At 39.9% G+C, this 72,089-nt stretch overlaps 1 protein-coding gene across 2 annotated transcripts; it reads left to right on the top strand.

The window, feature by feature from the left end:
- The first annotated feature begins 31,188 nt into the window (after positions 1–31,188).
- SSTR5 (somatostatin receptor 5) lies at positions 31,189–59,886 on the top strand. 2 transcript variants are annotated; one of them, XM_072600809.1, is made up of 3 exons: positions 31,189–31,778; positions 36,281–36,405; positions 55,415–59,886. In XM_072600809.1, the coding sequence occupies exon 3, from the start codon at positions 55,417–55,419 to the stop codon at positions 56,587–56,589; it is 1,173 nt and encodes a 390-aa protein (XP_072456910.1). In that variant the 5' UTR covers positions 31,189–31,778; positions 36,281–36,405; positions 55,415–55,416; the 3' UTR covers positions 56,590–59,886. The 2 variants fall into 2 exon arrangements, with proteins under 2 accessions (XP_072456910.1, XP_072456901.1); XM_072600800.1 differs by lacking the exon at positions 36,281–36,405.
- Positions 59,887–72,089: the final 12,203 nt, after the last annotated feature.

The following is a 72,089-nucleotide window of genomic DNA, read 5'->3' as shown; positions in this document are numbered from 1 at the left end:
TTTAGATGAAGAAGAACAAAGCTTACCATCAGAAGAAGTAAAGACTTCTGTGTCCAAACTTCCATAATAAATATTTAATAGTCTCAAGCCATGGAAGAGCTAAAAAAGAATTTTGAAAATCAATTAAGAGAGTTGGAGGGAAAAATTGGGAAGGGAAATGAGAGCGATACAAGGAAATCAAGAAAAGTGAGTCAACAGCTTACTAAAGGAGACCCAAAAAATGCTGAAGAAAATAACACCTTAAAAATAGGCTAACTCAATTGGCAAAAGGGGTCCAAAAAGCCAATGAGGAAAAGAATGCTTTAAAAAGCAGAATTAGCCAAATGAAAAAGGAGGTTCAAAAACTTACTGGAGAAAATAGTACTTTAAAAATTAGAATGGAGGAGATAGAAGTTAATGACTTTATGAGAAACCAAGAAATTACAAAATAAAACCAAAAGAATGAAAAAATTGAAGGTAATGTGAAATATCTCATTGCAAAAACAACTGACCTGGAAAATAGATCCAGGAGAGGCAATTTAAAAATTATGGATCTACCTGAAAGCCATGATCAAAAAAAGAGCCTAGTCATCATCTTTCATGAAATTATCAAGGAAAACTGCCCTGAGTTTCTAGAATTAGAGGGCAAAGTAAATATTGAAATAATCCACAGATCACCTCCTGAAAGAGATCTGAAAACAAACTCCTAGGAGTACTGTAGCCAAATTCTAGAGTTCCCAGGTCAAGGAGAAAATATTGCAAGCAACTGGAAAGAAACAATTTGAGTATTGTGGAAATACAATCAGGATAACACAGGATTTAGCAGCTTTTACGTTAAGGGATCAAAGGGCTTGGAATATGATATTCCAGAAGTCAAAGGAACTGGGATTAAAACCAAGAATCACCTACCCAGAAAAACTGATTATAATATTTCAGGGGAAAAAATGGTCATTCAATGATATAGAGGACTTTCAAGCATTCTTGATGAAAAGACCAGAACTGAGTAGAAAATTTGACTTTCAAATACAAGAATCAAGAGAAGCATGAAAAGGTAAACAGTAAAGAGAAATTATAAAGGACTTTCTAAAGTTGAACTGTTTACATTCTTACATGGAAAGATAATATTTGTAACTCTTGAGACTTTTCTCAGTATTTGGGAAGTTGGAGGGATCATACATACACACACATATATTTCATATTACATATATATGTATATATACACACACACAATACTTCAGGGAAAAAATGGTCATTCAATGATATAGATAAATAAAAAACATCAAACATCAAAAAAAAAAAGAAAAATATGAAATGGTCTCAGGCCATGGAAGAACTCAAATAAAAGATTTTAAAAATCAAGTAAGAGAAGTAGAGGAAAAATTGGGAAGAGAAATAGGAGGGATGCAAGAAAATCATGAAAAATGAGTCAACAGCTTGCTAAAGGAGACCCCCCAAATATTGAAACTTCTAAGACATTCCTTCCCTTTGACCTAGATATCTGATTGTTAGGCATGTAGCTGAAAGAAATTAAAGACAGAAATAGAAGTCCCACATATATCCTGACTTTGGCTGCAGAACTTTGTGTGGTAGCAAAGAACTGGAAACAAAGTAAATGCCCATTGTCGGTAAATACTTAATATTTAAAGTACTTGTGGTGTGTGAACACAATGGAATGCTTCTGTATCATAAGTCAGATAGCTGAATTCAGAAAAGAAGACTTCAGAAAATTTAGAATTTGGAAAAAAAAATTCTGAAAATTCAGAAAAAAAATTCAGAAGAATTAAAAAAAAATAATGGGAAGATAATGAACTGATTCAGAATGAAATAGCAGAACAAGGAAACAATACGCACAATTTATGACTAGCACAATGTAAATGAAAAGAACAATAAATTTAAACTGATGTTTGTGTAGTTATAATGACCATTCAAAAGACAGTGAATGAAATGTAGTAGGAAGGAAACTGACCTGGGAGGTCAGAGTTCTAGACCTGGGTTCTAGTTCCAGCTTCATCACTTACTAGTTGTGAAAATTTGGGCAGATTTCTACCCCAGTTTGGGCTTTTTCATCAGACACGAGGTTACTCCCCCATTTCTCTAACTGGTACCAAAAGGAATGTTACATGTAATTGTCTTTTTTTTTTTTTTTTTTTTTTTTTTTTTGGCCAGTGCACTAGGGTTTGTAAGAGACTTTAGAGACTATTCCAATTTCTTCATTTCATAGCTGGGGAGGTTAAGATTCAAAGAATGGAAATAAACATTGTCCAAAGTCACATACCAAGTAAACAATGGAGCTGGGTCTGTTACCTAAACCTCATTATTCCACGTCCATTGATCATTCAGGCCCCAAAACTGTTATGAGAGGAAGAGGTTTAAAGTCGAGAATAAATATCCATCCTTACCTATCCAGAAAGACATGATTGGCTAATTCACTTTGCCTGTATAGACACAACCTCCATGAAGTCTTTCAGCTAGCCCATTCTGTGAAATTTGTGTTGAGAATGTTCATATTCATGCTTGCTAGATTTGTTAGGAAAGTATTTTGTAAGTCTTAAAGTGCCGTATAAATTTCATTGAATAGATGACAGATTGAGCAATTTTATGTCCTATAGAAGATCTGATTAGCTGAGTGGGGGATTATTTCCTTTTTCTGACCTCTACCCTTCAGGAACAGGTTTTCCATTCATGCCTTTCCTTTCATGTTTTTCTTTCAATAGAAAAAAATAATGAGAAAAGGGAAAGCAATCACCTCAAAATCTCAGCTTACTCACGATCTTTCCTCATAAATAGTGCTAAACTCATTTTTGTTTAGGGCAGCTAGGTGGTACAGTGGATAGAGTGCCTGACTTGGAATCAGAGAGGCTCATTTTCCTAAATTCAAATCCAGCCTCAGATACTTACTAGCTGTGTGACCCTGGACAGGTCACTTAACTCTTTACCTCAGTTTCCTTGTCTGTAAAATGTCCTGGAGAAGGAAATGGCAAACCACTCCAGAATCTTTACTGAAGAATACTCCAAATGGGGTCATAAAGAGTTGGATATGACTCAACAGCAACATTTTGTCTAAGAATTATCTAGTTCCATGTTTTTCTTACTGTGCTTTTGAGAAGCTATAAAAATATCAATTAATAATTCTCTCATCTTTGCAACTCCAAGCCCCCATACTGGGAAGGTCCTAGGAGCTATAAAATCTATGCACTACATCTTCTTTCTCCTGGGTACTTTACCATCTGTTTTCTTTTCCTCTGTGCCATTATTACAAAAGGACACACACACACACACACACACACACACACCCACCCACCCACCAGAAATTCAATTGTTAACCATTTTATTTCAGAGACACCTAAAGTAAAACAAAAAACAGATCAGGAAAATAAGCTCATCTCTCTCCCAAAGGAGAGAACAGGAGTGGAAGGGAAGCAAAGGCAAGGAAAGTCCATTTTCTCTAGTTCTGTTCTCAGTATCATGAACAGCAGCAGCCATTCTGCATCTATTCCACCTGGTTTCTGCATAGCTCAGTGACAATCTTTATCTTAGCCTCTCAGTTTTCTCTCCCCTGCTACTTACCTATTAAAGGTGGTGTCCACAGCAGCCTGCTCATGCCTCATCTTTCTCTCATCTTCTTCTCCCTCATGTAGAATGATGGATGGGATTCCATCCAGGTCTGGTCCTTGATGAGCTCTACTCTCCATTTCTCTTCCCTCTCTCCCCTTTTCTTAGGAATGGAATAGGGGAGGTTAGTTCTTCAAAGACTCAGCAGAACAAAAGTGGGGAATTTTGGTTGGCCTGTAGAGGACAGCTTTCCATGTCCTGATATACAGCTTGGTTACCATATGGGAGTGATTTTCCAGTGGTAAGAGAAATGCCAGAACTAATACACTGGAAAAATTGCTGGTTTTGGTGTTAGAATACCAGGGTCCAAATCTGCCTGCTCTACTACCTACTGCCTAAGTGACCTTGGGCAAGTCATTTAACTTCCCTTGGGCTATGGTTCCCTCATCTGTCAAATGAAGCATTTGGACTAGATGACCTCTAAGGAACTTTCCTACTCTAGAGTTATGATCCTATGATGTAATTTATGATCTTTTGAAACTCGGGCTTCATTTTCTTTTCCTGTCAAATGAAAGGGTTAGGCTACATAACCTTGAAGTTCCCCTTTAGATTCAAACTTCTGTTCTTGCCCAGTGACTGTGGCCATTCTTTTTTTTTTTTTTTTGGTTATTTATTTATTTATTTTTTTAATTTAACTTTTAACATTTATTTTCACAAAATTTTGGGTTACAAATTTTCTCCCCTTTTATCCCCTCCCCCGCCCAAACCCAAGCTTTCTAATTGCCCCTGTGATCAATCTGCTCTCTCCTCTATCCTCCCTCTGTGCCCTTGTCTCCGTCTTCTCTTTTGTCCTGTAGGGCCAGATAGCTTTCTTGACCCCTTAACCTGTATTTCTTGTTACCCAGTGGTAAGAACATTACAGTTGATCCTAACACTTTGAGTTCCAACTTCTTTAGCTCCCTCCCTCTCCACCCCTTCCCTTTGGAGGACAAGCAATTCAATATAGGCCAAATCTGTGTAGTTTTGCAAATGATTTCCATACTAGTTGTGTTGTATAAGACTAACTATATTTCCCTCCATCCTGTCCTGTCCCCCATTACTTCTATTCTCTTAAGATCCTTTCCCTCCCCATGAGTGTCGACCTCGGATTGCATTCTCCTCCCCATGCCCTCCCCTCCATCCTCCCCCCCACCCTGCTTGTGCCCCTGTCCCCCACTCTCCTGTATTATGAGATAGGTTTTCCTATCAAAATGAGTGTGCATTTTATTCTTTCCTTTAGTGGAATGTGATGAGAGTAGACCTCATGTTTTTCTCTTGCCTCCCCTCTTTATCCCTCCACTAATAAGTCTTTTGCTTGCCTCTTTTATGAGAGATAATTTGCCCCATTCAACTTCTCCCTTTCTCCTCCCAATATTTCTCTCTCACTGCTTGATTTCATTTTTTTTTTAAGATATGATCCCATCCTCTTCAATTCACTCTGTGCACTCTGTCTATATGTGTGTGTGTGTGTGTGTGTGTGCATGTGTGTGTGTGTGTACTCCCACCCAGTACCCAGATACTGAAATGTTTCAAGAGTTACAAATATTGTCTTTCCATGTAGGAATGTAAACAGTTCAACTTTAGTAAGTCCCTTATGACTTCTCTTTGCTGTTCACCTTTTCATGCTTCTCGTCATTCTTGTGTTAGAAAGTCGAATTTTCTTTTCAGCTCTGGTCTTTTCATCAAGAAAATTTGAAAATCCTCTATTTCATTGAAAGACCATTTTTTCTCCTGAAGTATTATACTCAGTTTTGCTGGGTAGGTGATTCTTGGTTTTAGTCCTAGTTCCTTTGACTTCTGGAATATCCTATTCCATGCCCTTCGATCCCTTAATGTAGAAGCTGCTAGATCTTGTGTTATCCTGATTGTACTTCCACAGTACTTGAATTGTTTCTTTCTAGCTGCTTGCAATATTTTCTCTTTGACCTGGGAATTCTGGAATTTGGCCACAATGTTCCTAGGAGTTTCTCTTTTTGGATCTCTTTCATGCGGTGTTCTGCAGATTCCTTGAATATTTATTTTGCCCTCTGGTTCTAGAATCTCAGGGCAGTTTTCCTTGATAATTTCATGGAAGATGATGTCTAGGCTCTTCTTTTGATCATGGTTTTCAGGTAGTCCCAGAATTTTTACATTGTCTCTCCTGATTCTATTTTCCAGGCCAGTTGTTTTTCCAATAAGATATTTCACATTATCTTCCATTTTTCGAATCTGCACGCTATGTTCTGTGATATCTGTCTTTCTCATAAAGTCCTTAGTGTCCATCTGTATCATTCCAGTTTTGAAAGATCTATTTTCTTCAGTGAGCTTTTGAATCTCCTTTTCCATTTGGCTAATTCTGCTTTTGAAAGCATTCTCCTCATTGGCCTTTTGAACCTCTTTTGCCAATTGAGTTAGGCTAGTTTTCAAGGTGTTAATTTCTTCAACATTTTTTTGATTCTCCTTTAGCAGGGAGCTGATCTGCTGTTCATGCTTTGACTTCATGTCTCTCATTTCTCTTCCCAGTTTTTCCTCCACCTCTCTAACTTGATTTTCAAAATTCTTTTTGAGTTCTTCCATGGCCTGAGCCCATTGGGTGGGCTGGAACACAGAATCCTTGATTTCTGTGTCTTTGCCTGATGCCTAAGCATTGTTCTTCCTCATCAGAAAGGAAGGGAGGAGGTGTCTTTTCTCCGAGAAAGTACCCTTCAATAGTCTTATTTCTTTTCCCTTTTCTTGGCATTCTCCCCAGCCAGTGGCTTGACCTCTGAATATTCTCCTCACACCCACCTTGCCTCCTGATCCTCCCAGCCAGCATTTGGGGACTGAGATTCAAATGCTGCTTCCCGCCTTAGGGCTTTTGGTGGGGGCAGGGCTGCTATTCAGTGTGAGAATTAAGTTCAGATGGTCAGGTGGGGCAGGGCCGCCTCTCAGGCCCAGTTCCCTCAGGGGGTTTATGCACAGACCTTCCACAATGGATCCAGGCTCCCGCCCGCTTGGGGAGCCCCTGTCTGCAGCCGCCTCTCAGCTTCTATCTCCCGGGGGGGCCCGAGCCATGGGGACACCCCACTCCCCTCTCAACCCGTCAAAGAGACTCTCTCACCGACCCTCACCTGTGGGTGGAGGGGCTTGTGCCGCCACTGGAAATCCCGTCCCTAAAGCCTGCTTGGATCTGTACCTCTCGGAGCCGTGGCCACCGCAGGTTCAGGCTGGGCTCCGCGTCCGCAGCACGACGGACCCTCCTCGAGAGGTTTGCAGGTCCCTCTGTGGGTGGAGGGACCCTTGTGGCCGCAGGATATCCCGTCTCCGTAGCCCGCTCGGATCTTTTCCTCACAGTGTCGTGGCCGCTGCAGGGCTGCACTCAGCTCCTAGTCCCGGCGCCCAGTCCACAGCGCGAAGGACCCCCCGCGAGAGGTTTGCAGGTCTCTCTGGAACAGAAATCACCCTCCCTCCAATATTCTGTGGCCTCTGGGTGCAGAATTCACCGTGGGTTGGTCCCCTCTAGCCGTTCTGTGGGTTGTGGGTTCGGAGCTCTGTGTATGTGCGTCTTTCTACTCCGCCATCTTGGCTCCGCCCGGTTATTTATTTATTTGACATTCATTTTAACAAAATTTTGGGTTCCAAATTTTCTCCCCTTTTATCCCCTCCCCCCGCCAAACACCAAGCATTCTAATTGCCCCTATGACCAATCTGCTCTCTCTTCTATCATCCCTCTCTGCCCTTGTCTCCATCTTCTCTTTTGTCCTGTAGGGCCAGATAATTTTCTATACCCATTTACCCGTATTTCTTATTTCCTAGTGGCAAGAACAGTACTCGACAGTTGTTCCTAACACTTTGAGTTCCAACTTCTTTACCTCCCTCCCTCCCCACCCCTTCCCTTTGGAAGCCAAGCAATTCAATATAGGCCAAATCTGTGTAGTTTTGCAAATGACTTCCGTAATAGTTGCGTTGTATAAGACTAACTATATTTCCCTCCATCCTATCCTGTCCCCCATTACTTCTATTCTCTTTTGATCCTGTCCCTCCCCATGAGTGTCGACCTCAAATTGCTCCCTCCTCCCCATGCCCTCCCTTCCATCATCCCCCCCACACTGCTTATCCCCTTATCCCCCACTTTCCTGTATTGTAAGATAGGTTTTCATACCAAAATGAGTGTGCATTTTATTCCTTCCTTTAATGGAATGTGATGAGAGTAAACTTCATGTTTTTCTCTCACCTCCCCTCTTTATCCCTCCACTAATAAGTCTTTTGCTTGCCTCTTTTATGAGAGATAATTTGCCCCATTCAATTTCTCCCTTTCTCCTCCCAATATATTTCTCTCTCACTGCTTGATTTCATTTTTTAAAGATATGATCCCATCCTCTTCAATTCACTCTGTGCACTCTGTCTCTATGTGTGTGTGTGTGTGTGTGTGTGTGTGCATGTGTGTGTGTGTAATCCCACCCAGTACCCAGATACTGAAAAGTTTCAAGAGTTACAAATATTGTCTTTCCATGTAGGAATGTAAACAGTTCAAATTTAGTAAGTCCCTTATGACTTCTCTTTGCTGTTCACCTTTTCATGCTTCTCTTCATTCTTGTGTTTGAAAGTCAAATTTTCTTTTCAGCTCTGGTCTTTTCATTAAGACTGCTTGAAAGTCCTCAATTTCATTGAAAGACCAATTTTCCCCCTGAAGTACTATACTCAGTTTTACTGGGTAGGTGATTCTTGGTTTTAGTCCTAGTTCCTTTGACTTCTGGAATATCCTATTCCACACCCTTCGATCCTTTGATGTAGAAGCTGCTAGATCTTGTGTTATCCTGATTGTATTTCCACAATACTTGAATTGTTTCTTTCTAGCTGCTTGCAATATTTTCTCCTTGACCTGGGAACTCTGGAATTTGGCCACAATGTTTTTAGGAGTTTCTCTTTTTGGATCTCTTTCAGGCAGTGTTCTGCAGATTCCTTGAATATTTATTTTGCCCTCTGGTTCTAGAATCTCAGGGCAGTTTTCCTTGATAATTTCATGAAAGATGATGTCTAGGCTCTTTTTTTGGTCATGGCTTTCAGGTAGTCCCATAATTTTTAAATTGTCTCTCCTGGATCTATTTTCCAGGTCTGTTGTTTTTCCAATGAGATATTTCACATTATCTTCCATTTTTTCATTCTTTTGGTTTTGTTTTGTGATTTCTTGGTTTCTCATAAAGTCATTGGCCTCCATCTGTTCCATTCTAATTTTGAAAGAACTATTTTCTTCAGTGAGCTTTTGAATCTCCTTTTCCATTTGGCTAATTCTGCTTTTGAAAGCATTCTTCTCCTCATTGGCTTTTTGAACCTCTTTTGCCAATTGAGTTAGGCTAGTTTTCAAGGTGTTAATTTCTTCAACATTTTTTTGGGTCTCCCTTAGCAGGGAGCTGATCTGCTGTTCATGCTTTGACTTCATGTCTCTCATTTCTCTTCCCAGCTTTTCCTCCACCTCTCTAACTTGATTTTCAAAATTCTTTTTGAGCTCTTCCATGGCCTGAGCCCATTGGGTGGGCTGGGACACAGAATCCTTGATTTCTGTGTCTTTGCCTGATGGTAAGCATTGTTCTTCCTCATCAGAAAGGAAGGGAGGAAATGCCTGTTCCCCAAGAAAGTAACCTTCTATAGTCTTATTTCTTTTCCCTTTTCTGGGCATTTTCCCAGCCAGTGACTTGACCTCTGAATATTCGCCTCACACCCACCTTGCCTCCTGATCCTCCCAGCCAGTGCTTGGGGTCTGAGATTCAAATGCTGCTTCCCAGCCTCAGAGCTTCCATTTGGGTGGGGCTGCTATTCAGTGTGAGATTAAGTTCAGGTGCTCAGGTCAGGGCAGGGCCGCCTCTCGGGCTCAGTTCCCTCAGGGAGTTTATGCAGAGACCTTCAACAATGTATCCAGGCTCCTGCCTGCTCTGGGAGCCCTGGTCTGCTGCTGCCTCAGCTGCTGCCTCCCGAGGGGGCCTGAGTTATGGGGGCACCCCACTCCTCTCTCAACCCTCCAAAAAGACCCTCTCACCAACCCCCGTCAGCTGTGGGTGGAGGGACCTGTGTGGCCGCTGGAGATCCCATCCCTGAAGCCCGCTCAGATCTGCTCCTCTCCATGCTGCGGCTGTGGCAGGGCTGGTCTGGGCTCCGCATCCACAGTGTGACGGACCTTTTGCGAGAGGTTTGGAGGTCCCTCTGGAACAGAAATCTCCTTTGCTCTACTGTTCTGTGGCCTCTACTGCTCCAGAATTCGCCGTGAGTTCCTTTTTACAAATATTCTATGGGTTGCGGGTTTGGAGCTATGTGTATGTGCGTCTTTTTACTCCGCCATCTTGGCTCCGCCCCCGACTGTGGCCATTCTTGAGTGATTGATGGCATGGTATGAATTTTAAATGCACCAATAAACTAAACTCAGTCTGGAGGTTGCCCAGTCTGGAAGATGATAGAGGACATTAGAATCATAGTTCATAGGATTAACTGATAGGATTAGTGATTGACTCAGGGCTGTGCCTGGAAATATTTAACAACTGACTTGCCAGGGGGAGGAATGTACACATGATACACTGTTAAATTTAATCTGCATTATTGACATTCTGCATCATATTTTTAAGGCTAGACAATCAGCAAAACAATGAATCAAACTCTTGATTTGTAGAGTTTGCTGATTTCTGAGATGTAAATGCTCATGTTGAGAAATGACCAATGTTCCCGTACTGGTAAGAGTTGGCTCCAGCACACCACTGTTTGGAAGGGGACTTAGAGATGATTTAGTCCAACCAACCATTTACTTTCCAGATGATCTCATTGAGTTAGGGGTCACGCTGGAACTTAGAGTTGAACTTAATTATTCTGATGCCAAATCAAATCCTCTTTCTGTTGCCTGTGGGCATATATGTTGACTTTTGACGCCTTTAGGAAATGCCTAAGGCTTGGAGTCCCCAGGCTAGACCCCATGAGAGAACCTTGTGAGGACTAGAATAGGGAAGTGGAGAGGCCTTGTTAAGGTCCAGTTATGCCTTGGGTAGTTATTTTCTGATTGCTCTGAGTGTAATTATCCCTTTTAAAACTGCAACTACATATAACTAAGTATAATGATTTTAAATATTTGTATATATTCAAATGTATATTTTGAAATATAAAAATGCATTTTATATGTTTAAATATATAAAATAAATATTTAAAAAACATGTCTCTTCATTAATAAAATAAAACTCAGCTTTATTTTGTGAGGAGTGAGGAGGAGGTGGTGTGGTTAGGGAGAGGAAAAAGAGGGATACCTGTAGCCATATATACCTCCATGCTGTAAGTGGTTTGGGCTACTGGAGACTGGAGAGCAAAAGCAGGATCTTGACCATTTGAACATTTGAATAGCAAGGCAGCTTTTGTAGTCTTAAGACTGCTTCCTCCATGCCTCTCATCCCCACCCCAAGCTTGAATGATGCAGTATGGCACAGTGCAGAGAGTGCTGGGTCTGCATGTAAGGATTTTCTAGGTTTGAATTTCTTCTCTGATAACTAAGGACTTACATAATATTAAGCAAGTTATTTGACCTGATTCCAAATTTCTTCAGCTGTAGAAAGGGGATTATACAGGCATATACACACATAGTTAAATAATTTATAATGAATATTGTTTTCACAAGGCTATTGTGAATATTCATCCTATAATTTCTATAGCCTTTTAATATTTGAAGAATTCTTCCTCATAGTAGTCTGGGAGAAAAATAGTACATATATTATTTTTTTAATATTAACATAGGAGGAAATTGAGTCAGAGAAGTTATCACTTGCGTTTGGCATCAGAGCTATTGTCAGAGCCAAGATTAAAAGCTAGGACTCTTGTTTCTAGGTTCATTGTTAATACTCCACTATACCAGGCTGCTTCATCTTGCCGCATTCTGTTGCCATACTAGACGTGAGATGGCTGGTAGTCTGGGGAAGTTCATTGATGGCTAGTTGCATGGAAAGGTTAGAAGTGAGACCCAAAAGGAGACTAAGAGAACTTGACTGTCATTTCCACCAGAATGAAGCCTCCAGGAGAGTTCTCAAAGGCGTTGTTGTTGTTTAGTTGCATCTCATTCTTCATAACCCTGTTTGGGGTTTTCTTGGCCAAGATACTAGAGTGGTTCACCATATTCTGCTCCAGCTCATTTTACGGATGAAGAAACTAAGGCAAAAAGGATTCAATAACTTGCCCAGGATCACACAGCTAGTAATATGTCTGGGGTTGAATTTGAACTCTGGGCTTCCTGATTCTAGGCTCAATATTCTAATTAACAAATGGCTAAATGTTGAACCAGACAGTCATCATAAGGGAGTACACAAAGTTGGGTCCTTCCCCTGTTCTGTTAAACATTTTTATTGGTGATTTAGATGACTATATAGTTAGTATATTTATTAAATTTTCATATGGCATGAAACCAGCTTAGCTAGAGCTTTCACTTAAAAGGATAGAAAGATCTCAATGTATCAGCAGTATGGTACAGTGGGAAATTTTCTGAGTTGGAGTCATAGCATCTGGGTTCAAATCCCAGCTCTGGGACCTTGGGCAAGCTGTTGTTTGTTGTTAGTCCTTCTAGAAGAAGACCAATGATATCAAGAGGGTGATGTCTTGACCTGCAAGTTAATTGATTTCAAGTGAGGCAGAGCTGTGCTAAGTCATCAGCCTCACTGTCTCCACTGGCACCATCTAGGTCCAGTGGCAAGACATAGGTCAGGATGACTGGTGATGGCCCTGAATGAAGTGGGAGACCTTGGTCTTTTTAAGCTAAAGTCTTTCCCAGGGATCAGTTTCCCAGGGATCAGGCAATGCTTGAGCAAACTATTTGACTTCTGTTTCCCCAGTTTTGAAATGAGGAGGTTATTGGCCTGGATGATTTCTAAGGTCTCTTCTAGCTCTAAGTATTTGATGTTTTGAATCCAAAGAAATCTTTTTCAATAGGTATAAATGTAAAGTCATGGAGTCATGGATATAGAGTGGGAAGGAACCTTAGAGATGATCAAATCCAACACTTACCCCTCCCCCTCTTTTACAGATGAGGATACTGAGGCCTAGAGAGGTTTAGGGACTTGCCTACAGTAATATTGGCAGTAAATAATGAGCTGGAATTCAAACCTAGGTCCTCTTTCAAATTCAGCTCTCTCCCTATGCTTGTACTTGAGTTAAAAAAAATCAGTGTCACAAATACAAAAAGGAGGTGGCATCTCTTGACAATAGTTCATATGAAAAAGACCAGAGGGTTTTTGTGACTTGCAAGGTCAACATAACTCAATAGTGTGACCTCACAAAGCTAATGGGATCTTTATGCTTCCAGTCATACAACCTACATCCAGCAGGAAGGAAGGAAAAACCCTACCATCGTTTGCCTAATTAGGACTATGTTTGGGGAAAGCTAGATACAGGCACAGAACAGAGGGCATTGAGCTAGGTGACTTATGTATGACAGTGGTATATAATGAAAATAACATAGGGTTTCAGGTCAGAAGACCTGGATCATTGACAGGAATGTCAGATGTTAGTCACAGTGTGCCTAGATGAAGGAGGACACCTCATGGCAATGGGACCTAGAGGTCACAATCTCTAGGTGTAACTAATGAGTAGCCCACTCTACTGAAAATGGAGACTGCTGCTAAGTCTGGTGGAAGGAATGTCTTGCCCTACTCCATATGGGGTCTTAGTAATGGAGATAGTATTATTTGATAATTAGTTGATAGAACTAGAGATCTTTAACCTACAGAAGATTTCAGAGAATATGACTAAATGTTTCAAGTATTACAAGAGCTCTCATGTGCCAAAGTCAAGTCAATTCAAAAAGAATTTATTCAGCAGTTACTACATACTAGGAATTGTGCTAAGTGCTTAGAATACAAATGTAAGCAAGAAAATGGTTCTCATTCTCAAGGAAATGACATTCCAATGAGGGGAGACAATGAATAAGAGGGAGCAGAAAAGTATTTGCATAGTGGTGGATGAGGGGGGAAAGTACCCATGCAGGGACAAGGTGGTGAGGTCTGGAGAATCAATAACAGAGCCAGAAGATAAGTGAAAAATAGTTACCTGGACCCTTCCTTGAAATGGAGAATCTAGGAAGAACCAAAAAATGAGAGCAGAGGGTTGCAGGGGTGGAGGGATCTTCCAGGGTGAGAAGCAAATAGATACATGATGATGCAATATGCAGAGTCAAGAGTGAAATTAGGAAAGGAGTGAAAGAAGAGGAATTAGAGTTGTTGTTGTTCATTTATTTGTAATTAGGATTTCTAAGGTTTTTTTCCAAGTCTCAGAGTGTGAGATCCAAGGATTCGCTTTACAGAAATCCAGTTTACATACAACTCTTGAGGAAGGCAGCTTGATATCTTGGAAAGAGACCTGGATTTGGACCTGGAAGACCTGGCTTCTGTTTTTAATTCTGTTTCTTGCTAAGGGTGTGACCAGCTGTAAATTGCTGTACCTCATTTGTTAAAATGGGGATAATTATATTTACATTACCTTAAAAGCAGTTTGTAAGCCATAGATGGCAAAAATGATGTGAAATATTGCTTTAATCACCATTTTGGTGGTTATTGTCTCAAGGGGGGTTCACCTATCTGGGTCCATTTTTTCCCATGATAGAGCACCAGGAGTTAAAGGTTAGACTACAAGGACTTTGGCTAATCAGAATTGTCAAAGTGATTTATACTGTACATTTTCAACCAAATTCAGAAATATTTAATTCCATAATCTGATTGTGTTTGCTCTGGCCAGTCAGCCATGCCTAATTTGGATAGAATGACAGACAGTATTTTTATGGAATGACAGTTAGGCTTTAGCTGGACTGCCCTTTAAGATAATTATTCTATTTGTATTGAAATGAGGAAGAATCAGCCTGTAGGTATGGGGGTACTTGGGGGTGGGGGTGGTTGGTGGTGCTGGGGAAGAAGAAAGTCTGATGTAAAAAAAAAGGAAAATGTTAAAAACTCTTCCAATTAAACCCCTGGATAATGGAGCTTCATTTTGCATGTGTTTTCCACATTAACTAATGGAATTTACATTTCATTTTCCTGTACAGAAATGCTGTCTTCTTTTCATTTTGCTCCCTGGCAGACAGAGTCAAAAAAGCAGACAAAATTTTCCCAAAATTCTAAGAGCTAGAAAATGAATGCTTTGAAATCGCATCCAACAGGACTGTAAAAGTATTTTCAAGGGTCATCCCTTACTTTCAGGTTGGCACCTAGATAACTTTCAAGTGCAATGTTTCGTTCACTTTTAGGGTATGGAAACTAAGATCAGTGTCTTATGTATGTGTATGTGGGACTTGATGCCACTGAAACTTCGTATCTGAGTCCTTGGGATCAGAATGTTGTGGAACACAGAGAAGAACCAGGCAGGGTTTGCCCTCCAGGAGGTTACAGTCTGAGTAACACAGATCGGGGGGGGGGGGGGGGGCGCAGATCTAGGTACTATTCTGTCCCTTAGGTAACATGTGAGGTTGGCAGGACACAACAAATCTTAATATATTCTTATAACAACTCCGGGCACCATTATTATCCTTATTCTACTGATGAGAAAACTGAGGCAGATAGTGGCTAATGACTTGCTCAGGGTCACAGGGCTAGGAAGGATCTGAAGTCAAATTTAAATTCAGGTCTTTCTGACTCCAGGTTCAGTGCTCCATTCTTTGTGATACTCAAGGGATCACAGATTTAGAAAGGAAGACATGTAAGAGGCTATCTAATCCAGGGGTGAGGAACCTGCAGCCTCAAGGCCACATGGGGCCCTTTAGAGCAGCCCTTGAGGACCTAGAGCCTCGAGGCTTCAGGATGCTCAGCCCTGATTTTTATTCTAACCCAGTCAAGTGATAGAAGCAGGATTTGAAGTCAGGCCCTTGTATCCAAATCCAGTGCTCCTCCCTCTTTGGACTGCTGGGCAGGGGGGAGATAGAGAAGAAGGAAAGCCAGGTTCTATTTTCAGGAAGCTCAGACTGTCTAAGGAAGGAGGACTCACACATAAAAGACAGAGAATTATACAGGAATAGAATATTACTTATTAGGAGAATATGTTTTACAAATGATAAGTTGTTCACAAATTCAAGGAAGAGAGAGATCATTATAAATTAAAGTGGTCAGGCAAGATCTCCTGGGGGAGAGAAGATATGTGTACTTGGACAAGGGCAAGGGGATATTTGTAGACTATTGTAAGATACAGATGTGATAGGGCTGGTTAATATAAAGACAGCTTGGCTCTCATGTGTCACAGATAGACATTAGATGACCTGAGATCTGGCCACTATCTTTCAAGGGAGACTTCAGCATCTGCCATTGTGGGGAACAGGAGGAGGGCTGTGACTGAGTGCTTGCTCCTTCCTTTCCCTATGTCCAAGAGAGTTACTAAACTGGAATTATATTTGTCTGTTACATCTCCAACATTTGGTAAACTAGGGATATGATATTTTGGAGCTCAGAGTAAATAGTACTAATTGATGGAGCGGGGGAAGGAAAGGAAGGAAATAATACTTAATATTATTAGCTCCCTCCAGCCATCACGGAACATCATGGATTGGCAGTACATATTTTTTTGAAAATAAACAGGAAACAGAAATCAAAGAAATTACACAGATTTGAATAAACTCAAGAATCTAAGAGTAAATGAGCTCTATAGCTTGGGAACAAGAATAGACACCTCAGCTAAATTAAGGTAGGAATGATCTGGGGGAAAGGTTGGCATCTGGGGAGGGGTCTTAGCAGTCTTTATAGTAGTAAGTGTTGGAGGGCTGGTTTCCCTTACACATCTGCTGCTTCAAGGGCTCCTGATAGTCATTCAGAAGCTCACATCTTGAGACTGCCTCTCTAAGCATCTTCTAAGCATCTGAAGAAATTCCTTCTCCACTCATGAAACATTATGGTACAATGTTGCCTCAGCCAATCAGAAGTCAAATTCCCTTTTATGTGAGCAAATGGGGGTCCCAAGGCTTCCTGCCCAATGCACTTGGGTGGAGGTTTTAAACTATCAAACAGAAAGAAAGTCAATGTATTTGATAGGTAAGATCTGGATAACTAAAAGAAGGGAAGACTTCTAGGATGGGAGCATGAGCAAAGAAATAGTAGTAGGAATGGGTCTAAGGTGTCCATGAGAGGTTTGGGACTAGTTCACTATCCTTTCCAGATAGCTCTTTCACAGAATCATCATATCACAGCTTTAGAGCTAGAAGGGACTTCAGGAATTAAAGAATGCAACCGCTTTCATTTGTGGAGGTTCAGAATGAATGAATGAAGAAACAAATGAAGAAATTATAACCCATTTGTTAAGCACAGATTATATTATAAGCACTGTGACCAACATGGGGAATACAAACCAGAAAGCAAGATTTTCCCTTACCTCAAGGAATTTCCACTGAAATGGGCTAAGACAAGATACAAAGGGGAGCTAGAAAGGATGCATGCAAGTGGAGGAAGACACAAGTTGTGATGAAAGGGGTTTCTGCATATTAAGGCACAAGCTCACCCATCAGAACTCAGAGAACTGAATTGACTCAGGTATAAATGACCTGAATTATTGAATGGGTGTTGCCTTAGTCAATCTGAGACCTGTTAAAGACCTAAGCTTGAAAAGACCAAGGTCTCCCACTGCATCCTGGGCCACTTCCCATTCTCCTGATCTATATCTTGCCAGTGGACTCAGATGTTTCCAGTGGAGAAAGTGAGGCTGGTGACTGCACAGCCCTCCCTCACTTAAAGCATATTCACTTGCATGTCTTGGCATCACTTCCAGATGTCATGGTTCTCTTTGAGAACAAAGGACAGATAACAGCAGCAGCAGCAGTCCATGGCATACCTGAGATTCAAGCTCAAGTTCTCTGACTCCATATCCAGCCCTTCTTTTTCCCCCACCATTCCAGATGGTTAAATAGAAATTGATTGCTCTAGCAGTAAGGACCCAGCATACACAGGAGGGCCTGCTATACAGGTTCTTTGATCTGTTTTTCTAAAAGGAAAGATAACTTTTGAGAGGTTGACAGTCACTTTAATCAAGCACATATTATCATTTACTTAGTTCAGAGGAAAAAATCAGCAGCCTAAACTTGAGAGAAAAATACAGAGAAATAAAGACCAACAGACTTCCAACTGCCTGACCATAGGCAATACATATATTATTACCAGAGAGAGAAGTACCAACGTTTGGGTTTTCAAAACCAGGGGGCTCCTTAGTGGCTTCCCAGGGTCTCATCTGGTGCACAAATCTTCTAAAAATTAAGCCCCAAAACAAAACCTCACTTCAGAGGATTTATATACTTTTCAGAGCTAGAGGGCATCACAACCTTGAGAACCAAGTGTCTCATTAGAAATTAACAAAAGGTATGGGGCTCCTCTTATCAAGCTTTTCTTAATGGGCAGGCCCATCAAAGATCTTTAACTCTCTAATATTAAAATTGCCTTTGATTTCACTGCCCCAATAAAATAACTGTGTTGTCAGAAGTGTCCTAAATTCAGCTGCTTACTTCTGGGACACAGGGGAATGAGGGCGTTCCTCCCTTTAGATAAACTTGATGTAGGAAGATTCACATTCACACCATAGCCTAATTATTTGGAGCTAGGGAGTAATAATTAAATAGTCTGTCAAATGTTGGTTATTGGTCCTTAACTGTTGCCCCAGCTTCTGAAATGAGAATCATCTGTCCTGTGTCCAAATAAGTGAAAAGCTTTGGAGGAGTGAAGTAATTATTTAGGGCAGAAAGGATAATTTTGTTTAGGGTTTAGTCTGTTCCTGGGTTTCAGGTACAGGAAAAAAGCACTGGACTTGGAGTCAGAAGACTCAGATTCTAGTCCTATCTCTGCAACTGATTTGCTCTGAGACCTTAGGTGAAGAATAATAATGATAATTAACCTGGCTTCCCCATCTATGAAACAAAGGTACAAGACTAGGTAATATTTTAGGTCTCTCACAGTGCTCAAAAAGCAATATACCCAGCTGGCCTAGGCATTATCATTATTATTAATTATTAGTGTTATTTGGCTGCCCATTCTCGCTCCCACTGATCTCTCACTGCTCTAAGTTTGCTACCATGGCTCAAAGGCCACTTGTTCCATTCTTGTTTAACTAACTCATTAGCAATTCTGTGAATGACCCAGGATCAGCACCACTTGGCATCTCTCCCCTCCCTGCCCCCAATCCTACCTGTCCATAGGACAGCATCTTTCCTGTTCCATCTAAATTTCCCCAGTCCTGAGCTATCTCAGCGGAGGGGCTTCGTTCACTCTTTCTCTGTTTCTTCCACGGGTATGACATTTTTAAGTGAAGGCCTGGTTCCTGTTCCTCCTCCATTATTCCCTACAGTGAAGTTGAGTATAAGCCTAAGTATAAAGCAGACCCCCAATAGATACTTGCTACATTGAATTACTCTGCCCTGAGTTGATTACAACTGCTATTAAGGTCCTAAATATGTGTTGGAGAGGCCACATGACATGGTGAATAGAAGGTATGGAATCATAAAGACCTGGGTTTAAGACCTCCCTCTCTCATGCATTCTGACTGCAGAGCTGAGAGCTGAATCCAAGTGTCCTGGCTTCTAATCCAGTGCTCTTTCCATCACTCCCTTCCTTTTTTTTTTTCTTTTTGGTTCAGACCTGTTATTTTTTTGGCACAGAGACCTCCTGCTATGAAAATCCTGTCCACCAGTACAGATTGGCAACTTGTCTGTAACACAATCTCAGAGAGCTCTCTAGGGCACTGAGAGGTTGAGTAATGTTTTAATGGTTCTACAGTTAGTGTGTGTATGTGAGAGTGTGGTCTTAAACCTTTGTGATCTTGGGGAAGTTGCTTCTCTTGTCCTCAGGTGCCCCCATCTATGATACATAGGTACAAGACTGGATAATATTTTAGATCTCATACAGAGCTCAAAAAATTCTAATGCTTCTGGACTCAGGGCAAGGTTCTGGCATTCTTTCAGTGAGGGCACCAAGCCCATGACTCTAGCTAAGGTTACCTTGCTGTTTCCCCTATGAGAAAATCAGATTGAGGTATCTGGCAAAGGTCCTACAAATGTTTACTTGTATTATGTCCTCAGTATTTATTTGGAATACATTGTAGAGGGTTGTACTAATTAATTAGTTTCTTTGAGTCAAGACTTGAATGTTGTTGTTGTTCATTCTTTGTTTTTGAATAGGACCAGTGACATCAAGAGGGTGACATCTTGACTTTCAAATGAATTGGGTTTAAGTGAGGCAGAGCTGTGCAAAGTCATCAGCCTCACTGTCTTCTCCAGAGTCATGAGAATCCAGTGGCAAAATATGGGTCAGGATGACTGGCAATGGCCCAAGACTTGAGACTGGGATAACAGGACTGTTTCCTTCCACTCTGGGAATCTCTCCTTCCCTCTTCCTCTACTATGCTTGGGTTCCATGTAGGGGAAGGGAAACATGTTCAGCTTAAGACCACATTCCATTGCAGATTCTACTCATGGAAGAGGTAAATTCCCAGATATCAAATAATAAAGCATTTGATTGACCCATAGTAACAAAACATAGCTAACAGGAAAACCCACAGTATATGAAACCCTTTCTTAAGCCCTCACTAACCAATGGAAAACAACTTTCCATACAAACCTCTCTCCATGCTAGGAGAGAAAAGAAACAAATCGAGTCATGGCTGAGATGGGGAAATTTTACACTCTGATGTATCTGGAAGGAAGGCTGCCTTGTATTCCTACTGGAATTATTTAGTCATTAAGTTGTGCCCAACTATTCATAACCCTATGGACCATATTGTCCATGGGGTTTTCTTGGCAAATATATTGGCGTGCTTTTTCATTTTTTTTCTTCAGTGGATTAAGGTAAACAAAGGTTAAGTGACTTGCCCAGGGTCACAAAGTTAGTAAGTCTCTGAGGCTAGATTTGAACTCAGGCCTTCCTGACTCCAGGCTCAGATCTCTATCCACTGAGCCCTGGCTGCCTACTGCTGGAATACCTGTAAGCATTTTTTTTGCTGGAAGAACTCCAGGGAATTTCTTGCCTTCTCACCCATTCCTCTGAGGAAATGGAAGAAAAGGTTCCCATGAGAGGCTTCTAGATCAGTATTCTGGGCAGCTTCTTGCCTTTTCATCTGTTATTTGGTGAGATTCTGCCTCCATAGCTGTCAGTCATAACTGATTCCATCTCTGTAGTCACTTCTCTGTCCTGAAATACCACTGTGACTCCACGACTCTTTTTGGCTACATGAACAAGCCACTTGAACACTTCTTTTGGCTGTTTCTGCTGCTGATAAGTTACCTATTAGTTTTTGTTCTACCAGGATACTTGTTTTGGGGGAAAGGAGGAGTGGAAATCAATTTTTTACAAGTAAATTTTTGTTGATAGCTTTTGTTTTTATATCACCTTGTAATGATAATTTAAATGGGAAGATCTTTCCCATTCATTAATAGGTCCATGGAAGTCTGAGTCATATGGAGCCTACTGTGGGAGGAGTTTGCTGAATGGGTGGAACAGAAAGGGTGAACCTAGAGCAGAGCTGAGAGGAAATTTGATCAGAGAGCAGTCAGAGCTAGAAAGGATACAAGTAAGCAGGCAGCAGGCTAGTATGAGTGAAAGAGCTTCTTTGTGATTTGTTTAAGGGAGTTGGCTTGTGGGAAGCCTAACAGAGGGAAAGCTTGGGTGTTGTCCTCTGCATTGTTGTTGTGCATAGATTTTTGTTGCTAAGATGGATTTGGTTTTCTGGTGTCTGAATAAATGTTTTGGTTCTGTCTTCCATGTGGAGAGTCTGTTGTACTTTGCAATTCAGAATTGCTCTGGGATTTTCATGGCTCGTGTAGGTGCTGTGAATATCACGTTGGTGCTACACACCTGCATCTCCAAATCTATTCCTCTTTCATTCCTTATAATAAAAAAAGACAGAAAAGGGGAAGAAATAAATGTTCAATAAAATTAACCAACTTATCAAAAAAGTCTGGTGTAATATTCAGTGTTATGCACCCTTCACTCCCTGACCTCTACACAGAATTGAAATGAGATATCTTCTTGTATCTTTGTTTTTGGGCCAAGCTTTGTTACTGCAATTTTGAAACATTCAATTTTGATTGTTTTTTTTGTTATTGCTAGGTCCATTCACATTGTCGTAGTCATCGTGTATATTGTTATCCAGACTCTGTTTGCTTCACTTTTTATCAGTTCATGTAAGTCTGTGCTTCTCCGCATTCATCATATTCATTTTTTTCTTACTACACAATGATATTCCATTAAATTTATCTGTCTCAATTTGCTTAGATATTCATCTAATTCATTTCTAGTTCTTTGCTATCATACAAAAAAGTTTTTTTAAAATAAATATTTTAGTGTATGTAGTACCTAGTAGTGAAATCTATGGTTCAGTGGTTATAGATATTTTAACCACTATATTTATGCAATTCTAAATGTCTTCTTAGATTAGTTGGAATAATTTATAGCTCCACCAACAGTGCATAAGTATGTCCATCTTTCACAACTCCAATTTTGAACGTTCCCATCTTTTGTCACATTTCCTAATTTGTCAAGTGTGGAACCTCAAGGTGGTTTTGATCTACATTTTTCTTATCCTTAAGGATTTTTAACACTTTTATATGATTGTTTTAATTGACAATTCTTTTTTTGGAGAACTTTTTGCTCATATACTTTGCCTACTTCTTTATTGGGAAATGGGTTTTGGTCTTATTTATTTCCTTTGGTTGTCTCTGTATCTTGTATGGATATCAGATAATTAGTAGAGACATTTGGTACAAAGGTTTCCACTCCTTTCCAAGTCTATTATTTCTCTTTTTATCCAATTTGCATTATTTTTAATCATGCAAAAGCATTATTAATTTCATGAAATTTCAGTATCTGTTTGTTAGAAAAATTATCTTTATCTCTTCTTTGGTTAAAAATGCATCTCTAACTCATAACTGTGAAAAGGTATATAATCTGCTTCTGTTCTAAAATTTTTTATGATAGGATCTTTATCTTCAGATCAAATTTATTTTGGGATATGGTGTAAGATTTTGATCCAAACCTAATTTTTATCAGATTATTTGTTTTAGTTTTCAAGCAATTCTTGTCAAATGGAAAAGTCTTTCCTAGGTAATTCATGTTTTGAGGTTTATTGACTATTGGGCTAATTCTTTCTTGTCTGTTTTGCTGTTCTATTAATTTTGTTAAAAGCCAATATCAAGTGATTTTTATGATTATTGTTTTATAATGATAGTTTAGGGGAGGAGGAAGTGTTATTTAGTGAGCCCATTATTATTTAGCCAATGATCTTTCAGAATTGACTTTATCAAGGTCATCCTGGGAACACTCACAGAGTAGTAATTAGATTTGTTCAGAACTCTCTGATTTGCTTAGGTGCCAGCAAAAGGAAACACTTAGGTTTCAGTGAGGTTCCTTCTCTCTTCATTATTCTATTAAGATTCTATTCTTCATCTATTCTATTCTATCCATTTTTATATTGTATTTTTCTTTCTTCTAGTCCTTACCCCCATCTGGATTAGGATGATTACGTTTCATTTCTTCTTCTCTGCTCCAGGCTACAAAAAGTTTGACCACTTCTGGGGTCTTTGTATACTCTCTGAGGCTAGAACAAATCCATGTGTTACTTCTATGTCTCATTTCTGTTCCTTTGAGGTCTGATCCTATGATCCTAGGAACTCTTTCTGTAAAATGGGATTAATAATAACACCTCCCTCATAGTGTTGTTATAAGTATCTAATGAGATAAATTTCGTAAAGCACTTAGCACAGTCACTGGCCCATGGTGGGCATGTCATAAATGCTTGCTTTCTCCCCTCTCCTTTCCGGTATAACATATATTTGAAGAAGCATATTATATCCATCCCCTGCTCAATTCTTCTTTTCTCCAAATGAAATCCCTAGTTTCTTTGGTCAATTCTTTTATGATATGATTTCAAGTTCCCTCACCATCTTGGTCCCATGCCTCCAAACATTATATCACTTTTCTAGGTTCTTCTTTGAATCAGGAGTCTAGAACATAACACATTACTCCAACTAGGATTTGGCTAAGGCAGAGTATGGCAGCATAATTGCCCTCCTTGATCTGTAAGCTTCTGTTCATGCATTATTTTTCCGAGCAGTTATATCAAGCTCTTGGTTCATATTGAGTTTATGGTCTATTAAGCCCCAAGGCCTTTCTTTTTTTATATGATTTTATCCTAACCAAAACCTGTTCCATTTTGTCTCCATTTACATAATAGATTTTTTGTACCTAAATGGGATGAGATGTAGAAAAATTATGAAAATGTGAAAGCTGTGTTCAGATAGAAAATATTGTTATTATTGTTAATACATTAGGCTCCATGAGGGAGATAGGATGACTGTTATGGGGTGAATGATTCTGTCTGGAATTGGATGACCTGAGTTGATCCCTCAGCTCAGGTCCTTACTGTCTCTGTAACCTTCCGTGAATCACTTAACCTCTCTAGATCTCAGGTTCTTCCCATCTAAAATGAGAGGTTTAAACTAAGAAACTAAACATCTAAAATGAGAGGTTTAAATTAGGCCATCTCTGAGCCCCTCTCTGATTCTAAGGCTAGGCTCCTAAAATACTATGACAAGCAGCATGGAAAAGTTGAGAAAGCAATAGAATGGAAGGTTACTGAGGGCAGGGACAGTGTTGTTTGTCCTTCTTTGTATCTTTAACGCTTGGCACATAGTGAACGCTTAATAAATTAGTGTTTATTTACTCACTGATGGAGGGAGAGTCAGGAAAACTAGGCTCTTGTTCCAGGTCTGCCACTAACTCAAAATGTGATCTTGGACAAATCCCCTCCTCTTCCTGGGATTGTTTCTTCCTCTGTAAAATCAAGAGATTGTATTAGAAAGACTCTACTTTCTTTTCCAACTCTAATATTTTATAGTTCTAAGATTTTTTAAAAATTTCCAAAATGTAGGGGGAAAAACAAACTCTAGCTTTGGGATCGGGGCATTTGGCATCTTCCAGCTCAAGTTTAAGAACTAATTGAGCAAATCATTCCCTAATTTCCTCATTTGTCAAATTGGGAGACAAATTCTAGCTCTTTTTTTCTTTTTCTTTCTTCCCCTTTCCCCTCACCCCTCTGTTTTCCTAGTGGGAGTTAGCTTAGTATATAGAGTAGATAGAATTCTGGACTTGGAGTCAGGAGGACCCAAGTTCTAATAGTGCTTCAGATACTTAACCCATGCAAGTCACTCATCCTTCTTTGTCTCAGTTTCCTTATTTTATAAAATGTGGAGAATTATAGCAACCACCTCATGGAGCTGTTGTAAGGATCAACTAAGAAGATGTAGGTAAAATGCTTTGAAAGTGTTAAGTAAATGTTAGCTATGCCTACTACCTCTCTCCAGAGACGTTGTGTAAAATGAGACAACCTGTGACTGAATAGAAAGATCACACTCAACATGCCTGGCTTCTAATTCAACATTTATTAAGTGGGTACCGTATTCAGGCCTCTGCACTTGGACTAAGAGAGGTACAGAAACTGGCCAGATCAGACATAGTCCAGGCCCTCAAGGCACTCATTCTTAGGTGGGGAAGATCACATTCTAGGTGATCTGTTATTTTTTGGGTGGTTATTCTCTCCATTGTAACAGACAGAAGCCTATGCGATGAATGTCTATTTTGTTCCCACTAAGCCTTCTATATCCCCTCAGAATGCTTGGGGTCTTTTTCTTGTTATAGAATCTAGGAGGGGCCACCATTTGGGCTGTCTGTTGATTGTCTGTCATGATCATCAGTTCTTCTCCTTTTGCCATGCATACATGTCTTTGAAAATGACTTCCATTCACCCTACTTCCTGCCAAAAATTGTCAGTACTGTACTGGAGCCTACTTATACCTCTCAAGAGTTTTCTCATCGTTGTTGTAGGTGTCTATAATTCTAATTTTTCTGAGAAGGTATTATTCTGCTAGCCACCAGAGAATATTGTTATTTGAGATGAGGTTCCGAAGGGGAAACAATTTGGGATGGCTGAAAATGGCACTCAGTTTCCCAAGTATATCCTAGTTTTCTGCTCAGTAGAATATACACACAAATAACTTAAATACAAAAACAAATAACTAATACAGAATGATGCATGATTTAAAACATATTTAAATTTTTTTTAATTTTAATTTTTAGTTTTGAATCTCTCCTTCCTCCACTTCCCCCCACCCCAGTAGTGGCACATGATGAAAGCTGTAGAGGAATAGAATGCTATCTGAGATCTGAGGGAGGGAGAGAGGAAAAATCATTCCTGCTTTGGAAAATATGGGAAAACTTCATAAAGAAGTTGACATTTGAGTAGGATCATGAAGGCCGGACAGAATACCAGCAGGGGGAAGTAGAGAAAGAAGGGTATTACAAGTATGTAAGAAGCAAAGAAAGAACTGGCAGAGCATGGGGTATGTCTGAGGGACATTATTTATTTGTATTTATGTATTTGTGTATTTATTTGTCTGGAGCCTAAGAGAAGAATACAGAGGGAGTTAGTTGTGAGAGATCAGGTTGGAAAGGTAGGCTGTAATGAGGCTGAAGCATTTGTAAGGAATGGGGAGCCATTGAAGGATTTTGAGTAGAGAACGGTCATAGAGCCAGATTGTGGCATAAGAAAGATTGCTCTAATAGGAATGTGAAAAATGAAATGAGAGACTGGAGGCAGGGAGACCAGTTAGGAGGCTATTCCAATAGTACATGTGGATAGATGGCAATGAAAGACTGTACCAGGGTGGCAGTAGTGGAAACTGAGAGGCAGTTCATAGTTCTCCCTTTGTCCTTTATTTTTATCTTTGCTGCTTTCCCTGGCACCACTCAGACTTCTTTGGGAAATTCTCTCCTGCATCTTCCTCTCTGTTTCTCGGAAAAAGAATAGTCTACATTTAGGCTGGGTTTGTGCAAGGCAATTCTCTACTGAGTGTGTTGTTCAGTTGCTTCAATCATGTTTGATTCTTTGTGACCCCACTTTGAGGTCTTCCTGGCAAAGATGCTGGAATGGTTTGCCATTTCCTTTTCCAGCTCACTTTTATAGATGATGAAACTGAGGTAAATAGGGTTAAGTGACTTGTCCAGGGTCACTCAACCAACAAGTATTTGAACTCAGGAAGATGAGTCTTCTTGGTTCCAGGCCCAGTGCTCCATCCACCTAGCTGCCCCTCTATTGGGTTTAACTCCTTACCAGATAAAACTTCTTAATATCAGGGAAGTTTCCTTATGGTCATAAAATCCCTGTGAAGGAAGCATAGCAGGGAGTATAATTCTAATTTTATAAATGAAGGAAAAAAGGTTGGAGAAGAGAAGTAGCCAAGGTCAGATTTTTCCGGCTAGTTAGTGATATGTTAAGAACTAGGACTCCTGGCTCCAATTCCAGCTTCCTTTCCACTACCCCTCACTGCCTCTCAGTCACTTTGGGATGTTTCTGAGGACTGAACACATGGCCTTTGATGTGGTAAAGGATTCAGTAATTGGTTATTATCACTATGCAGAGTGATACAGGCATGAATTTAGAGCTGGTGGAAACCTCAGAGCCAAATATCTCATTTTATAGATGAGAAAATTGGATCCTAGAATGTAAATTAACTTGTCTAAGCTCATGTAGGTAGTAATAGAAAGAGGATTAAAACTTAGGTCTTCTGATTCTAAATTCACTGCTCTTTCCAGGCCAAATCAAGGGATTTTCCTGGTAGTAGCATGTGTAGGAAACAGAATTTCGGATATTGCTTCCAACATTTCCCCCCTGAACCCCTTCTTTTTATACTTCCACATAATTCTGCAATATAACTCCAGGGATTGGAGCCCATTTTATAAATATACCTAGAGAGCTGTACAAATATAAGAGGTAGTTATTCTTCTTCTATCTCCTCCCTCCCATTCCTCCTTCACCAAGTACTTATCTCTGTGTATAAGAGATGCTCAGTTTTGGGCACTGACCAACTGGCTTTGCCTAGTGGTTATCAATACAACTTGAGATGTCGTCATCTTGGTCAGAAGGAAGGGATCACAGAAAGGAGAAATGTGAAGATTTTTTTGAAAAGCATTATTGCTCATTACTGACCCTGAATTTCAGAACTTGCAGTTAGAAGAGTCAAACAGTGGTGATTTTGAAAATTTTAGAATATTATACTCTGATTGCAAAGCAACAAAAGTGGACTGTTCAGCTCCCTGCAGTGAGACTCATTAAGCAAGAAGGCATCCTAAGTGTTCACTGAATAGCTGAGTAGGAAAGGACATCTGAAGCACTCTAGCCCATACTGATGAGGCAGCTAGAGTTCCTTGGTCTGGAATCAGGAAGACTCATCCTCATGAATTCAAATCCAGCCTCAGACACTTACCAGCTATGTGACCCTGGGCAAGTCACTTAACACTGTTTGCCTCAGTTTCGTGCCTTTGTAAAATGAGCTGGCAAAGGAAATGGCATACTGCTTCAGTATCTTTGCCAAGAAAACCCCAGACAGGTCACAAAGAGTTAGACATGACTGAAACAACCAAACAAGAACAACAGAAGTCCAGCTGGTAGCTGAACGATAGTCTTTTTACAGTATCCCTGACAAGTGGTCATCCTGGTTGGGAGCTCCCCATAGGAGCAGTCCATTTGTAATAGCATTAATTATTCAATTTTCTTCCTAGATTTCAAACCTAAACCTACCTCTTTGTAAACTGTGAATGTGGCTTTTAGTTCTGCCTCCCAGGGCCAAGGAGAACAAATCTCATTCTTCTCCTTGATTGTCGTTGTTTAATTGTTTCCAAAGAGTCATAACTCCTTACCGCCTTTTTGGTTTTTTTGTTTTTTTTGGCAAACATACTGGAGTGGTTTGTCATTTCTTTTTTCTCCTACTTTACAGTTCTTTAAATATCTGAACACAGCAATCATGTTTCCTGTAGGTATTCTTTTCACCACGTTACCATTTCTTTAGGTATTAGAAGTTTAAGTAGTAAGTGCACAAATTAATTTTGATAGACAAAAAATATATTCCACCTGTCTATCCATCTCTGTCTGTTTCTTTAGTCAGTTCTATTGAGTCCCGCATGGCTCCACTAGCGCCTTTTCAGGCCCTGGAACTACCTTATATTTGTTTTGAATCTGTTTCTATATACTTAAATGTGTATGTTTGAGAGGCAGGAAGATAACTGAAGAGAGAAAAATGACCTTGGAGGCAAAGGACTTGCCTCTACCACTGTCCACTTTCACTTGTGTGAAAGCCAAGTCACTTTAATTCTCTGGATGAAGGTTTCAGTTTTCCCATCTGTTTGTAATGGAGCAAGTAATGGCCAACAAGAACCCAGTCCTGGGATCATAATGTACCACACAGATGTTTGGTAAACCTATTTCTTTTCTTTTTAAATTAAAAATTATTTATTTTAATATTTTATTTGAAAATTATTTTTTATATTTATAGATATTTGCATTTAAAAATTTTTTTTGTTTCCAAATTCTTTCCTCCCTCCCACACCATCCCATACCTACTGAGAAAGCAAGAAGCATGGTATCCGTCATACATGTGAAATCATGTAAAACATAGGTGAGCCCATTCCTTAAAGTTTGTGGTGATGTGGAATAGAAGAGCCCAAGAACACATTGCAGGTGTTCTGTGACTACTTCTGGTCTGTTTACTTCATGATAGAGTTGAAGGGTTAGAGTTGGAGGAGCACATTTACTCTAACCCTAACCCTAAAAGGCCTTTTGGTTGGTTGCTGAGCCAGAACTAATTACGAATGCATATAAAAGACCCATTGGAGAAATTTTCTGTCTTTCCTTTCTTCCGGCCACAAGATATAAGGACAATTCTGAGCTCTGGAGGACCAATGGGGACCAGGATTCCTTTCTCTCCAATAGGCTGTCCCAAGAGTTCATGACCTCCCAGGAAAGCCTGTGTCTGGTATGGGACCATCTCCTTTGTGTGTCTTCTTTCCTTTGCTACAAAGCCTTGTGAGACTTTAAAATGGTGGAGGAATGGACATTCTTGTTGAAAATCTGTGCCAAAGTTTGCCTACGGCTGAACCTGGGGCACTTGTGTAGCCCTGGGGAATGTGCCTGCATGACCCAGCCAGCAGAACCTCAACCCAGTAGCCCAGACATTGTGACCTACAGAAAGGGAGTGACTCCTCTGGTGGCCAGCCCATAAGTGAACTTGCTGAGGTGACTGCTTTGAAGCAAACTCTTTAAGTCTGAGCCCACTCAACCGCGGGACTGAGGTAATGTAAACTGGAGAGTGAACTCCCAATTTGGGGGATGCTTTAGGACTTATGTTCTTGCTTTATCTTCACAGTAAATATCACTTTGTAAAAGCCGATTGAAGCTAATTGGTTAAACTAATAGTCGGGCTAACCAATGATATCGATAATATTCAGGAGATATTAACTGCCACTGGTCATTTATATTTTGGGGGGACACACTAGAATAGCATTAAAATATCTTCCCATCCCCTCAGGGATGAACGTTAAGAGGAGAAGATATAGCCTTATTATGGGGACCTGACCTGCCAGTGCAAGTGTAAACTGGGATAAGGACCCTGAGAGTTTATGTAGGCTACAAGTAAAATGAAGAAATTGAATTAAATGCCCTTTAAATCTATGAGGAATGAATGAGATGATGCCTTACCCATAGGCTTTTCTTCTGGCTATGTTAAATACAGGATTGAGTTTTCCCCGAGTGCATTGGAGAAGAGAAGGATTTAAGGGAGAAATAAAACTGACCAACAGAACTGTCTGTGTATTTGTCTGTGTATTTGTCCTTCATCCCTAGGATTTCCGTCTTTTCATCTCTTCCTCTGAGTTGCCCTGTTTTTCTTCAAGACTCAGCTCAAATCCCCCTTTCTGCGGACTTTTTCTAGTCCATCCAGCTACCAACACCCTCTCCTCTGAGATACCTTCTATCTGTTTTGTATTTCTCTTGTATGTACCTAGTTATTTACACGTTTGCTCTCTCACTAGACTATAAGTTCCCTGAAGGCAGGAACTATTTGTATCTTGTATCCATAGGCTTAACTTTGTGTTTGACATATAGTAAGAAATCATTTAATTAAGACTTAAGAAATACTTGTGAACTAACTGCATGCATACATCTGCAAATATGAGTATATCAGCATGAATGTGTTGGTGTGAGGTGTGTTTGTGAAAGTGAATTGAATCTGTATCTAAGAGAATGTGTCTGTGTGCACCTATAAGTGTGTGTTCAAAATGGTGTTCATCTGTGAGTGTGTGAGATCATATGTGTGTGTATAAGGGTCAGTTGCAGGTTGTAGGCAGCCTCTTCTTTCTAGCCACCACTTTCACTACCGAGACACCACTAGGGAGAGCATCTGTATGCCTGAGAGTCTGGGAGTGGGTGCTTATGAGAATGTGTAAACGTTTGTCCAAGCAGGGTGAGTGTTTGAATTGAAGAACTCACTCCAGGGTACACAGCTATGTCTGGAAATCTGCGCCTCTGTTAGTGTTATGGTGGTGGCATGTGTGAAAGTGTACCCACACCACACCGTTAGCCTCACATTACATCCCTGTTTAGGATTGCCTTGTACCCTTAGCCTTCCATCCAGAGCCAGAACAAGACTCAGCTAACTCTACAAGCTCCCTTAGGCAGCTCTGAAGGTACCAGCAATCCCCTGTAGGCAACCCGGCCTGCGTGTGAATGTGGGTTAGTGTGTGCGTGTGTGCGCGCGCGCGCGCGTGCTTGTAGGCATACATACATAGGCATACATACCTGCTCGGGTGTGGAAAGGAGCAAGCAGGTGGAGGCGCAACAGGAGGTTGCCCTGGTTTGAGTATAGCACGCTGACCAGTGGGGATGAGCAGTGGTGGGGAGAGTAGGTTTCGGAGCCGCTCCCAGCGCCCACCTTCTGCCACCAGAGCCACAGTCCATCGGTCCATTCTAATTCCTCCCACCCCCTTCCCAAAGCCAGCGCTGCCGCTGCGGCGCACACGCCTCTAAGAGCTACGCTTCCTGAAAAGGAGCTGCCTTAGCTCCCTCCCCCATTCTCCCCCCACCTCTGTTTTTTTTTTTTTTTGTTCTCCCCCTGTACCCTCCTTCTCTCCCTACACATCTCCGCTATAAACCGAGAGGACCGAGACTGTCCAGAGCAGAACTCAGCTAGCCCAAGCCTGCAGCTGAGAGGGGGAGCGCCAGCCTCGACACCTAGCCATCTGCCTGCGGACCCAGGAATCCTGCAGCCTGCAGAGCTCTGGAGCACCCAGTGGAGCCGAGGGGGCCCTTAAAGCACCATTTCCTCGGGGACAGAGCCTGGCCCGCAAGTTCAGGCCAGTGCATCGGATCCTGGCTGACTGATCCACTCGTCATCATTCTCTCTTCCTAAGGTGACCAGTTTGCCTCTCAGTCCCTTTGCATACCTCATCCACGTTCCTCCGGGGTCCCTTTGGTCTCTTTACGTATCCTTCTGCCTCGGTTTCTCCTGTTACCATTGTGTCTCTTTCCTCCAGCCCTCTTGTCTCCCCGGATCCCCTTTCCTCCTTTCCTATTCACTTTCTTCCTCCTATTTTCTCTTCCCCCTTTCTATTTCCATTCCCTTTTCAGCGTTTTATTAGCCTGGCTCCCAGCCAAGCCCTCCTGTCTCTGTGTTTTCCTGGGGTAGGGGTTATTGGGGGTGGGGGAGAAAGCCCAGGGTTTGAAGCCTAATTTCCAGAGGTGTGACAGCCTGCCTCAGCCATCTCCATCCCTCAGTATCTGGAGAGCCCATCTAAGGCAAATAGGGAGTTCACCTGAACTTTTTTGGAAGTAGGAAAAATATTGGTTGTGTACCACTCTGGAAGCCCAAGCTAAGGGTGTTGGGAGAATGTACTCTTCCTTCTCCAGCTCCACTTCCCAAAACCTACCTCCTCTCCCCCTCCCCTCCCGTTTCCCCAATACCCCCTTCCTCCTGAGCCTCTCTAAACGTGTGGAGCAGGTAGTTTTAAAGGACGCCAAGCCAAACCAAGGGGCGGGGGCGAATTTGGGGGCCAGTATTCCAGTGATTGGGGAGGGAGTTTTCTAGGAGAGGGGACCCGCCTGAGGGCAGGACCAGAACTAAGGCGAAAGAGAATTTGTGTAGAGGTGCAAAGTTAAAGGAGGGGAGAAAGAGAGAGAGAGTAGGAGAAAGAGGGAGAGAGAGGAAAGGAGAGATGGGGGCGGGAGGGAGAGAGGCAGGCCCTGAGGGCTGCGGCCTCTAGCTTGAGATCTTGCTGCTAAAACCTCCTTTCCTGAATTTGCTTCATCTCCATCTCCCCGAGACCTGCTCCTGCTCCTGCTCCTCCCGAAGGAGGAGACAAATTCTGAGGCAGAGGAGGGAGACTGGGAGAGGTCATAAGCAATTTGCGTAGGGGTCTATAATTCTATGGGGACACATAGAAATGGTGCAGCAGATGGGTGGGAGGGTCTGAGGACCAGAGTTCGAATGCTAATGCTGCTACTTACCGGCTGGATGATTTTGGACAAGTTTTTTTTTTTTTTTTCCTGAGTTTCCTCAGTTTCTTCATCTGTAAAATGGAGAGTGGAAGAGGTTGGACTATATCTCAGAGGTCCCTTCTAGCTCTAAATCCTGTGAAAAGAGGATTATGTATGTTATGGATTAATGGCATAGCACAAAATTTCATTTTATATTACACCTATTTGAATGTGTTTATTGCATGCTTCTGTTGACTCCATGAAAGCACAGGCCATTCTCCTTCACCTTTCTGCCTATCCCTACCTACCCACACCCACACAGTAGGCACTTAAGGGTTTAGCAAGCTGAACTGAAGATGAGTTTCATTTCTAACTCATTGAATATTAACTAGAGAACCAGTATAGGTTTAAAGGTGAGATTTTGATAGCACAGAATAGAATAGCCATGATACAGAACACATTTCAGAGATCCTTTTCTTTCTATAGAAAATACCACCAAGGAGGGTTAGAGGGCAGGAAAGGAATTACCCCAGACCCCCAGATGAGCACTATGCTAGAAATCAGGTCTCCTGACTGTTACTCCAGTTCTTTTTCTACTACAATATACTATAATCCTTTTCCTTCTATCTCCTCTCTCTTTTTCATTTTCCCTCTCCCTCTTTTAGCTCTCTCTTCTCCCCTCCTCTCTTTCTTCTGCCCTCCTCTCTTTCTTTGCCTGACCCTCCTCTCCCTTTTCTCTCCCCTCTTTTCTCTCTTTTGAGTCCTTTTCTCCTTTTTTCACTCCTTTTCTTTTTTCCCTCTTCTCCCACCCTCCCACCCTCCTTCTCTCCAGCATCCTCTTTCTTCTTGCTTCCTTCCCATCTCTTTTCATCCTCACAGCATCCCTTTTTTATCTCTTCTTTTATGTACCCCCACTTTCCTTCCTCTTCTTTCCATGCTCTTTCTTCATTCCTCCTCCTCTCTCCCATCCTTCTCTATCCATTTCCTCCCATCCTGATCCATCCCCTGACTTTTCTAATTCTGACCTCTCCTTATTCCTTCCCTCTGCTTTTCTCACTTGGAACTTCCTCTACATCTTGCCAATGGTCTCTACCGGTTGATTTATCGATTTAACATCTTGTTTGGGGGTTTAAAGGCATACACTTTTTTTTTTTTTGCATTATTGTGGCCTTTCCAATTTATTGTTTATTTTTGTAAACTCTCTTAAGACAAGGGCAAAGATGGTGCCTGTGCACCACACAGGGTTTGATAGTGCTACAATTAGGGAACATTTACTGCTTGCCCATTCACTAAATAGTTTTCAACTGCGGGAACCTGCCTATGACAGAAGCATCGTTCTGGGCTAGTCGCCTTCCAGTGTTCATTGGTGAGGCTGATATTTGGGTGCTTGTCTGGCAGTTCAGAATTCTTAGCATAGATTGATTCTTACCTGACTAGAATTTCTGATTTGGGCCTCTCTGCAATGTCAGAGGTGCATTTATCAGACTACTGAAGAGAAGCATAATTGTGAAGGATGATTACCATCACCTTTGCCATGAATTCCCAGGAAAGCGGTGTTTAGGCTTTCTCAGCATATGTGATTAGACTCTATTATCTTGATTTTTTTCCGATTCTTAAAAATTTTTATTTAATGTTTTAAATTACAAATTTTATCCTCCCCCATGATAAACAATCAGATATAGGTTATACATGTGCAATTATGCAAAACATTTCCATATTAGTCATTGTATACAAGACAATTCAAAAGAAAAAGAAATGAAAGTGAAAAATAGCATGCTTCAGTGTATATTCAATCAATATCAGTTCTTGCTCTGGAGGTGGATAGTATGTTTCATTAGTCCTATGGGATTGTCTTGGATCATTATATTGCTGAGAATAGCTAAGTCATTCACAGTTCTTCATTGAACAATATTGCTGTTACTATGTAACTAGTATTCTCCTGGTTCTGTTCATTTCACTATGCATCAGTTCATTTAAGTTCAGATTTATCTGAAATCATTCTGCTTGTCATTTCTTATGGCACAATAATATTCCATTAAAATCATATATCACATCTTGTTTAGCCATTCTCCAATTGATGGGCATCCCTTTAATTTTCAATTCTTAACCGCCAAAAAAACAGCTGCTAAAAATATTTTTGTACACATAGGTCCTTTTCCCTCTTTTTGGATGGCTTTGGGATATAGACCTAGCAATAATATTGCTGGATCAAAGGGTATGCACAGTTTTACAGTCCTTTGGGTATAGTTCCAAATTGTTCTTCAGAATGGTGGGATCAGTTCACAGCTCCACCAACAGTGCATTAGTGTCCCACATCCCCTGCAACATCTAACATTTTCTTTTTTTGTCCTATTAGCCACTCAGATAGGTATGAGTTGGTACCTCAGAGTTGTTTTAATTTGCATTTCTCCAATCAATAGTGATTTAGAGCATTTTTATATGCCTATATATAGCTTTGATTTCTTCTTCTAAAAACTGTTCATATCCTTTGACCATTTATCCATTGGAGAATGACTTGTATTTTTATAAATTTGACTCAGTTCTCTATATAGTTGAGAAATGAGGCTTTTATCAGAGATACATGTTGGAAAAATTTCCCAATTTTCTACTTTTATTATAATTTTAGTTGCATTTGTTTTGTTTGCACAAAAACTTTAATTTTGATGTGATCAAAATGATCTGTTTTACATTTCATAAGGTCCTAAATTCTACCCTTATCGATAAATCTGACAATTCCTTGCTTTCATGATTTGGAGTTAGAATAGGCAATGAGAAAACAAAACTTTTTCTTCTCATATTGCCATAGTTACCATTTTCCCCTAAGTATCACTTTTGCTGCATCCCATAAATTTGATATATTGTTTCATTGTTGTAATTTTCTTTAATGAAATTTTCAATTGTTCCTATGATTTATTCTTTGATCCACTTGTATTTAAGGATTAGATTGTTTAACTTCCAATTAATTTTAATCTCTCTTTCCATTGTCCATTATTGAATGTAATTTTTATTGCATTATGATCTGAAAAGGATGTATTTACTATATTTGCTTTTCTGCATTTGGTTGTAAGGTTTTTATGTCCTAATACATGGTCAGTTTTTATGTAGATGCCATGTACTGCTGAGAAAAGGTTATATTCCTTTCTATTCCTATTCAGTTTTCTCTAGAGATCTATCATATCTAAATTTTCCAGAATTTTATTCCCCTCCTTAACTTCTTTCTTGTTTATTTTTTTGTTACATTTATTTAGTTCTGAGAGGGGAATGTTGAAGTCTCCTATTAGTATAATTTTGCTGTCTATTTCCTCTTGTAACTCATTCAACTTCTCCTTCAAAAATTTAAATGCTATCCCATTTGGTGCATATGTTTAGTATTGTATGACTTCGTTGTCTACAGTAACTTTCAGCAAGATATAGCTTTCTTTTTATCTCTTTTGATTAGATCTACTTTTGCTTTAGCTTTGTCTGAGATGGTGATTGCTACTCCTGCTTTCTTTGCTTCATCTGAAACATAACACCTTTTTGATGCCATGATCCTTTTCAAGAATGAAGGACAAGCAACAACCTGTGAGTAAGATGGGCTCCCCCACTGAGGACTCAACTGGTCAGTTCCAGTTGGGCAATGAAACTTCTGCCTTTTTTCTCCTTTTCCCTTCTTTTTTCCCTTCTTCCTTCCCTTCTTCCTTCTCTTCCCTTCCCTTCCCCTTTCCTCCTTCCTCTGTCCACATATGCCTGTGGGTGCTTTGCCCAAAGGAATGTAAATTTTGATTTCTGAAACCTCAAAATATACCTTGGAGTTTTTGGGAGTTTCTTAAAGACCATTCTCTCAATGATTGCCAACAATAGGTTCATGCTCAAGCCCCACTTAGTGTTTATTGTTTGGACCCTGCTGGCTCAGAGTGAATGTAAGTAGTAATTGTTTCTGTTTTGGCTAGAAACCCTGAAGGGTCTTCCTGTCTCAGATTGATTATTTTTTTGACTAGGTAAGAGAGACCATTCTTTGTCTCATTTCTTACCTAGCCATCAACACTGAATGGGTGTTGCCTTAGTCAGACTGAGATCTGGGAAAAATCTTAGTTTAAAAAGGTCCAGGTCTTCCATTGCATCCAAGGCCATTGCCAGTCATCTTGATTTATATCTTACCACTGAACCCAGATGACTCTGGAGGAGAAAGTAAGGTTAGTGACTTTGCACTGCCCTCTCTCACTTAATTCTAATTCACTTGTAAATCATGGCCTCACCTTCTTGATGCCAAGGTCCCCTTCCAGGACAAAGGACAAACAACATCAGCAACAAACAAACTGAAGCATAATAGATTCTGCTCCAGTCCCTTACCTTTACCCTGTGTGGATCTCTCTGCTTCAATGTGTTTCTTGTAATCAACATGTTCTAGGATTCTGGTTTTTAATCCATTCTGCTGGCTGCTTCTGTTTTATGGGTAAGTTCATCCCATTAACATTTATAGTTATGATAGCTAACTGGGTATTTCCCTCTGGGCTATTATTCACATGTTCCTCCCCTGCCCTTAGCCCCCTTCCTTTCTCTCCTCACAAGTATTTCCCTTCTGATCACCACCTTCCCCAATATACGCTCCCTTTTATCAGTCCCTCTTCCCACTTCTCTCTTCTATTATCTCCATACATTTTTATTTCCCTATAGGGTAAGATAGATTTTTATATACAACTTTGTGTCTATATTATTCCCTCTGTGAGTCAATTTTGATGTAAGGTTTAAGCTTTAAGGTAAGCTTTCCCTTCTTCCCTTCCATTATAATAGCTTTTTCATGTCTCTTTCATGTGGGACAATTTATCCCATTCCATCTCCCCCACTTCTTCCAGTGTAATTTTCTTTCTCACTCCTTTATTTTGTTTTTTGGGGAGATGATCATCCCATCAAAGTCACCTTATATCTATATCCTCTGTCTATATATACTTCTTCTAAATGTTCTTATAGTAATGAAATTAGGTTACAAATATTATCTTGCCATATAGAAATATAAACAGTTTAACTTTATTGAATTTCTTATGTTTTTTCTATCTTGTTTCTTTTTTTTTAACCTTGTTATGTTTCCCTTGAATCTTGTATTTGGAGGTCAAATTTTGTATTCAGCTCTGGTCTTTTAATTAGAAATGCTTGAAAGTCCTTTATTTCACTAACTGTCCATTAACATTGAAGCTTCCACATCCTGTGTAATCCTGGCTGTATCTCTACAATATTTGAACTGTTTCTTTTTGGGCGCTTGCAATACTTTCTCCTTGATCTGTGAGCTATGGAATTTGGCTATGATGTTCTGGAGAGTTTTCAATTTGGAATCTCTTTCAGGCAGTGATCAGTGAATTCTTTCAATTTCTATTTTGTCCTCTGGTTCTAATATATCAGGGCAGTTTTCTATGATACTTTCTTGAAAAATGTTGTCCAGGCCTTTTTGGGTTTTTTTTTTTTTGATCTTGACTTTCAGGTAGTCTAATAATTTTTATATTATCTCTCTTGGATCTGTTTTCTAGATCAGTTGTTTTTCCAATGAGGAATTTCACAATTTCTTCTATTTTTTTTTTTTTTACTTTTTTGGTTTTGTTTTTAACATATCTTGATGTCTTATAGTATCATTAGTTTCTACTTCTTAGTTCTAATTTGTTAAGGAATTATTTTCTTCAGTGAACTTTTGTATTTCCTTTTCCATTTGATCACAACTCCCAGGAACATCATAGCCAAATTCCAGAGCTCATAGATCGGGGAAAATACTCTTTTTACCTTTAAGTTCAGTGTATGTGATATGCCATTAGTAACACTCATGATGTTAATAATGCATGACAGGTAGCATGTGACTCAACCTTGGAATTAGGAAGACCTGGGTACAAGGTTTATTTCTGACACAAAGCAATTATGTGACCATGGGCAAGCTACTTGTGGACTCTAAATTTTCCATTTGGAAGGGACCTTAGAGGTCAGCTAGTCCAAAGCTTATTTTGTGGATGAGGACACTGAGGTCCAGAGATGTTAAATGCCTTGCTTAGAGTCATACAGCTAGGTAGTGGGTCAGTATTTAAATCAAGTTCTTCCTGACTCCAAATACAGAACTCTATTATACCATTTTAGTATTTCAATTCCTCACATCCTTTCACCCCTACCTTTTTCAACTCTTTATAAACTCTGGATCAATTGCCATGGTATATATGTGAAGGGATTTTCCACTGTGGGAGTACTCCATGTCAGAAAACAAACAACTCAGATTAATATACTGTTGAAAGCACTTTCCTTATCAACAACTTCAAGATAGGCAGGCAGTGTTATTTTCCCTAATTTACACATAAGAATAAGTGTTCTGTTAATAATATACTTGGGTTACTGTTTCTCAGGGGGCAGACAGGAAGGGATACTGCCAATTCCTACTTATGTGCACATAACTATTTTCAGGATGAATGGAGTACTTAGAAAGCATGTTGAGCCTTGGGAGAAGGAGAAAAGTAGTTGTGAAACCCTAGTACCAGAGCAGAAACTTGGATTGGTGCTGGTCCATGATAGAGTAGAAAGAAGACTGGATTTTAACTCAATGGGCCTAGGTTCAAATCCCTTTCTGCTACATACTGTTTGGGTATCTGTGGACAATTAATTTCTATGATCTGGTCCTCAATTTCCTCATCTGTAAAATGAGGGGGTTGGATTGGGCTATTCTTAGGTTCCTTTTAGTTCTAACATCTGTGATCCTGTGGTACTTTCGCTTCTACAGACCATAATGAATTGCTCTAAGCATTTCCTAGAAAATAGCACTCCTTCCCAGTGATCCCTAATTGGGAAGGAGGAAAGAAGACCTGGAGGGGAGGGTAGGAGAGGGGAGGAAAGAGGAAAGGAAGGAGAGAAGAGGAGAGAGACAAAGATAGATATCACTCTGTGAAAAGATGGGCAGACAGCTAAGAAAGAAAGAAGGAATTTTTGTTTTACAGGGTGAGAGAGATGTTAAGTAAGGAGACAGCCTAGGGAGATAGAATGGATTTAAGGGCACCAACTTCAGCACTAGTTGAATACATGATGAGGGAGAAAATCCTGCCCTCACTGTAGCTTTGTGCTTGCACTAGATGGCCTTGTTTGTTGAATGAATGAAAGTGAGAGATCATGAAATTTGAACTGAATTTGCAAGAGAGAAAAGATGTTTTCTGAGTCCCAATTTACTGCTCAGTCTCTTAGCTGATCAAATGCAAAGATCAGTCGAACAAATACAAAAGAAAAATGATCCTACATGCGAATATGGTGCTGAGTGCTTCAGGGTATATGAAAGGGTATGAGACACCCTCACTCTCTTTAAGGAGCTCATGACCTGATGGGGTCAGCAGGACACACATGATGAATAGAGGGACTTGAAATATGGAGACCTGTGTTTAAATTCTAGATCTATAACTTACTACTTGTGTAACAATGGTCAAGAAAGTCCTTTCAACTCTTTGTTCTTTAGTTTCCTCTCATGTAAAATAAGGGGATTTAAGAAGATGATGAATTAACCATATGAATTAACATATGGTCAGAGGTGTTGAATGAATTGGTGCATAGTATTGATGGCTGCATGTGGAGGGAGAGACTGTGGGAGTAGAGAAGGCTTTATAGAAAAGATAGAATTAGGGCTAGGCCTTTGAGGATAGGTAGAATTTCCATAGTTGGAAAGCAAAGGAAGGGGAGGGAGTTCCACTTCCAGGTACAAAGAATATTATGAACAAAAGTATGGATGTTGGAAACATATGTTTTGGAATATAGTGACAGAGACCATGATGGATGGCACAGAGGATTTGTCTTGGAGGGCAGTAGGAGACAGGACTGTGAAATTCAAGTGGTGCCAGTACATCTCTGATCCTGCATTCCAGGATGGAGAGGTTTGGACTGGATCACTTAAGCAATGGGAATCACTGGAGATATCTGAGCAAGGCTTGGAGCTGTACATTTGTCTTAAGGAAGGAACACCTTGAACAGGATATGTGGGATGAATTAGAGGGTAGAGGAAGGAGTAGCTAGAAGACTTATAAAAAAGTGTTTGCAATAGCCCAGATTATAAAGGCTGGAACTGGGGTGGTGGCAAAGAATTCAGATGTTGTAAAGGAAGAGCTAGCACCACCTGGTGATTGGGGATGGCTAGGAGGGGAGGAAGGAAAAATAAGAGGAAGAGTGATCCTGATGACTCATCTATTTTGAGCCTTAAGTGACTGGATGGATAATAGTATTGATGAACATCATAAATTCTTAAAGAAAAGCTGGTAGGTGAAAAGTGAGGAATTCAATTTTGTATATGTTGAGTATGGAGTGCTGGCAGGGCTTACAGGTGGAGATTTCCAGCAGGGAGTTGGTGTACGGAAGTAGAACTCAAGGCAGTGTAGGCATTGTGAGATTTTCTATCTATCTATCTATCTATCTATCTATCTATCTATCTATCTATCTATCTATCATCTGTCTGTCTGTCTATCTATCTGTCTATCCATCTATCTGTCTCTGTCTCTCTATATGTATATTTGTATATGCATGTATACATACATATGTGTGTATATACATGTATATAGATATGTGTGTTTGTACACACATGTGCATGTACACACACACATACTGGATTAAGACCCAGAAGATTCCAGTTCCAGTTCTACTACTTATCTGTGAAACTTTGGAAAGTTACTTAACTCCTCTGACCCTGTTTCCTCAAATGTAAAATGAGGTGTTTTACCTAGGTGATCTGAGAGATCTCTTTCACCTCTAAATCTATGATTCCATGATCCCCTGCCTTGCTTATCTAACATAACTGCTGTGAGAATCAATTTAACTGATATTTGTAAAATACTTTGTAATAATAGAGTGTGGTATAGTACTACAAAAATATTCTAGTATACTATGTAATATAATACTATAAATACAGTATTACATAAATTAGTGTATAAGATTCATCTTTCTTTTCAGTTTTCAACATTCACTTTTATAAGATTCTAGATTTTCCCTTCTTATCCTCTCCTCAAGATGGAATGCAATCTGACATAGACTATGATCATATTAAACATATTTCCACATTAGTCATGTTGTGAACAGATTCATGTAACTCCTTTGGTCAGAAACCTCCCATGGCTCCCCATTTCCTACTAAATAAAAGTAAAATTCCTCACACTAGCAAATAAAGTCCTCCACAATCTGGCTCCAACATGCCTTTCCAAATTCATCTCACACAACTCTTCACTGTCTCCTGAACATTCCAAAGCTTAGTGACTTTTCTTAGTAATTCCAAATTATTTTCCAGAAGGATTGAACGTATGCCCAGTTTCACTACTAATGAATTAGCATGGCATTACTTCTATTAGCTCCTACACTTGTTGGAGGTGCTAATTTACTAAGTAGCACCCTGGTGACCTGAAAGAATAATGAACAATTCTCGTGATAGGGGATATGTGTGTGTGTGTGTGTGTGTGTGTGTGTGTGTGTGTGTGTGTGTGTGTAACTATGAAGGACATTCAGGACCAGAAATGATGACCATGGGACATTTGGGGTAGTGGCTCAGAGTCAGACAGAAGTTAGTTTGGTCCTTCCTTGTGGAATAGAGAAAGTGATGATCTCAAGGCACTGGGGAGGCAAACTAGAGGACCACCATGGGAAGAAGCAAATTTTTCTTGCAAATACATTCAGATATGGGCACATGGGTCAAAACTCTGGTCTTCTATCCCTAATTATGACTCTGCCAAAAATCACCTTCCACTTTATTTACCCAGACCTGACCAAGAATCCCTTGTTGTTCATGGCCCTGAGGTAGGTATGGTAGGAAATAGAGTATGACAGTGTATTACATAAATATGAGTTAGTTATTAATGTTTGTGTAACAACATCTTGCCCTCTGTTGAGTTCTCTGATATTCCATGGTGGCCTCAAGGCAGCCTAGGGATCTTGAGGGCTGCATCAGTACAGCATAAGTCCTGGCAGGTTCTACCCAGGTTTGAGAGGCTCATCTGAGGACCAGCCTAGTTTACTATGCAGACTGTTGGCCATGGGGTGATGAATTTGTTTATAGCAACTCATTAAACCATCTAATCAGACATGGAGGATCTGTGATCTAGGTTCAGGGGAGAAGGACCTGTGATAATGAAATGGATTCTTGAAATAGGTATGTTGTACTTTATTTTTGTAGAGGATGTTACAATACAATGTGTTATCCTAGCGCTTTTGATTTCCTCTCCCTGTGCTTTCCCCTATTGTGTAACCCTTGACCTCAACTACACAAGACATTAGTTATCTGGACACCATATGAATGCCAAGCTGTTTGCCTTAGAGAATGTAAGCTCCTTGAGAGTAAGGATTGTATTATTCTATTTGTATCTTGAGTGTCTAGCAGATTGCCTGGTTGCATAGCAGATGTTCAATAAATACTTGTTCCTTGACTGATTTTTTAAAATTACATGTAAACACAATATTAACGTTTAGTTTTTCAAATTTGAGTTCTGAATTCTCTACTTCCCTCCCCTCCTCCTTCCTTGAGAAGATGAACAATTTGATATAGATTATGCATATACAGTCATGCAAAACATTTACATATTAGCCGTATTGAAAAAGAAGATATAGATAAAACCCCCCAAAATAATAAAAAAGTATGCTTCACTCTATATGCAGACTCCATCAGTTCTTTCTCTGGAAATAGACAGCACTTCTTATCATAAGTCTTTTAGAATTATTTTAGATCATTGTGTGACTCAGAAAAGCTAAGTCACTCACATTTGATCATCATACTAGATTGATGTTACTGTATGCAATGATCTCTTGGCTCTGCTCACTTCACTTTGTATCAGTTCATGTAAGTCTTCCCAGGTTTTTCTGAAAGCATCTCCCTAGCTATTTCTTGTAACACAGTAGTATTCCATTATAATAATATAGCACAGCTTGCTATGTGATTGTCTTATTCCCCAATGGATGAGCATCCGCTCAGTTTATAATTCTTTGCTATCACAAAAAGAGCCACTATAAATATTTGTGTGCATATAGGTTCTTTTCCTTTGATCTCTTTGAGAAACAGGCCTAGTAGCAGTATTGCTGGGTCAAAGGGTCTTATACACAGTCTTACAACCCTTTGGGAATAGTTCTAAATTGTTTTCCAGAATGGCTGGACCAATTTACAACTCCACCTACAGTCCATTAGTGTTCCCATTTCTCCATAACCTTTCTGACATTTGTCATTTCCTTTTTCTGTCATATTAGCCAAACTAATAGGTATGAAGTGGTACCTCAGAGTTGTTTTAATTTGCATTTCTCTAATCAAGAATGATTTAGTGCATTTTATATGAGTATATGTAGCTTTGATTTTTTCTTCTGAAAAAATGCCTGTTTTCATCCTTTGACCATTTTTTAGTTGGGGAATGATTTATATTCTTATAAATTTGAATAAATTCTCTATATATTTGAGAAATAAGGCCTTTATCAGAGAAATTTGCTGTGATTTCCCCCCCCGAGCTTCCTGCTTCCTTTCTAATCTTGTATCAGTTTTGTTTTTGCAAAACCTGTTTTAACTTGACATAATCAAGATTATCCCTTTTGCATCCTGTTAATCCTTCCTATACTTTGTTTGGTTATAAATTCTCCCATTATCCATAAATTTGACAGGTAAAATATTCCATTTGTTTATGAGATGACCCTTTATGTCTAAGTTATGTACTTGTTTTGAACTTATTTTGGTATAACCAAACTATACCTAGTTTCTGCCAAACTGTTTCCAGTTTGCCCAGCCATTTTTGTCAAATGGTGATTTCTTATCCCCAAATATTGGATCTTTGAGTTCATCAGACACTAAACTTACTACTGTGTATTATGTACCTAGTCTATTCCACTGATTCAGCACTCTGTTTCTTAGCCAGAACCAGGTAGTTTTGATTATTGCTGCTTTATGATGTACTTTGAGATCTCTTATGGCTAAGCTACTTTCCTTTGCATTTTTCATTAATTTCCTTGATATTCTTGATCTTTTGCCCTTCCAGATGAATTTTGCTATTATTTTTTCTAGATATACAAAATTTTTTGGTAGTTTGATTGGCATGGCATTGAATAAGTAAATTAATTTAGGTGGAATTTAGGTAAAAAAGGAGCTGAGACTTCACCCCTTTCCTCTTCAAAGGAATGCTCATTTATCCAGGTTCTTCTCTGAGGATATTTCTTTCTTCATTGTGACAGAAAATTCACACATATTAGATGAATATTATTCACTATGTATTTCTTTTGAATAGAGAGGTCCCATAATCTGTTATCTACTGCTTTCTCATTCATTTATTTGTGTGGACACACACACACACACACACACACACACACACACACATATATATATATAAATTGCCTAGTTCACAGTTAGAGTGAGGAGGCAACTTAGAGGTCACATAGACTAAATTAGAACTGTCCAAGAATCCTGTCTTGTTACCATGTGTGTGATTCTGAGCTGGGTATCTCAGGAGAAGAAATGTAATTAAGGTATGGTTCCTGCCTTCATGGAATTATAGTCTAGTAAGGAAGATACTTACACAGAGAGCTGTAATACAAATTATGATGGGATAAATATACAAGAAAAGCACTCAGTTCTTAGAAATGAGAGAAAGATAGAATAACTTCTGGATAAGAGACCATAGAACTTGGGACTGAAAGGAACTTAGTGATCATATTGTCTACCATTCTTATTTTGCACATAGAACTGAGGGCCAGGGTGGTAGTAAATAATAAGGCAAGAATTCATATCCATGTCCTGGACTACATATTCAATGGTTCTTCTATTATATCAAGTTTTATGGAAGGGGGTGGTCCTTGTGTTTGGCCTTGAAGATTGGCTACAATTTCATTTGGTAGAGAAAGAGGGAGGTAGTCATTTTAATTATAGGGAATGACATAAGTAATGACAAGGAGGGAAAACATAGGGAGTGTTCAGGGCAGAGTGAAGAATTATGTGAAATGAAGTTGGAAAAGCACATTGATGTCAGATTGTGGAAAACTTTAGTTGCTTGTGTGAATAACTTAACTTGTATTAGTAGGAAACAGGGATCCATTGAAGGTTTCTGAGCAAGGGAGTGACACTGATCAGACATGCATCAGAAAGATGAATCTGATAGTATATATAGAAGGGATTGGAAGGAACTTGGGGCAACTTCAGCTTAAAGATCATTTCCTTGGTCTAAAATGTTTGGGAGAAGGATGGAAATAGGAAAAGTGAAGGAGCCCTTTGGTTGTGGGCTTTAGTTTTCCTACCTGTAGAACTGGGGGAAGAGGGGATGGAGTTGGGTAGTGGAGATAACTTTGAAGATAATCTCCTTCTAGGGTAGAGAAAATATGACTAAGTTTTGGTCATTATTAAATATCACATTTTGTTCTAAAGCCAACCATAATGTGGACTTTGATAAAGAGTTTTTATAGGATCTAAGCAGAATCTATATCTAAGAAATAACCTCAATTTTAGATGCTAAAAGCTTACCTTAGATAAATAATTATTTTGGTTCTTTTTAGGTTTTAGTGATACTCTTTACTTTTCAAAATGGCAGGCAAAGTTGCATTAGAAATTTTCTTTTGGGAGAAGATATATATATATATGTATATATATATACATATATATATATATATATGTACATACATACATACATACATACACATATACATAAACAAAAAAAGAAGATACATCTCTTTTTTGCCCAGACATTCTAAATTTCTAAGAGTCTGTTGACCACCAGCAATGCTTGGGGTTGTACTCTCACACATGTTTTCCTGAATACCTTTCAGAATGGCCTTAGGAGACTGCTTTGTGGTGACCATGGAGATTGCCAGTTTCAGTTAAGTGGCTTCCTGTTGGAACCAGGAGCAAGCAGGTAGGAAGGAAGGCAGCCATCCAGGAAGAGAGAGGAAAGCTCACTGCTCATGACCTTCAAAGATCAGGGGGAGGAATGGAACAGAGGACTAGATTTCTTCCATGGACCAGTTGTTGCTTGCAAGAGGGAGGACACATTACCTCTTAAAAAGATAATATAATTGATATTTTTTTAACATAATAAACATTCCCCAACACACCCTCAAACAACACCCCTTCCTTATAAAGTACATTTCCTCCCCACAGGTAGGACCCTTTACTAGACTGATTGTGACAGGTGTTAATATCAGGATGGCACAATTGACAAGGATATGAGTTCAGAGGCAGGAATTCTTGGGTTCAAATGTAGTCCCAGACACTTACTAGCTGTGTGACCCCAGGGCAAGTCACAACCTCTTTCTGCTTCCTTTTTTTCAACTGCAAAATGGGGGTCATAATATCACCTATCTCCCAAGGTTTATAAAGATCAAATGACATAAATTTGTAAAGTGCTTAGCACTGTGCCTGATACATAGTAGGTGCTTAATAAATGCTTATTCCCTTCCCTATCAATTGTTAGCAGAAAGATGTTTCCTTTAATCATTATAGTATGGTACAAGGATGGACCATGCACTTGACCTGAATTTTCAACTCTTTAGGTTGTTTTTTATTGATATTATTGTAATCTCTGCACTTACTATTCTTTCTTCATTTGGCACCCCTTCATATAAATTGTCCCATATTTCTCTGAATTTTTCATATTGTTTTGATTCCTTATAATGTAATGATATTTCATGGCATTCATATGCCATAGTTTGTTCAGCCATCTCCCAATTGTTGGGTACGTGTTTTGTTCCTAGCTTTTTATTATCACAAATAACATAACTATGGATATTTTGGTGGATAAGGGCCTCTTCTCACTTTCAAATATCTCCTTAGGTTAAAATTTCAATACTAGTCTCCAGGTTAAATAGTAGTAACTTTTCTTGGCTATCCTAAATTGTTTTCCAGAAAGGTTGAATCTATTCCTAGCTCCACTACTGATAAATTAGCATGGTGTTACTTGTATTAGCTCCTACATTTGCTGGAGGTGCAATTTATCAAGTAGCATCCTGGTGAACGGAGAAAGTTAATGCTCTTTGATGATTCTATTTCTGCTTAGCTTGGTGAATATATCCAATGGGATACTGTCTGTAAGGGTCCTCGTAAATTACCACATAGATGATGGCTGTCATTACTAATATTCAAATGATGGGGGTTCCATCAATATATGTGTTTACTCCAACACAGATGAGAATCCACCTCCCTCCTCCCCCACCCTCACATCTGTACGTTAAGTGGTTTGTGTACCACATCTCACCTAGTTGTTCACCTTGGCCAACTTACTATCTGTCATATTGCTCCTTTCCTCTTTCTCTTCTAGAAGAGCATCTTCAGATCAAGCCTCTAGAACAAAGCATCCAGTCTCTGAGATAGTTAATTCACTCAGCTTTGGAACTCTTGTCCTGGGCTAAGCTACCATGTTTGATACAGTGAATGTATTCGGACTCAATTAGCTCACTATTTCTGGCTGACCCCAGACCATTCAATGAGACCATGCTACCAGGCATCTACCTTGTTCATTCTGATGCCATATACATACCATTTTTTCCACTTCCACTTCTTGCCCTGGGTTTAGATATAAAGTTATTACCAATGTCCCTGGAAACCACATGTCATTTAATTGCCCTTTGGACCACCTACCATCCCTTTGTCTTCCTAGACATTTACTTCCTTATTTCCCACCTCTCCAATGTTACCTTTTTGTTTTTGAATGCAAATTCCTCGAAAACAAAGATTATCTTTTGTGTTTCCAGTCCCTGTGCTTAACAGTGTCTGGCACATAGCAATTGCTTAATAAATCTTTCTTCATTCACTCTTTCATTTATTAGCACTTCTCTTTAGTTGCTCTGGGTTGTAAGTTCCTCACCCGTGGTAATTACTCATCTTTTATGATGATCCTCTTTGAACTGAGTTAGGCTGATCCTTGGCAAACTTTCCCTCTTGGGAGGGGCCTTTCCACCTTGTAATACTTACTAGAACAAGAAGAACTCAAGTTTGAATATGACCTCTAAAAGATCACGAGACTCATCCTGCTTTAGAAAGGATGAAAGTCATGTGTAAAGGTTTTGGAGGAAACTGTGGGAAATCATCAGACTGCTTTTGGGTGGTTGTAGGAAGGAGCTTCCAAATTCAAACAGAAAAAAATGAGCGATTTATCATTTACCTCATTCTGTTCTCTTCAGACACCCTCCCCCCAACCCCATCCTGCTGCTGCACTGTATAAGAAGGGAGGGGGAAAGGCACAAGAGGAAGTTTTTTGATGAATGTGTCATTTCTGTGACTAAGAACATTGGTGTTTCTGAATAATGGCTTTCATCAGAATGTTTTTCCAAAGAGGTGGGTACAGCAGTAATGGAGTATTATTATTGACCACTCTGAAGTCTTAAAACAAGATGCCAGGTGTTCATAAGTGGAGAAAGTGCACAGGTAGCAGTGAGATTAAAAGCATATATTGTGCATTTTTAAGTGACAAAGGACATTCAGAGCCTCTAAAGGACCTTTGAGATCATTTAGCCCCACCCCTTTACTCTACAGATGAGGAAACTGAGGCCCAGACAGGTTAAATGGTCAAGGTTACTGATAGCAGAGCTGGAAACTCCAACCAGGTTTCTGACTCCAAATCCAGAGTTCTTTTCACTGCACTATTTCAACTCTCTAGTATTTTTGCATATCGAGAAATCTTTGACCCTATTTCCTTAAGGAGGTCAGAGAATTTAGAGTTAGAAGGATCTTCTAGATTATTCACCATCCTCATTTGAAAGATGAAGAAACTGAACCTCAGAAAGGTAAATGACTTTCCTGAAGTCACCTAGTTAAAGATCAGAATAAGCATCCAAATCCAAGTCCCCACCTTAGTGCCCTTCCCATTATACCAGGCTTTGTGCATGAGGTAGAGAGTGCTAAAGGGAGAAGTGAGTGGCAGGGCTGGGCCTAGAATCCAGGTCTCCTAGTCTAGAATTCTTTCTGCTCCTGGGGATGCTTCTTGTGATTGATGGGAAACAGTTTTGGTTAATGGGAAAAAGCAATCAGCTTATCAGCCCTGAGGAGTTGATAAAACTTGAATGGACATTCTAGTGAGGCAAAATGTAGGGTCTGAATACTTCAAACTTCAAAAGAGCATGAATTCATTGATGTGGGTACTCTTTTCACCAGTATAGATCATAGCTTTTAAAATATTTTTATTTCTTTCTCTGCAACATCTCTCACACATTTTCTCTCTAGTCACAGTTGTGATTCTATTTTAGGCCCTAATAACTTCTACCCAGACCAAGACTATTACCATAGACTCTTAATGACTCTTCTTGCCTCCATCTTCTCCCCTCTCAATTCTATCAATTTTTCCTAAAGCACAGATTTAACCTTGTCATCCCCTCTACTAAATAACTCTAGTGGGTCCCCATTACCTCTAGGATCAGACATAAATTCCTCTGGTATATCTTTCCAGTCTTCTTCCATTTGTCCAGCTAGCTGGTGCATTAGATATAATGCCAGCTCAGGAGTCAAGAAGACCTGAGTTCAAATCCATCTGCCTACACTTACTAGTTGTGTGGCCCTGGGCAAGTCCCTTAACTTTATTTACCTCATTTTTTTCATCTGTAAAATGAGCTGGAGAAGGAAACAGAAAACCACTCCAATACCTTTGCCAAGACAATTCCAAATGCACAAAGAGTTGGATGTGACTGAAACACCTGAACAACAACACCAACACACTAAGATCAAACCACACCTGTCTTACCTGCTGTTTCTCACCCATATCCTCTCTCTCTATCATTGCAGAGACTGTTCTTCATAACTGTGGTTCTCTCCCTTCTAACCTCTGACTCTTTGAGCCCCTGGCTTCCTTCAACACTCAGTTCAAAGGCTACCTCCTGTAAGAGGTCATTCCTGGTTTCCCTGGTTGTGAGTGACTTCTCTCAGGTCACCTTCCAAATACTCTGAATATATTGTATTTGTACACATGTGGCTTCCCTTATCAGAATGTAAAATCCTTAAGGGTGAAGACCATATTTTTTTCCTTTTTCTTGATATCCCCAGCATTTTGCACAGTGCTCTAACACACAGTAAGTGCTTGATAAACACTTGAATGATTGATTTCTGAGTAGAGTAGATGACTTTTTTGAATTACTGAAACCTTTCAGAACTTGCTAGCCAACCCCCAGGTGACCAGTGTCTCTGACATCTGCAGGCAGAGTCTCCAGGCTCACACTTGAAGCCTTTCCTGCTTGGTCTATTGAATTTCTTACAGCTCTGCCATCCTTGAATATATAATTCTAGCCCTGAACTCTTTTTAAATTACCATGTAGTAAGTATCTACTATGTGTAAGCTCCAGGGATAGCTAGGTGGCACACTGTGCTGGAAGCAGAAAGACTCATCTTCCTGAGTTCAAGTCTGGCCTCCAATATTTATTAGCTGGCCATCACTTATCTTGTTTACCTTAGTTCCTCATCCATAAAATGAACTGGAGAAGGAAATGACAAACCACTCCACTTCTTTGTCAAGAAAACCCCAAATGGGATTGTGGAGGGTCGGACATGACTGAGAAATGACTCAGCAACCGAAAATGTGTCCACTCTGTGCTGGGTATTTGGGATACAAAAGAAAAAAATCTCTGGCATCTCTATGCTGTGATAATGTATCAAAGAGGACCTTAGTGAAGGGATCCAAGATGGAATTCAAATAAATACATTAACAGAATTGTAAGCATTCTTATTTCCAATCTATAGGTGCTGAAACTAAGAATTGCAGAGAGAGAGTGAGAGAGTGATATGCTCAAGTGGTAGATACAGGATTTGAACTCACATCTTCAGACTTCAAGTCTGATGTTCTTTCTTCTGCACCACAGCTAACCAGTTAGAGACATCAGAAACTTCATTTAGATCTCAAAATGAAGTTTCAATTCTTTTCAGCTAATGAAAAATCTCAGAGGAATATTCTAGTCTTTGTATTACAGCTACACACCAGGCTTTATTTTCTTTTCCAGCTGATGATGACAGCAGCAGTATGTGACTTGCTCCTGGACTATCTCCATTAGGCCAATCATGGCAATTATGATACAATGACCTGCTCTGCAAGAACTGCAGCAGCTGGCTTTCAGGTGGATTCATCTGAGCACATCTGAGATCTAGTTACCATTGGAGCCTTCTAGAATCATAGGATGACAGAGCGGGAAGGGAATTTAGAACATTTAACACAGAATGTCAGAGTAGCAAGGGAATTTAGAACACAATGTCAGAGAAGAATGGGGACTCCAAATATAGAATACAGATTATTAGAGAAAAAAAGGGAACTTGATACATAGAATACCAGGGCAAGAGAGATCTTAGAACTAGTGAACAGGATGTCAGAGCAGGAAGGGACTTTATAGTTCTTCTAGTTTGAATTCTGTAACTGAGGCCCAGAGAAGGAAGAGACTTTTCTAATATCACACAATGAATTGGTAGCCAAGCAATCACTCAAATTCTAGGTTTCTTACCTCTTTTCATGACCCTATACTTCAGATACAATAATGACAACTAATTTAGCAAAAGCTACAATCATTTTTAGAAAATCTTCCAGAGTAGGCACTATACTCATGGAAACTTCTCTCCACCATCATTTTTAATCCAACATAATTTTCGGTCCATTGGAGGTCCGTATCTTTGCAATCATCAGGCTTAGTTAGGTCCATTTAACCTCTGTTTTGTGTGCAATGTGCCCTGACAACCTTATTGCTGAAATTTCTGAGGCACACAGCTTTGCAGAGCTATTTATACCTGGTCTCCCATCTTTTTTTCTTGTTGATTCTGAAGGCACAAAAAGCTCTAGAGACTGGGACCAGAACTTGACATTTGTTTAAGTAATTTAGGCTGGCGAGAGTGTTGCAGATGGGCAAGGGTGGGCAGATAACATCTTATTGCTTCCAAACCAGCCACACTTTCTCTTCATAGAAAGACCGGAGGATTTTTACTTCATTTTTCTTAAAATCCCTTCAGATTTAAAACAGGGTGACTGTCATTTAAGCATGTGTCTAACTTCAAAGAATAAATGATAATCCAGTTTCTTTTCTTCTCTCTTTTCCTGCCTCTGATCTTTCCCCAGTCTCCTCCTCACCCCCATCAGGCACAGACTTTTCCATAGCAGATGAGGAGGTCACAGTCACCTCCCTGCAGCAATAGAATTCTGATGCATTAAAATTGAGATTATAGATGCAGAACCAGAAAGGACCTTAGTCCGTACCTCCTCCTTTTCCTCCTTCTCTCTTTACAGATAAGAAAACTGAGGCTCCAGAGAAATGAGCCAACTTACTCCAGCCAGTAGTAGAGATAGAATTTGGGCTCAAATCCTAACTCAAACGTTTAGTCACTTGACCTTGGGAAAGTCACTTAACTCTCAGCCTCGGTGCCCTTATGTGTAAAGTGAAGAAGCTGGAATTTAAAGAACTCTGAGTTACCGTCCAACATATGGTCTATTGCTCTATCTAACACTGATATCATAAGGTGCTATGTAAGCCATGAGGATGATGAATAATCCATACTCTTTGCTTGGAGGGAGCTGACAGTATTTTGGTGACAAGGAGAGATAAGTACTATAAACAGGCAGAGAGAGAAAAGTCTTCTCCTAGAAGGGAAAGCTCAGTGTAAGCTAGAATGGTCAAAGGGTGCTTTCTGGAGGAGGTAGCACAAAGATAGAACCAAGCCATAGTTCTATGACAAGAAGAAATGGAGGCACAGAGATGATCAATGAGTTACAACTTGCAAAACCATCGATATTTGAACTTGAGCCTTCTGACTCCAAATCAAGTATCTTTTCCCCCAATCATGCTGAATCCCAAAGCTCATTATATTTTCCTTGACCAATTAAATACAAATGACCAAATTTCTAATCAGTCAACTAAGAAGGTTTTGTGGAGACATACTTGTCCTAGGTACTATAGAATGATCAGAAAAAGATGATTTCCTTTGAGGAACTCAGGGTCTAGTTGGAGAGATATATAAGAGAGTTGGAAAAGTGCCAAACTGAATTCTAATCATGACTTCACAGGCAAGAGAAGTAGAGACAAAGGAAAGGTTATTATAAATTGGAGTAGTCAGGTCTAACCATGTCATACCCTTAGTCAAGAATCATCAGTGGCTCCTTATTTCCCCGAAATACAAACTCCCCTTCACTGACTGACTCTAGCCTTTTTTCCCCAGACTTATTATTCTCCTTCACAAATCCTGTATTACAGTCAAAATGGTCTATTAGCTGTTCCCTGACCTCAGTCTTTTATTTCCAGTCCAGTCTTGTGCCTCTGCACAGGAGTCTAGAATAACTTCCACTTTCTTCTTGGCCTGTAGAATCTTTATCTTCCCACAGGGTTCTTCTCAGGTGGCATATCCTATAGGAAGTCTTTCCTGATTCTCCTATTGGTAAATGATTTCTTCCTCCTTGAATTATCTTGTATTTTCGTGTCTGTTTATATGTATGTGCCCCAGCAGAAGTTCAACTCCGTAAGAGATAGAACATTTTTTTTCCTTTGTATCCCAAGGACCTAGCATAGAGCTTACACATTTTCTGCTGTCGAGTCATTTGTCAGCCATGTCCGACCCTCCCTGACCCCATGTGGGGTTTTCTTGGCAAAGATCCTGGAGTGGTTTGTCATTTCCTTCTCCAGCTCATTTTATGGATGAGGAACTAAGGGAAACAGGGTTAAATGACTTGCCCAGGGTCACATAGTTAATAAGTATTTGAGGCTGGATTTGAACTCAGGAAGATGAGTGTTTCTGATTCCAGTGCAGTGTGCAACCTAGCTGCCCATAGAGCTTACACTTAGTAGATGTGTAATTAAAAGGAGCTCAGGGTTAGAATTATAGATTCATAGAATGGCGGAGGTGGAAGGAATTTTGGAGATTATTTAGCAAAATGCCTTTATTTTGCAAATGGGAAATAAATCTTAAGAAGGACACTTATGTTAACACAATATATTAATGGCATAGACTAAATCTGCACTCAGGCCTCCTGACTCCCTGTCCAGGATTTTGCTCCATTACAATGTATTATCTTTCTTCTTGGAGGAGGTAGGGCTTGAGGTGAAACTTGAAGAATAGATAGGGGTAGGGTAGGAAGAGAGGAGAGAATGGGAATGAATTCAAGGAGGTGTGAACATAGTGGAGATGTGGAGGGTGTAAAGGAATGATAAGCTTGTTCTGGATGTACCTGAGAGTGACTTTTTGGGAATGATTAGGAAAAGGTTAGCTTATATTTAAAAAGGAGGAGAAACCAGAAGCAGAGAAGTTCTTGCAGTCATCTAGGAGTGAAGATGGGAAGAAATGGGGAATAAGAAAATATTCTTCAGAAGTAGGAACAGATTGAATTTGAGTGTTTCCTGTTATTCAGTTAGATGAAGATTTGTTCTCCCCTCCCAACTTCAACCTCCCAAGAGTGACAGTTCATTTCTTATCAATTTATTTGAGACATTTTCTAAACAATTTGCTTAATGCAAAATTCCTGGCTGATACCATAGCTAATGTGCTTTATGGTACACTGGGTGATCCAGCAGTTACATGAGAGGTTTGGAGTGGGGCTAGAGGGAGAAGGAAGTGAATGAATAGGGACGTGATTCCGGAATATGGTTAGCTTAGCAAAAACACTTTCAATTTCCCTCTCATTAATTTATTTTCTGGTTTTCACTTTTCTTTTCCCTTTAGAAATGAGATGTCTGAATTGTAGCTCTTCTCAACCGTGGCAGAAAAAAAGGAATGAAACCATGGATCCATTATACTCACTGCCAGCTGATGGGCTGGATGACCATCTTCAGGAAGCAAATTTTTCCTTTGCTTTCAATAGCAGTGAAAATACAACAGTGATCATGCCATCAGGTCCTGTGTCTGCTGTTCGCACAGTAATTATTCCCATCATCTACCTCCTCGTGTGCATGGGTGGGCTCAGTGGTAATGCACTTGTCATTTATGTGGTCTTGCGGTATGCTAAGATGAAGACTGTCACCAACATCTACATCCTCAATTTGGCTGTAGCGGACGTCCTCTTCATGCTGGGTTTGCCATTCCTTGCCACCCAAAATGCCATCTCCTACTGGCCCTTCGGTACCTTCCTCTGCAGGTTTGTGATGACTGTGGATGGCATTAACCAATTCACCAGTATTTTCTGTCTTACTGTCATGAGCATGGATCGCTACCTGGCTGTAGTCCATCCCATCAAGTCCACCAAGTGGCGTCGCCCAAGGATAGCTAGGCTCATCAGTGCTGCTGTATGGACCTTCTCATTGCTAATGTCCCTTCCAGTCATCATATTTGCTGATGTCCAGGAAGATTGGAACACCTGCAACCTCAATTGGCCTGAGCCAGTAAATATCTGGGGAGCTGTCTTCATCATCTACACCTCTGTCTTGGGGTTCTTTGGGCCCCTGTTAGTGATCTGCCTTTGCTATTTGCTCATTGTGATCAAGGTCAAGTCCTCAGGGGTCCGGGTGGGCTCCACCCGTAGGAGGCGGTCTGAGAGAAAAGTGACCAGGATGGTGGTCATCATTGTTGTTGTCTTTGTGTTTTGCTGGATGCCGTTTTTCACCCTAAACATTGTCAATCTGGTTTTTATCCTGCCTGAAGAGGCTGCCTCTGCAGGTGTATACTTCTTTGTGGTGATCCTTTCCTATGCCAATAGCTGTGCCAACCCCATTCTGTATGGGTTTCTGTCTGACAACTTCAAGCAGAGCTTTCAGAAGGTCCTGTGCCTAAGAAAGGGCTATGGTGTTGAAGATGGCGACCCCACTGACCATAGGCTAGAGAAGAGCAGCCGCCTGCAGGAAGCTATGCTGTCCTCCAGAAATACAGAATTCAATGGGCATATGCAAACAAGCAAGTTGTAAAGAAACCCCTCCAGGAAGTGTAAATATGGTGGCATGCTGGGATGAAGATTTCGAAAGACCTGAATAGGAGCTAAAAAAGGGGAACTCCTAAACCCCAGCTGTTGAAAATCGCTGTACTCCATTTACTACCAAGTCTAAGAACTGAGTTAATGGGATTACGGGGTCCTCCTTGGAAGCGGAAGGTGAGGAAGAGATAAAACTCTTGTCAAAGCTATTTATTGTACATTGCCAACCTTGTCACCATGGTGTATTCTAAAATTCATCTGATGCTCCAAAGTTGCTTCCTCTGAAGTTTATGTTTTCTAAAGTATAGATGTGGCATGATAATCATGAATAGCAACCACTTCATTGTTTTGGAAGACTTGTGGGGGTGCAATGGGGAAGAGTGAAGACCTCCCCTTACCTTCCTTCTCATTTCCACCATGTTCTATGAATCTATGACCTTGGGCAAGTTTCTGGGCCTGTGTTTCTTCCTCTGTGAAAGGAGGGGGCAAATGATGGATTGGATGAGCTGCTTCTACCTTTAAATTTGATGCTGCTTTCCCCAGGAACAGTAATGGGAAGGGGGATTGGTAGACATACTCCACTGTTCCCAATATCAAATAAACCTGTGTCCAGAGCACTAGGTGGGGTGAGGGTGGACATAGGTACATTCAAACTTTAGCTAAGAAGTGGATCCCTGTTCTCATTGAGTCTTGGGTTTGAAGTGCCCACTCCATTCTCCTTAAAAGGGAAGGGATCTGAGGACTCACTTTTGTGGGTAATGTGATCAGTAGCTTTTTGTATTTTCATGAAGAAAGGAGCCAAGCCAAATACTGGGTAGTCTTCTAAAGAATCAGATTTGGGCATATCTTTCCTTGATTCTATTTTTGGCTCCCCCCCTCCCACTTTTTTCCTTTGGAGGAACTGGGAAGGTAGAAATTTAGAGACCAAGTGTGACTTGCCTCAAAAATGACATTTCATGGGATGCAGAGACAAGCAATTCTATAACCTTTTAAACAATGTTCTTATTGAAGCAGATGGTGCATTAGGATGTTTGCTGATAACCCTAAAAGACATAAAATATTGATTATTGTCCATCTGACAAGCTGTGGTCACATGGGCCCTGTGTCTGCTTCAGTTCTGTATGGGACTGGAGTTAGAGACTGGAATTCAAAAGCTATTCTGTGAAATGAAAGAGAATTTGAGTTTCCCCTCACTGAGTTAGGGGAGCCCCTGTTTTTCTTGTCATTGACATACAGCCACCACTTCAGCCTGGATGCACTTTAATCATGTTTGACTGTTAGAGGCTAAGGGAACACCTTGGCTGGGGAGGGGGAGGGGCAGGGGAGCATGTTCTGCGACTGTGAAGAGGGAGGGCTGATGTAGGATTCAAGAGCAGCCAGGGTAGAACTTTCTAATCCCTGCTGCCTCTGGCTTGCTGGATGATATTGATTCAGTGTTAGCAGATACAGTTTTAGTGGAACTGTAGCCCACGGACCAGAAGCAAAGTGTACGTGTGAGCCTCTCCCTGAGATGGCAATCAATACCCGGGTCAAGTCTCTCGACTCAGCCTAGAGCTCTTTCTACCACTCCATAATGAATAAATGTTTGTTGATCAAGTATAAACTCTAGTTCCTTCTTTAACTTTCTCATGGACACATGGACACAGTCTTAAATGGGAGAGAACTTCTTTCCTTTTCCCATATAACAAGGATATTCTCATTCAGCATCCCTGTGTGCCTTTCTAGTGTCTGTTTTGGTTGTACTTTTGAGTCATTGAAATATTTGTAGGATATTTGTGTAAATCTTCCTTATTTGAAGAGTTGAACAATTATAGTCACCATTTATGTGGAATAAAAAAAAAACAAGCTGAAACAAATCCTTCCCTCGGGAAGCTTATGTTCTAGTCAAATTTTCTCATAAGAAGATCCATGAACTCAATTTCACTTTAAAGACAATGGAAACTGTTAAGGACTCCTGGGCTCTAGATCTAGCCCTGATAATTACAGCCTATATAATTGCAATTAGACTTTCCTCCTCAGTCTCAGTTTACTTATATGAAATATGAGAGTGTTGTACTAAATACCCTTTCAAATTTTTCCAATTCTTAATCCTATGAACCCATGACACCCAAACTTTATCTCACCCAACAGTTCTTGACTAGCCATCGTGACTTGTCTGTCATGCACCCTAGGTCTTTTAGACATATTAGATTGTCTTCTCATGAAATGAAAGACTGACTTAGAGAAATTAGTTTTGGGAGGTATGTGTGAGAGGACTAGGACCATTTCCCCACAATAGGAATGTTTTTCCCCAAAGGCAACAAAACTATCCCTGGAGCTTGATTGGTCCCTGCTACCCTTGACGGAGCTTCCTGGTTACCAAATGGCATAAAACAATGCCACCTATGTGGAGTCAGAGCTCCTCCCACCTGGTGGATTTCTGAAGACCACAAGAGTCATCTTCTGACCATAGGCATTTCCACGTGGAGTAGAGGAGGTTGAATCCAGAGAAACTAAGTGTTACTACATCCATACTGATATCTTCCTTGTTTGACAGCAAACCAAGTCTCCTTTTGTTAACTGTTACATGATTTTTGAATGGCTCATTTCAACCTAACATTAAACCTGGACTAAAAAAGGTGCTTCTAGCATTAGGCCCACCTCTGACAGGAGGAAGTGGAATTTGGGTAAAAATTTGATTTATGCAGGCCCAAATAAATAGTGAAGATGGTTGATCGACTCCTGGATTGCACACTGCTTCTACAGATTAGTTGGCAGATATCATCTCATTTTAGCTTGTGAGGGAGTTGGTGGACATATTATCACAGTTTTGTAAAGTAGAAACTGAAATTTAGAAAGACGAAGTGAAAGATAAAATATCAGATTGTCTGATATCATACAACTGTTAAGTGGCAGTCAGGAGTAAAACCTGAGTCCTTATTGTTAGACTCCACCTACCAGAAACAAGAGTCTCCTGTATCAGAACTCTGACAAATGATCAACATTCTTCCATATAAAGATTTCCATGGAAAATGATTTCTACCTATTACATCTGGTTTTGACCTCTGATGCCAAGCAGAATAAATCTAATTCTTTTTCTATAAGGTCATTTTTCAGATATTTGAAAATAGCAAGTATACTCTCTGCCTCTCCAAGACTCCTTTTCTCCAGGCTAAACACTCCCCATTCCATATTAACCCCTGAATGTAGCATAATTTTGAGCCCCTCACCATTGTAGCTACTGTCTTCTGCACATGTTCAATTTGCCAATATCCCTCCTTGTATTTCCTCACCTTTGCAAAACTTAAAACACTGGAGAAATATCAGTTAATAAATCTAGTGATGCAACAACAAATGTCTTCTCAGATTTTCCCTCAATAATTATGTAGGTAATTTGAGCCCAGATAGTTGGTTGTTGCCGTTACTTGTTTCCTGCTCACTCTCCTTTTGTCTTCCTTTTCATTGCCCAAGTTTCCTGGGTTTTTACAATAGGGGGAACCCAGCTAGAGAGACCATATCTATTGTCAGAATGAGGGTGTAATGGAAAAAGCACTGGATTGGGCAGCAGAAGTAGATTCTGGTCTGAACTCATTCAGTGTTCACAGGTTTTGTGGCTCTTCCTTTCAGAGCCTCAGCTGCTTCTTTTGTCAAATGAAAGAATTGTTCTAGATTACCTTTAACTTCCTTTTGGTCCTGATGGTCTGTGCATCTGAGTCAGTTTCCCCATCTATGTGATAAGAAAGTAAATGCTCTCTAAGGTCTCTTCAGGACAGCTAGGTGGTACAGTAGATAGACTGCTGGGCCTGGAATCAGGAAGACTTATCTTCTTGAGTTCAAATCTGGCCTTGGACACATACTAGCTATGTGGCCCTAGACAAGTCACTTAACGCTGCTGACCTTAGTAATCTCATCTGTAAATGAGCTGGAGAAGGAAATGGTAAACTACTCCAGTATCTCTGCCAAGAAAATCCCAAATGGGGTCATGGTGAGTCAGGCATGACTGAAAAACAACTGAACAATAAGGTCTCTTCAATTCTAACTCTTTGTTAATAATAACTGATTTTTTATACAGCACATTCAGGTTTGCAAAGTGTTTTACATACATTATGTTACTGGATTCTTAGAAAATCAGGTAGATACAGGTGTTATCATTGTCCTGACTTTCTAGGTGAGGAAAATGGTGATCAGAGAGGTTATGTGATTTATCTATATTCATAGAGCTAATTAAGTACCAAGGGTAAGATTCGAACTGAGAATCTTTCTGACCCCCAAGTCTAGTACTAGCACTCTATCTAATACTACATCATCATATCAAAGATGGCACAATTGTTATAATCGAATTCCTTTCTAGCTTTGACCTTTTATTGTTCTAAGGTCCCTTTCAGTTCTATAATTTTATGTTCTAAGATTCTTTTCATCTGACAGTCTAACATTCAATGCAGGGAACTTAAGCTCCATGTATTAAGAACATATATCCATATTCATTCCATAATGGATTTTCCAAGATAGTTTCTGAAGAAAATACAGATAATCATAAAGACGATTCCTGCTGTTGGGGAGTTGTGATTCTCTAGAGGAGACACCTCATATACCGCATAAGTGTTACATAAAACCAGTAGAGTATGATTAATCAAATGAATGATGCAGACAGTAAGAATTTAGAGAAAGGAGGTCATTGGGGGCTACAGTGATTAGGGAAGGCTTCTTGAGGTAAGATTAAATGACTAGCATACAATTATAAAATACCACAGCTAGAAGGGCTCAGCAAAGGGTCCTGACTTAAGGTCACATGAAAAAAATAGTGACTAATCCAGGTCCTGAACTCAGTTGTTACGACTCTCAACTCAGTGCTCTTTTTCTCAAATTGATTGATCTCCTCTCCCTGCAGGGCTAAGCCAAGAGGAAAGGAACATGACTTCACAAGCGATTTTCTCTATCTCAAATCTGCTACACTAAAAAACAAAACAAAAGCAAAAAACACATGCAGCTTTTATTCAGAGAAATGGCAATATAGATTGTGCTAGATTAATAATCAAGAGCCTTTGATTCTATTTCTTGAGTCTACAAATAACAAGTTATATGACTTTAGGCAACTCATTCTCTCTCTTTGGGCCTCAGTTTCCCGCTCTGTAAAATGAGGAGTTTAGACTTGATCTCAAGGGTCCATTCCAGCTTTGAAATTCTTTGGTTAGGTAGTTCTAAAAACAGTAGGGTAGTCTGTTTAAACAAGATCCAGAGAAAACTGGATCTAGTCAAGTAACTGGACTATGCTGTTGTTAGCCCATGGAACAAAAATCCACTTCAGTCAAGGACCCTTTCTCTTATGCTCTTTCCATCATTTTGCACTTTCTCGGCATTAGCCATTCTCTCCAGTGCTGGCTGCTCTTTCCTTGATACTTCCTGACACGTGAACTGGGGAAAGCTGAAATACTTGATGCTCCATTTTGAGTTCCCAATCCACCAGTCTCTATCATCTGTTCCAGATTCTTATTCTCATCAATTGGTCTTCATCAAACTCTTTCTTCTTTTTCCGCTAGTCCCCAATACCTGCTTTCACCTTGGTGAACATGAAACATGAAAGCAAAACATCTTAGATCTTGTCATCCCAAGCTGTTCTGCCTTCATCCCTCTATGATCTCCAACTTTGAAATTCTTTCTTCCAGTCTTCTGTACATTAAAAAAAACACACACAACAAAACATCCACATTAGTCTCTTTACACAACTTCCCTATTCTCATTGGAATTATTTTCTTTGTGTCTTGAAAATGTTGTGCTTGAAATGTTCCCTCCTGGTCTCACTTCCTCTGTAGAATTGTAATGTGCACTTTCTTACCTAATTACTCAGTCTTTCTCTTAACCCTTGGAAATCTAACCCAAACAAAAGTACAGCTTAAACTGTGCTTGGCTATCCTTTGCGTCTTGATTCCAAGATGTCATTATCCTGTCAGGTTTCCATTATATATTTACAATATGTTAGTTACTTACCAGTCCTTTTCTGTAGATGACAAATAGCAGTTTCAGCTCACTAGTTCACCTGTCTTTTGGAGGATGATATTATCATTAAGGGAAACAATTAAGTTTCTAGCTTCTTGATCTTTAATGGAGGATAAGCTCTAGTTAATGTCCAAATAACTGAAGTCCTCTATCACTACTTTCTGCCTCACTGTAAGGCTCATGATCTGAACTCTTTATCTCCTTTTTACTTTTCAGATGGACTAGAGTATAATAGTACATTTCAATGACAATATTGTTCTCTTTGTTACTGGTGTTGTTTTTGCCTCGATTGATTTCCAGTCAATTAATATTCATCATGCTTCTAGTCTCAGGTTCCCGGATTGTCCCACATACATATATATATATATATATATATATATATATATATCTATCTTAATGTATGCTGTCACTCAGTCACTCCTACCCCATATTCCCCTTACCTATCCAGGTCATTTTTAACAAGATGTATCTTTTTGTGCCATATTCTAGTAATATGCGATATCCCACAAAGTCTCAATTACCCAAACCTACTGAATTATATCTACTTCTTGAAAGAGGATATATATATATATATATATATATATATATATATATATATATATATATACACATACATATATATATATATATAGATAGATAGATAGAGATATAGATATAGTTCACCTTGCTTTTTACTTATACTTTATGCATTGGTATATACAAATATGAGGCAATGCAATTCATTTTTATTTGTTTCTTGGGCTATGCCTCCTGTCATTTTCTGGGACTCTCTATTGCTATTCTTCATACATTGTAGTTCTTCACTGTTGTATCTAGGCAGTTTTTAAAAAAAATCTCACTTTTCATTTAAAAATGATTTTGATTAGATTTTTCAAGATTCTGGGAAAATACTAGCTCTTAATGGATATGTCCTGTCTCTAGCCAAGAACTCAGTATTCTGACATTTTAGGCCATGGTCCTGAAACCCCAAATTCCTTCTCAGGCACTGTCTTCTTAACTAGTTGTTCATTTCCCAAATATGTCCTTTTCTTCTAAAGTCCTTACCTTCTATCACGGATAGTGGTGACAACACTATCTGTGCCCGTCAGATCTCCATTTTCTTGCCCAAGACTTCCTTAGTAATACTTTCTAGAATTTTGGAAATATAATTAGTGCCAAAATGAATCAAAAGAGGTCAGCAAGAGGCATCAGAATGAAAGGTCTTGGTTCTCAGTCATATTACAGATACAACATACCCTAAGAAAATAGTGGACTGTTCTCTTGTCATTATCGTGTCGACAATGATTGCTTACTTGATGGACAATGTGAATACATATAATCACTTATTAGAAGATAGGCTAGTGCTTTCTCCTCAAAGAATACACCTTACTCTATTTTGCGAAGAATTTTATATCTATTACTTACCTCCAGTTTGTTAGTGTTGGTTCATTTTCCTCCCTCCCCAATTTTGATCCTATGGTTTTTACTGTCTCTCACCCTTGATCTTTTTTTTTTTTCCTCTTTGAATCAATCAACCAACATCTAATTTGACAATTCTCCATCATGGGTCACATCCAGGATCTGACTTTTCTGCTTCTCCTCCTTATCTACTCAAAACTGATAAACAAAATCAGACAACCCTGCTGTTAGTTTCATTATAAAATCATGTTATCTGATCTCAGTTGGGTCTTTTATATTGTTGTTCAGCCATATCCTATTCTTTGTTTTGGTGAGACAATCAGGGTTAAGTGACTTGCCCAGGGTCACGCACTTAGCAAGTGTCAAATGTCTGAGGTCAGATTTGAATTCAGGTCCTCCTGACTGCAGGGCTAGTGCTCTATCCATTCCACCACCTAGTTGCCCTTGGGTCAAACTCTGTGATCCCATTTGGGGGTTCATGGCAAAGATACTGAATGGCTTACCATTTCCTTCACCAGCTCATTTTATATATGAGGAAACTGAGGCAAACAGAGTCAAGTGACTTACCCAGAGTAATCTAGCTAGTCGGTGTCTGAGGCCGCATTTAAACTCAGGAAGATGACTCTTTCTGACTCCAGACCCAGCGCTCTGTCCACTGCACCACTGCACCAGTTAGTTTCTCCAGGGCCTTTTCTGACTTTATGGAAATACTATCATTCTTCCTTGACTGATTCTTTATGATACTTCCTGAAGTAGCTATTGTAAATCTTCTCTTTTTTTTCATGCCTCTTATGCTTTCCTGCTTCTCAGTGGATGACTTTTCTACCTACTTTGCTGAGAAAATTGAGGCCATCTGGTACAAGCTCTTCTCCCCTCTTCTCATCTTTATGCCTCATACTCACATATCGTTGGCCATTCTCTTCTGCTTTGCTCATCTCCTAAGAAAATGGCTTCCTTTCTTTTCAAGGTCACCCTGCAGACACACACACACACAACTTTCCTCCCTGGCCTCACTCCCCCACTTCCTTTCCAGAAACTTGTCCCGTCATTCAACCCCTCTTTATTCTTTTGAACCACAAGCTTTTCCTATTAATTAGTTTCTTCCCTACAAGCATGTTGAATTATGTCACTCCACAAAAAATTTCACTGACCCTATGATCTAAAACCCTTGTGCTATACCTCTCCGCCTTTTCACTGATAAGCATCAAGTAAAAATTATCTCCACTTTCTCTCCCCCTTCTTCATATTTATACTTATTTCTCACCCACATGAAATGTTGTTCCCAGTCTCCATAACTGCTGAAATTCTTTCTCAGAGGTTACTAATGGTATCTTACCTTCTCAATCCAAAGGTCATTTCTCAATCTTCATCCTACTTGAACTTTCAGCAGCCTTTGACTATTGACCTTCTCCTCCCTAAGAAGGGATGCCCCCAAAGGCTCTGTCCTAAGACTTCTTATTCCTTTATGCCCTTTCCCTTACTTATCTCATGGGTTCAAAGATCATCTACAGCAGATGACTTCCAGATATAAAATATAATCCTAATCTTTTTCTTTGAATTCTACCTCCACACCTCTCATTGTCTCCTGGAGATCTCCATCTGGATCTCCTGGCTCACTATGACTTAAATGGTTCATATCACTCTCCCTCCTGACTACCTCCTCTCCTTGCTTACTTCATTTTCTTCTAACTTTCCCTATTTCTGTTGAATTCATTGCCATTCTCCCAGTCATCCAGGCCATTACTTCCAAGTCATCCTTAACTCTTTCTTTTCCCTCAGCCTTTATTGCGTAATGGAAAGAGTCCTGGGCTTGGCATCAGAAGAAACATCAGTTGAAATTCTACCCCTCATACCTGCTACCTATATAATGCTGGGCAAGTCACTTAACCTTTCTGAACCTCAGTTACTTTACCTGTAAAACAGAAATTATAATGATTCTTCTACTTGTGTCCTATAGATGTCGTGGGAATCAAATAAAATAATTTTTAAAAATTCCTTTGCAAAACTTAAAATACCCTACACATGCCAAAAACTATGTTTATCCATCCAGTTGTCAAGTTCTATCAGTTGGACCTCCATAATCATCTCTGAATCTAACTTCCCAGTCTCTCATTTCTCCATCCATCTTCTACGTGAATGCCAGAATAGCATTCCTAAGGCATAGAACTGACTGGGTCACACACCAACTAAAGGACCTTCCTTCTTTCCTTGACAATAAAATACAGAACTTCCTAACCTAACTTTTAAAACCTTGACCATAAAATACTGAAATTTTCATCCTAACTTTTAAGGCCTTGACCATAAAATACTGAACTTTCCATCCTAACTTTTAAGGCCTTGACGATAAAATAGAGAACTTCCCATCGTAACTTTTAAGGTCTTTCATGATCTGGCTTCTCCTTCCTCTTTGCATGTACATATCCTACATTCCTGACAACTCCCTCTTTCTTGAATGTGACTCTTCTTTCTCTGTCTGTGTGTGCCTTTGTATAAGCTTCTCCTAATGCCTAGGGTTCGTCTCCTGTTCCCCTCCATTTTCAGAAAGAAGTTACCTGCTTTTTAAAGTATGGTGCCATCTCCTCCATGAGGCTTTTCTTGATTTCTCAATTTTAATTGCTCTCTTCCTTCTCAAAAGACTTTGCATTTATTTATCTGTATCATGTCATAGACCCCAGAAGAATGAAAGGTCCTTGAGAACAGGGAACAATTAATTTTTTACCTTTTTACCCCTATGACCTAACTCAGTGACTCATATATAATAGGTGCTTAATAACTATCTGTTGAATCCTTTTTGATTGAGAAACCTAGGACCAGAGAGAGATGATAGATTTTGATCTAAAAGGGATATGAATGTCCACATAGAACAAGCCCTCATTTACAGAGGAGGGAACTGAAGCAGAGAGAGGTTAAAAGGCCTTGCCCAGTCACACCACTAGAATGTTTAGGGTGATACTTGGCTCCAAATTTTTCTGACTCTACAACCTTCTCCTCCCTAAGAATGAATGCTCCCAAAAGCCCTGTCCTAAGACTTCTTATTCCTTTACATCCTTTCCCTTACTCATCTCATAAGTTCAACAATCATCTTTGTGCAGATGACTTCCAAATATCAAAATACAATCCTGATCTTTTTCCCTAAACTCTACTTCCACAACTCTCACTGTCTCCTGGAGATCTCCATCTGGATCTGCCCTATCCACCACACCATTGCTTCTCAAACTTTTCTCAAACAGTGGTAGAACCCTTCAGTTAAACCAGGAGTGAGGAACTTGCAGCCTTGAGACCACATGTGGCCCTCTAGGTCCTCAAGTGCAGCCCTTTGACTGAATACAACTTCACAGAACAAATCTCAAAGCATTAAGTCAAGGGACCATGCTTGAGGACCTAGAGGGTCACATGTGGCCTCAAGGCTTCAGGTTACCTACCCCTGAACTTTAAACAGAACATGAGTGGTAAATATTCCGTAAAAAACCATTCTTTTTAATACCTATTAACAAACAACACTTTTTAAATGGGGTATTGTTTCAGAGTTCCTTGCAGCACACTTTGAGAAACAGTACACTATACCATACTAGCCTACCAGATCTACCTGACCATAGCCTTAGGTCACATAGGTGGTTAATGGAACAGTCTTCAGAGCTTAGATCTCTGGACCTGGAAAAGTACTTTTTAATTTGGGGGGTTGGAATATGGAAAGTTCTGTATTTTATCATCCAAGCAAAAGGAAGGTCGTTTAGTGGGTATGTGACCCAGTCAGTTCTATGCCTTAGGAATATTATTCTGGCATTTGTGTGGAAGATGGATTGAAGAGATGAGAGACTGGGGTATTAGATCCAGAGATGATTATGGAGGTGCAACTGATAGAACTTGACAACTGGTTGGATAAATATAGTTGCTGGCATGTGTAGGATATTTTACTTTTTGCAAAGGACTTTTAAAAAATTATCTTATTTGATTCCCATGACATCCATATAACAAGTAGGGGAAATATTATAATGTTTGTTTTACAGGTGAGGTAATTGGGGCTCGGAAAAGTTAAGGGATTTGCCCAGCATCATATAAGTGTGAGTATTAGGGGCAGAATTTCAACTGATGTCTCTTCTGACGCCAAGTCCAGGACTCTTTCCATTATGGGGAGATGCCTAAACCTGTAGCCCATACTGAATTTCCTCTGTGGCATCCTGACTCATTCATTGCCCTGTTCAAAAACATTCCACAACTTTCTATTGTCTTCCAAATAAAGTCCAAAATCCTTAGTTCAGCATCCAGAACTCTCTAGTTGCCTTCCCATCCTACCCTCTTCTCAAGCTGCTAAATCCAGGCAACTCTCTTCTTGCTCTCCACAATCTGGGCTTTTTCAACTCCCAGGTCATGGCTTACTCTGTTCCCTATGCTGAAATACATGCCCTCATCCTCATCTAGTCAAATTCATACTGATCCTAAAATCTTCAACACAGATGCCATCTCCTCCAGGTGGATTTCTTTATCTCCAGAGGTGGCAACCATTTTTTTCTCACTAGACTTCATATGTTATTTTTCCTTCTTTTTTAAACTTACTATCTTCTCTTTTTTTTTGTAGTTTTGTCATATTTCCTCTCCCATGAAGGCAGGAGTCACATCTTAGCTATGTTGACATTTTCCCCTATACATAGCACAGCGATCTGTATTAATGTCTAGAATGTCACACCCTCATCTTTTTTTCATCAGTGTGTATGCGTCCTCCATTCTTGCAGATCACAGCCCCTCCTCATCTTTGTAGATAGTTTTATGAATGGTTGTGATTGAAACATCTCATCACTGTTTGATTAAATCTCTGAAGTTGAACCTTTCCACTTTAGCTAGACTTTTGTTATTTGGTCAACCAACCGTCTGTGACTAGACCTAGGTTTCATTCACTGTATGAGTAAATATTACTGATCACCTACTCTGTGCAAAGCACCAAGGCATGCTGGGTGCTAAGGTTGCAGAGATGCAATACCAATTCCTACCCTCAAGGGACTTACACTCTCTCAGAAATCTTGAAACCTGAAAACTTAAAACAACATGCCATGGTGGAAGATTGGAGGAGAAGGGGAAAAGAAAGGGAATAAGCATTTATATAGCACCCAGTAGGTACCAAGAACTGTGTCAAGCATTTACAAATATCTCATTTAATCTTCATAACAACTTTGCAGGGTAGGTACCTTTCTTATCCCCACTTTACAGTTGAGGCAACTGAGGCAAACAGAAATTAAGGTGCCCAGAGTCACATAGCTAGTGTGTCCAAGTCTTCCGGACTCCAGGTCCAAGACTTTACTCCCTGAGCCACCTACTTGCTTTAATGGATGGATGGCTTTATTGGAAGTACTGTATAAAGTAAAGCTGTATTGTGCTATACTGGATAACCCGCTGGTCTGGAAGTCAGAAAATCCTGTGTGATCAACAGTAGGACCGACCTCCCTGGGCTATTTTGAAGCTCATATGAGGTAATTTATGGAGAAAATGCATGCCAAGCTCTTCACAAACATTAAATATTACATAAATACCATTATTGCAAGTACTTAACATATAGTTGTTGAATGAATAAGTGAGAAAAGTAGAAGCAAAAGCTCTATGCTGAGGGTGACCATGTGAAACAACGTGGCTTTTTGTCGTTGTAAACAACTGATCAGAATTTATCGGGCTTTTTGAGTTACTTCTTCCAAAGTGGTCACCATCAAAGACTATAACATTCCATTGATGTGGCCATTAGGCATGCAATTTCCTCAGATTCCTCTTTGGAGAGAACTTCAATGTTAGTTTATGAACTGCATAAGAAAAGCATTCTTGTAGCTTTCTAATGATTCTCTGTATTTGGGGGACAGCATTCTCTGAAGAAATGTAAGAACTCCCCACTACCTTTACTCTACGTCCAGAAGCTGGCTATACAGTGCCATAAGGCAAGGCAGAGAATTAGTTGGGTATTGCATAAATGAGCTCAGTGTGCTGGTGGTTACACCATTGGGCACCAGCATCTCCCTATCATGACTGCTTGTCTTGTAGACTTATGCTGCCCAGTATCACAACTGCCCCTTGAACTCTATCTGCCAGAGTTCTTTCTTTATAGATAGCACCCCTCTTTCTAAGAACTCCTTATCCCATGTCAATTCTCTTCCTCCACTCCGGGGGGGAGCAGGGTCTCCAATGAACAGATCATCTCTTCCCCTAGAGTACCATTGTAAGAGTGCTTCCTTCCTTGCTCAACTAAATTTGTCCCAGGTATAAGAATTCCTCGGTATAGCTCTGGTTGGATCTAATTAGGTTGGTGAAAAACACATTCTTTATGCATGGGCAATGCGACCTTGATCAATACTCCCAGTGAATAGCGACACTAATGTCAACTCTGACAAATAAAAGAGGCAAACAATTAATTGTTAACCCAGCACTGAAAAGGCTTTGTAATCAACATGCTTATGTTTGACGGGCGGATGTCCACTCTGCTCTCCTGACTAAATTATACAATAAATGTTTGACTCTGTCTCGAAGGCAAATATTGTCTCTGAATTAAAGTGATGCTGTCTACAAACAATTCCCCAGGATTCGAGCAGGTCATTAAGTCTAACTATATCATGATTCTGCCATATTTTTTCCCTTTTGTAACCATGGAGGAGGAAACAACAAAGGCTCCTGAGAAGCCAGTGTTGGGAGAAGCTGGGGCAGTATTGGTTGCCATGTTCCAGACAAGCTGCACAGTGGTGTGACTATAATGATCTGGGTTTGTGTTTTATCCCCCTACGGTTCCTACTTATATTTCTCTAGTACATTAAGCTTTTAAAAGTGTTTCCCTTGTAACAGCCCTTGAGGTAGGTATGGCAAATGTTGGGTGGACCAAGATGTTGAGCGTTGAATGAATTGCCCATGGTCATACAGCTTTGAAGTTTCTGAGGCGGGGTTCAAATCCAGGTTTCATTGACTCAAGGCTAGAATTCCATCCACAAGACCAGGCTGTCTTTCATAAGAATATGAGATCCATGAATGAGTGGATGGTGCGCTGACAATCCCTGCTCCAGGAAATACCCATTAAAACCATCATTTATTGCTATATCCACAGAGAATGAGGCCATTACATAGATATTTCAAGACATTTGGAAAACAAATAAACAACAACATTTTATTGCTTTTAAATCAACCAACCCCATCACCCCCCAAAAAACCCCCAAACCCACAACAGACTTCTAAGTCCTAATCTGGCTGAAGTCCCAGGATAATGCAAAACTTGGACCTGGGTTATCAGATAAAGCAGATATTTGATCTTCGGCGTGACACCTAAGAGCCAAAGGCCCTTGGAAAGTTTGTGCCAGCTAGAGGATAAAATCATAATAAACACTGCTTGCATTTCTCTAGTTAGTCTACAAGCATTTATTAAGTGCTTACTATATACCAGGCCCTGTGCTTAGCACTGGACCATTTTAATAGCTAGCATCTATATAGTGCTTTAAGTTTTGCAAAATGATTTATTCCTCACAACCACCTTGTCACTTAGGTGTCATTATTATCCCCATTTTGTAGATAAGGAAACTGAAACTTATAGGGTAAAAGACTTGCTCAGTGTCACATAATTAGCAAGTATCTAAGGGATGACTTTGAACTGCAACATGGAAAATAGTAAACAGAGAGTTAACCTCAAAGTGAGGAAGATCTGAATTCAATTCTTGCCTCTGACTCATGCTAGCTAGGTGACCATTGCTAAATCACTTAAGTTCTCCAAACTCTAAGCAACTCGATAAGACAAAGTTTCAGAGAAGGTGCCAATATGCTTTGGTCAAGGGAGTGTTCTACCTGAGGAATCCCTCTACCATACTAACAGAATCACAGGTACAATATCTCTCCTTATCCCTTTCCTCACAAGAACCCCTTGTGAGAGTGGAATGACTTTGATGATCTCCATTGCACTATTGGAGAAAGTGAAGCCAGGTGACTCAGACACTGGCATCTAAGGTTGGAGAGAGAGACAGCATTGACGATGATGGCTTGTGTATGATGTAGAGGAGATGCTAAATTTAGATAGCACACAGACCTTCCCCTCTGAAGTTTACCATCTCTTATGATTGGGGAGAGATGGAAGAGAATGGATTTTGAGCACCTCTGGACGTGTGTTAGTTACCCCAT

This window comes from Notamacropus eugenii, chromosome 1, assembly GCF_028372415.1.
Source record: "Notamacropus eugenii isolate mMacEug1 chromosome 1, mMacEug1.pri_v2, whole genome shotgun sequence".
NCBI lineage: Eukaryota > Metazoa > Chordata > Mammalia > Diprotodontia > Macropodidae > Notamacropus > Notamacropus eugenii.
This window is presented reverse-complemented; position numbering and strand designations above follow the sequence as displayed.

Coding starts and splice junctions, on each gene's coding strand:
- SSTR5 (XM_072600800.1), top strand. CDS start 55,417: ATGAGATGTCTGAATTGTAGCTCTTCTCAACCGTGGCAGAAAAAAAGG.